We start from the raw sequence: 71609 nt of genomic DNA, 5'->3' as shown, positions 1-71609 counted from the left end.
AATCAAGGAACCGCTCCACACCTCGATTCCACTAGAGTTGCTCTTCACCACTCCGGTGAGGTGAGCACAAAACCTCTCACAACCGAAATCGGGGCTCCTCAACAATCTCCTTGGAGGAGCTCCACGAAATCCACTTCTCCAAGCCGTCTAGGGAGCGGCAACTCCCAAGAGTAACAAGTTGATGACGCTTGCTTGAAGTTTCCCTAATGCCACAAAGCTCAAACTCTTGATGCAATGCACTAGGAAGCTCTCTCACTCTCAAGAATGCAATCTCTAAGCAAGTGTGTGTGAGAGAGGGATGCCTTAGCTCTAATATGTTAAGAATGCTATCCAAATGGCCAAGAGAGCCTCCCAATGGCCGGGCATTGGGTATATATAGACACCCCTCAAAAAACTAGCCGTTACACTCTTTTCTGCGAAGTCGCGGACCGTCCGCGTTTCAAAAACCGTACTGTCCGCCGTTATAAACCAGTGAGTCAGAGTGCAATAAATGCATGTCAGAACTAGCCGTTAAGCCCTGGCGGACCGTCCGCGCCCCAGTGGCGGACCGTCCGCAGTAAAGAGTTCCAACCCACCAGAGACTAACATCGTCTCTGGAACAATTTTGAGATTAGCCTGCGGACCGTCCGCGCCTCAGTAGCGGACCGTCCGCAGTTTAACTTTTGAGCCCAAACCAGAGAAACATCCTCTCTGGTACAAACCTGAGATTAGCCGGCGGACCGTCCGCGCCCCATGGGCGGATTGTCCGCCGTTCAACTTTGAAGCTCACACCAGACAGACACCCTTTCTGGTACACATTTGAAAAATAGTGGCGGACCGTCCGCCCACCTGGGCCGGACCGTCCGCGAGCCCACCAGAGACTCTGCAAGCTCTCTGGAACGGTCGCGGACTGTCCGCCCCACTGATGCGGACTGTCCGCCGTTACTCAGTCAGCTTTCAAACTTAGTCTTTTTCAAATCTTTTCAAAACGCCGTTAGCCCTCATGCATGCAACCAGACATTTTGAGCAAAATGGCACTAAAGACCCGTCAAGCATGAGTACACAACCCCTCTTGATAGTACGGCTATCTATCCAACAAATCCGGTCACTTTTCATCCACTAAACGCCTTGTGACCGGTAAAATACAAAAGCCCTATTTTATACCTTTGCCATGAGCCCGAGCTTTGCTCATCATCTCCAAAACTCCATACGTTCACAACCAAATCTCTTTCATCCGTGGATCAACCTATACTCATTGTCTCAACTGAAATCGTTAATCCACAAACTGTTGTCATTAATTACCAAAACTCGAATTAGGGGCCTAGATGCTTTCAATCTCCCCCTTTTTGGTAATTGATGACAACACTAAATTTTGGAGTGATAAAAGTTTTCAAGTCAACTTTATACACTAGGCATAAGGTGGACTTGTAATTGAACTTTGGAAGAACTTACTCATTTTCATGAAAATTTCAGAATATGGTATGAATAAATTCACCAAGTTCGATGAGTAGAGAGAACTCCCCCTTGATATGTGCATATAAATTTGCATGAATACCAAGTACACATATATATATTTGAAACTTTGACGGAGTTTTCCCTACACGTGGAAATCGAGGCATACAAGATACAAGATATATATGATATGAACTTTAGCATGGTTAGCACAACCTCACAACCACAAGATGAACATAAATAGATAAGAGTAGCATAAACTAACATAGTTCATCACATAATACAAACCAAATGTTCAAATCCAAACACAAGTCTCAAATAGAGTTCATGAAAGACACAAATAAAACATGAGAGGCAAGCGGAAGCTGAAAACGAATGATCTCCATAAGAAGTCCATGAGCTCCCCCTAGATCCAAGCACTCCAAAGCGATCCAAGCACTCCAAAGCTCCTTCTCCCCCTTTGGCATCAATTGCCAAGAAAGTCAGACGGCTGGTGGAGGAGGTGGCGGTGGGTAGAACGGCTGGTGCGGGTAGAACTCTGGAGGCGGCACTGCAGCCGGAAATACCGAGTAGAAGTGATCCGAAAATCCAGTGAAGGCTGTGCTGAAGGCATCAAAGCGCTGCTCTAGCTGCTCCTGTCTCTGCTCAAACTGCTCAGAAGAGGGCAAATCCTCAAAACGTGAGTCAAGAGCTGCTATATCTGAGTGTAAACTCTCATGAAACCCCTGCATCTGAGCCATCATGGGCTGGAGCATCTGCTGCTGCATGTTTTGAAAGTTTAGGTTCATCTGATTCTGCATCTGATTAGCCAACCCCGCAATCTGAGAGGACATGCTCTCCTGCATGGATGCAAAGTATGGGTCAAAATAGCCAGCTGGAGGAGCCCACTGCTGCTGTGCTGGAGGGTGCGGTGGTGGCATGGCATGCTGAGCTGCAGCTGCTCCCATGTGAGCATCATCATCACTATCATCTTGCCCCTGTGCTTCAGCATCCATATCATCTCCAGGGAAGGGAGTCAAAGGCCTCAAGAGAAAAGCATTGTCATTCTTGAATGGCCTGAAAGGTGTGTGCTTGCTTTCACATATCCCTCTGAAACTAGTCTTAACCTTGATGATGGACATAATATATGGAGCAAAATATAAGTTCATTTCCATGTTTAGCCTCAAATCTGCAAGCTGATCCATGATAAGAGCAATGACATTGATTCTATTTCCATTCATGACATGAGATATCACATTCCAATAGTGTCCTCTAATCTTGTCCTTGTTGCCACTCTTAGGCATGAATGTGACTCTAGCAATCTTATTGATCACTGCAGGATGATGCCTCAGACCCTGAGTGCCCCCAAAAGTTCTAGCAATTCCAAGATGTGCAGGCTCATAGAACATGGGATAGTCATTCTCATCTAGAGGGTTTTCTAACACAATATTCATACTTTGCTCACTAGTGATGAAATTATAATCCAATTCATTTGCCTCAGCCAACTGTGCAAATGTAGCACCATAGCTTCTTTTCCCAGTTGTCCACCTAAAAGTTTCCTCAATCATGTTGATCTCTAGAGTGGCATAAAACTGGCGTATCACAGTTTCATTCCAATCACACCTATGCTGCAGAAAATTAGCTAACCCCATTTGCTGAAATCTATCTACTAGATCAGTCATGACTTGTTGTTGTCTCATGTAGCCTATGTCAATGGTCTGATGTTTGAATACATTTTTCTTAATTAGATGACCAAAGTAAACATCTTTTTGTACCTCGGTTTTGAAGAAGAGAATGTTGGTGTCACGAGGCAAGCTGAACTGATCCACTGCTCTTGCATTTGCATAGCTTTCTGCAGTCCACTGTCGACTAGGTAGATCCAGCCCCATCAAATCTGTAACATCATTGTCAACCCCCTCAGTATCTTCCTCTGAAGACTCATCACCAACATCTCCCACTGAAGATGCAGCAGCCATCTCACTGACATTTGGAGCATAATCCACATCATCCGAGTCATCACTGTCTCTTTGTCTCTTGGAAGTCATTGCCTTCTTAATTTTTGAAGCAGTGGCCTTGATGATCGTCCGAGGTGGCCTGAGATCAAGATTTAACCATAAGAACAATTACTAAAGTCATTGAATCAATACTTAATGATATAACTCAATTCAGCACTGATCTGAAAAATCTGATACTAGCGGACCGTCCGCACTTCTGAACGCGGACCGTCCGCGGTTCATGAACTACCACGGCGGACCGTCCGCGTCCAGCAGGCGGACTGTCCGCGACCCATCTGTTCTGCGCAGGAACACAAAATCGCCCTCATCTTTGATTCACCCACATTTTGAGTTTCGATACAAATCCACCAACCAAAATTAAACTATAGCATCTCCTCATCACTAGGAATAAGATCCCCCAAGTATTTTCAAGAATCCATGGTCCAAAAATAGATCGGAGCATCTAACCCTAACTCTTTCCAATAAAGAAATCCAAGAACAAGAGTTAGGGATTCATCGAAATACCGAGAGGACATGATGCACAATCTTGAGAAGAGTCCGGGGATGTGCTCGGACCGTTCGGGAACCACTCCAAAAAGGCTTGACCTTGTTGTCTCCCCCACGTGCTTGAGAGAGAAAGAGAGAGAGTCTTTTGGAGGATATGTGCGGTTTGGTGGGGGAGAGTGAGAGGGACATCCAATATAAGTCAAGTCTGGCTGACCCCACCTTTCTGTCCAGTCGTGGACTGTCCGCGATATCCTGGCGGACCGTCAGCCGTTGAATTTTTTGCACTGCCAACCGACTGAAACTGCCTCTGGTAAAAACTGCCCAGCACAGGCGGACCGTCCGCGGTCCTTTGGCGGACTGTCCGCCCCTTACCCGCGGACTGTCCGCAGTACCAAATTTCAGACTGTCCAGAATTGTGCCAATTTTCTCAATTCCAACTCCGATTTGGGATCATTGCTCATATAAAAATCCAAAAATCTCAAATATTGCATAAAAACCTTCAAAAGACTCATATGAGCAAGTTTCAACAAGAATTCAAAAATAAATAGAGTAGAATCATGAAAACTCATAAATGGCTCAAAAATACCTCAAAAATTCAGAAAAATGAAACAAGGAGAGCATGAAAGAACCATATACCATATGTGCTAGTTTTCAAGCCACATTTGAGAAGTCAATGATATTTAACTCATTTCTCAACTTGCAAAACCGAGATTCATCCAAAGGCTTGGTAAATATATCGGCTAATTGATCATCCGTGCCAATACCATCAATCTTGATATCACCCTTGTTCACATGATCTCTAAGAAAATGATGGCGGATATCAATATGCTTGGTTCTTGAATGTTGAACCGGATTAGAGGCAATCTTCACGGCACTTTCATTATCACACAACAAGAGAATTTCATCAAATTTCACACCATAATCTAGAAGAGTTTGCTTCATCCATAACAATTGTGCACAACAACTTCCGGCCGAGATATATTCCGCTTCGGCGGTTGAAAGAGCCACGGAATTTTGCTTCTTTGATGACCATGATACAAGAGATCTTCCAAGAAATTGACAACCACCGGAGGTGCTTTTCCTATCAACCTTGCACCCCGCATAATCCGAATCCGAGAATCCAACCAAATCAAAATGAGCACCCTTGGGATACCACAAACCAATATTAGGAGAATATTTCAAGTATCTCAAGATCCTTTTGACGGCGGTCAAATGACATTCTCTAGGTGCGGCTTGAAATCGTGCACACATGCAAACACTAAACATGATGTCGGGCCTAGATGCGGTCAAATAAAGCAAACTACCAATCATAGAACGGTAAAGCTTTTGCTCAACCGGGTTACCTCCCTCATCTAGGTCGAGATGCCCATTTGTGGCCATAGGAGTCTTGATTGGTTTTGCATCTTCCATACCAAATTTATTCAAGATATCCCTCACATATTTTGATTGACACACAAAGGTGCCTTCCTTGAGTTGCTTGATTTGAAGTCCAAGAAAGAAACTCAATTCACCAATCATGGACATCTCAAATTCCCTAGACATCATTTCACCAAATTCCTCACAAAAGCTTGGGTTAGTTGAACCAAAGATAATATCATCAACATAAATTTGACAAACAAACAAATCTTTACCAATATCTTTAGTGAACAAAGTAGTATCAACCTTACCAATTTTGAAGCCCTTAGAAATAAGAAAATCCCTCAATCTTTCATACCAAGCTCGTGGAGCTTGCTTAAGACCATAAAGAGCTTTAGAGAGCTTGTATACATGATTTGGCTTCTTGGGATCTTCAAAACCGGGAGGTTGCTCAACAAAAACAAGTTCACTAATCTTGCCATTTAAGAAAGCACTTTTCACATCCATTTGAAAAAGTTTAATGTTGTGAGAGCAAGCATAAGCTAATAAAATTCTAATAGCTTCTAATCTAGCAACGGGAGCAAAAGTTTCACCGAAATCCAAACCTTCGACTTGAGTGAAGCCTTGAGCTACCAATCTTGCCTTGTTTCTCACAACCATTCCATCTTCATTTTGCTTGTTTCTAAAAACCCATTTTGTGCCAATAACATTATAATTCTTGGGCCTCTCTACTAAATCTCAAACTTGATTCCGGGTGAAATTATTTAATTCTTCATGCATAGCATTCACCCAATCCGGATCTCTCAATGCTTCATCTACACGGTTAGGTTCAAGAAAAGATACAAAAGAATAATGTTCACAAAATGAAGCAATGCGAGATCGAGTTTGGACACCCTTACTAATATCACCCATGATTTGATCCACCGGATGATCCTTTGCAAGAACATGATGAATTCTTTGAGGAACAATGGGTTCTTGAGTTGATGAAGAAGGTGCACTAGATGAACCAACTTGATCTTGTACTTGAGAATCATCATTACTAGAATCTTGTACAATTAGTTGTGCTTGATCATTTTTGATAGAAGTTGAAGGATTTACTCTAATAGAGATAGAAGGACCATCTTCATCTTCATCTTCTTCTCTTGGTCTAATATCACCAATTGACATATTTTTCATTGCATTTCTCAAACCATCACTTCTCACATCATCAAGATTTTCTTGTTCATTGTGAGACCCATTGGTTTCATCAAACTCAACATCATATGCTTCTTCAACAATGCCATGTGTTTTGTTATCGACCCGATAAGCCTTGCTATTAGATGAATATCCAAGAAGAAAACCCTCATCACATTTGCTTTGAAACTTTGATAACCGAGTTCCCTTCTTGAGAATATAGAATTTGCAACCAAACACTCTAAAATATGATATATTTGGCTTCCTTCCAATGAGCAACTCATATGGGGTCTTGTTATGAAATCTATGACAATACAATCTATTAGAGGCATGACAAGCCGTGTTGATTGCTTCGGCCCAAAAGCTATCCGAAACATTATACTCGGAGAGCATTGATCTTGCCATATCAATCAAGGTTCTATTTTTCCTCTCAACAAGACCATTTTGTTCCGGAGTGTACTTGGTTGAGAATTCATGCTTGATTCCTTTCTCATCACACCATTCCTCAACTCTTGTGTTTCTAAACTCACTTCCATTGTCACTCCTCACTTTCTTCACCTTGAGATCAAATTCATTTTCGGCCCTTGTAAAGAATTTCTTGAAAGTGTCATATGTATCGGCCTTGTCATGAAGAAAGAAAACCCATGTATATCTTGAGTAATCATCCACTACCACAAGACAATAGCAATTTCCACCAATACTTCTATATGTTGTAGGACCAAATAAATCCATATGCAATAATTCCAATGGTCTCTCGGTTGACATGACACTCTTAGTGGGATGAGTATTTGCAACTTGCTTTCCAGCTTGACATGCACTACAAAGCTTATCTTTATCAAACTTCACATTCTTCAAGCCAACTACTAAATCATGCTTCAAAAGTCGGTTGAGTTGCTTCATGCCAACATGACCAAGCCTTCTATGCCATAACCAACCCAAAGATGATTGAGTGAATAAGCAAGTGGACAAATTTGCCTCTTTAGTAGCAAAATCCACAAGATATACATCCTCATGTCTAAATCCCGTAAAGATGTGATCTTTTCCATCCAAGCTAGTCACCACAACATCATCTTTAGTGAACTACACTTATATCCAAAATCACAAAGTTGAGTGACCGCTAAGAGATTAAACTTGAGAGAATCAACCAACAAAACATTTGAAAGAGAATGATTGCTTGAGATAGGAATTGTACCAACTCCTTTGACTTTGCCCCGGCTATTGTCACCAAAGATGATGTCACTATAGCCACCCACATTCTCATCTAGAGAGGAAAACATCATTTGATCTCCGGTCATGTGTTGAGTGCATCCACTATCAAACACTCAATGTCTTCCTCCGGACTTGTAATTCACCTACAAAGAGGAAGTAACTCTTTTAGGTACCCAAACTTTCTTGGGTCCTTGAATGTTAGTGACCACATTAGTGACCAAGACTTTTGGCACCCAAATGGCATTCTTTTTAGCACCATTTATAGGTATCCCAACAAATTTTGCACTAACATTGCCATTTGAATTTTTCATAAGCATGTAACTTGAATAAAAGGATATGACTTTCTTGTTGGTGCAATTCTTCTCAACATGGCCAACCTTCTTGCATTTTTCACAATATGGCTTGCCACTACTCTTCACAAAGGTAGTTTTAGTTTGCACAAAAGCCTTCTTCTCTTTCTTAGGACTAGAGAATACCGACTAGAGGGGGGGTGAATAGGCGGTTTAAAATCTAAAGCCAACAACACTAGAGAAATTTAATTAGTAACAAAGGAAAAGCCCTATGTCATGCTATTACTATCTCTAGATGGGTTTGCAACCTAGGGTGACAAGAGACAAGTCAAGCTCTAGTAAAGTAAATTGCTCAAAGTAAAAGCAAGTATTAAAGAGCAAGAGAAGTAACCAAGCTTGACACAAGAAATTATCCCGTGGTGTCGATGACTTGCCGGTCACCCCTAATCCACGTTGAGGTGGATTCCAAGAATCAACCGCTCCTCTATCAAGAACCTCTTGATCTTGAGCCGGCTAGAATCAAGGAACCGCTCCACACCTCGATTCCACTAGAGTTGCTCTTCACCACTCCGGTGAGGTGAGCACAAAACCTCTCACAACCGAAATCGGGGCTCCTCAACAATCTCCTTGGAGGAGCTCCACGAAATCCACTTCTCCAAGCCGTCTAGGGAGCGGCAACTCCCAAGAGTAACAAGTTGATGACGCTTGCTTGAAGTTTCCCTAATGCCACAAAGCTCAAACTCTTGATGCAATGCACTAGGAAGCTCTCTCACTCTCAAGAATGCAATCTCTAAGCAAGTGTGTGTGAGAGAGGGATGCCTTAGCTCTAATATGTTAAGAATGCTATCCAAATGGCCAAGAGAGCCTCCCAATGGCCGGGCATTGGGTATATATAGACACCCCTCAAAAAACTAGCCGTTACACTCTTTTCTGCGAAGTCGCGGACCGTCCGCGTTTCAAAAACCGTACTGTCCGCCGTTATAAACCAGTGAGTCAGAGTGCAATAAATGCATGTCAGAACTAGCCGTTAAGCCCTGGCGGACCGTCCGCGCCCCAGTGGCGGACCGTCCGCAGTAAAGAGTTCCAACCCACCAGAGACTAACATCGTCTCTGGAACAATTTTGAGATTAGCCTGCGGACCGTCCGCGCCTCAGTAGCGGACCGTCCGCAGTTTAACTTTTGAGCCCAAACCAGAGAAACATCCTCTCTGGTACAAACCTGAGATTAGCCGGCGGACCGTCCGCGCCCCATGGGCGGATTGTCCGCCGTTCAACTTTGAAGCTCACACCAGACAGACACCCTTTCTGGTACACATTTGAAAAATAGTGGCGGACCGTCCGCCCACCTGGGCCGGACCGTCCGCGAGCCCACCAGAGACTCTGCAAGCTCTCTGGAACGGTCGCGGACTGTCCGCCCCACTGATGCGGACTGTCCGCCGTTACTCAGTCAGCTTTCAAACTTAGTCTTTTTCAAATCTTTTCAAAACGCCGTTAGCCCTCATGCATGCAACCAGACATTTTGAGCAAAATGGCACTAAAGACCCGTCAAGCATGAGTACACAACCCCTCTTGATAGTACGGCTATCTATCCAACAAATCCGGTCACTTTTCATCCACTAAACGCCTTGTGACCGGTAAAATACAAAAGCCCTATTTTATACCTTTGCCTTGAGCCCGAGCTTTGCTCATCATCTCCAAAACTCCATACCTTCACAACCAAATCTCTTTCATCCGTGGATCAACCTATACTCATTGTCTCAACTGAAATCGTTAATCCACAAACTGTTGTCATTAATTACCAAAACTCGAATTAGGGGCCTAGATGCTTTCAGCGAGCCCGGCCATCTCTTTTTTTTAAAAGACAAGCCCGGCCATCTCCTCTGGCGGCCGCCCCTCCTCCTCCCTCTTCCCCCCACGCTCCTTCGTCCTCGGCCGGACCACCACTCCAGCGCCGCCCCTCGAGCCCGCCGGCCACACGCGATGGAGATCCTTGGTGGGGCAGCGGGACCGGCCGGCCGTGGCCAAGATCCGCGGCGGGCGGGCGGAGTGGTGCACTTGGGCGCGGCCCCTGCTCCCTCTGGCCGCTCCTTCGCATGCGTCGAGACACGCACCGCCTCCGGGATCCTGCTGCTGCTGGGCCGCGCGCCGCCTACGGCCTCCAGTCGCCATGGGGACGCGCGCAGCCTCTGGCCTTCGGACGCTGCTGGGCCGCGCGCAGGCTCTAGACTCTGGTCGCCACGGGGATGCGTGCCGCCTCCAGCCTCCGGATGCTGCCGGGCCGATGCTCGCCCCACGCCCTCCCTCTCCGGCGTGGATCTGGCCAGTGCGGCAGCACGCACGAGCTCCGGCGGGTCCATGGCCTCCCTCCTCCTCCTCCGTCCACCTACCTCGCCGGCGCGCCCTCCTCTGGCCACGCACGGCCTCCAGCTCGCCTCGCCGCGCCGCGTGGGCCTCTCCCTCCTCCTTCCTCCTCGCCGGTGGCCGTCCAGGCGCCGCTCCTGTCCGGTTCCGAGCTTGGGCGGGAGGGCCTGGTGGTTGGGGGCCGCCGGCCTCGGGATGCGGTAGCGGATGCCTCGCTCTCCCCTGGGAGTAGCGGACGGCAGCTCCTCCGCAACGATAGCGTACGGGCGTCTAGTACCCGCTGCAGTCTTTTTTCCGCTAAAGCGGTACTGAAAGACACCGTAGCGTTTCTTTTACCGTTCCCACTGCGGACAGTCTAACCATCATATAGACTTAGAACTAGTCGGAATGGATAGGAAGCACCCGAGTAGTACTCGGATAAGTTCCTAGGCTTGTATTGATCTAGGGTTTCCATGTAACCCTACTCCCCGGTCTATATAAGGGCGGGCAGGGACCTCTCCAACATATCTACATCCAAGGCAATACAAACCACCCAACAGGACATATGGTATTACGCAACTCGCGACCTGAACCTGTCTAAATCTTTGTGTTGCTTGCACCATCGTGTTCTCGATCTCGCCGACTGCCCACGATCATCCATCTACATAAAGGTATCCTTAGGTAGATGTGACGATAAAACACCGACATAGGAGTTGTGATTTAGGGTTTGATCCTGTTTTTATATGCTGGAGGTGCTAGCGGGCTGGGGTGGGCTAGTGTGGGTTGGGCGTCTGGGCCTGATTTATCGAGGCGGTTGTGTTATAATGCCCGCCTCGGTTAATGATTTTGCGAGGGAGTGGTTTGTAACCGTCACAGTTAATAAAAAAATGACCATCTCGATTAATAAAAAGTGACCGTCTCGGTTAATATCATTAATTGAGGCAGTTGAAATTCCTGCCCGCCGCGGAAGTGTTTAAAAAGTCACAATAAATTATTTTTTTAATAGTATCTGCCTTCTAGTTTAAAATTGTCGTGTACTAGGCTTTGAGCAATTACGTACACTATCAGGTCCTGAATGCATAGCCAGCCATTAGCTAGAGTGTACCACCTGACTGACTACAGTGCCGTCATTCCTTTAAAAAAATGTTACTGGAAAAATTGCAATGGCTTCTGAGGCTTTTTTTTTATGAATTCTGTGTAAATTACAGTAACAGGTTGTACAGGATGATATTTATGCTACCTACAGTTTGCCGGACTTAAGATGTTTCTCACCGGTGGTTTTAATTTCTAGACACCGCACGGATCTCGAGATCAGTCGAAGATCACACCGATGCTAAAAATAAAAACGATAGGCAAAAGGTACCGTCGTGAGTAGAGCAATGGCGATCGCTAGGCCCCACCTAGATTTGCCGCGCAAAGCAACAAACCGGGTAACCGACCGACATGCATGCGTGTAGGATCAGATCTGGTGTACATGTGTCTAAAGTGTCAGAAAGAGCAACTTTAGTCCTATATTGGTTAGGCAAGAGGAGTTAGATCAGATTAAATAGGTGGTTTGAAAAAGCTAGTTAACTCCGGTTGTAATTTTTTACGCAAAGTGATGACGAAAGCTAAGAGAGTTATAATTAGCAGGTGTAGTCCATTCAACATGTATAGTGATCAGTGATCGAATCTTAGCCGCTTTCTTAGTCCAGGGGCAGGCTTTGCATGGCAGATCGAGTGTTTGCTGAAGAAATTAAAGAAAGCCGGTCGACGCAAAGGACACCCGTGTCCCTGCTGAATTGCTGATCCAGGACGGCACGAGGCGCCTATACGATAGGATGATGGAGCAGCGATGCCGACGGCAACGCCTGCCTACGGCTGGGTGGATCATGGATGGATCCAGGTCGCCCTGTGCCTTCCGTTCTCTCCATGGCAAAGATCGTGCGAAAGATTCTCGTCAGTTTTGTCAGTTACGACTGTCACTAGTTTTGTCAGTTACGACTGTCAATATTGTAGCTCCGTGTCATGGACGATGACGCAATTAGATCTGTATATAGGCACATGCAGGTTGAGAGGCTAATAGTTATTAAATTAATATCTAGAGGGTTATGTTATGTTTCCATATTCAACAATTATATAGAGACTGTTTGGTTGCCCGTCAATATCTGCTGCGTTAGCTGTGGCGCTGTCAGGCTATCCACACGGGTGTTCCTCTAAATCCTTCCTCTAAAAAGAATATTCTGTCCTAGTCAGCAATATTCTTTCCGCACTCATTCATACTCTATATTCATCCTCTATACCGACTACCACCACTCGGGTCCATATGTCATACACTGTTTATTTTTTTATCTCACCACGCCACCCACCCGTCGCCCTCCCCTCCCATTCTTCTCTCTCCACGAGCACGCCATTGCTTTTCCTTCAACGGCGGCGCGCCCCTCCTCTCCTCGCCTCGCCTCGCCGGCGCCACAGACCCCACTCCGCTTGCGCACTGGAGTCCCTCCTCCCTCCCTTCCTCTCCGTCGACACAGCGGCCGCGGCCCCTGCACCTCTGCTCGCGCCGGCCGCGGCGGCGTGGTGCCTGCCCGACCGCGAGGCCGGCGGCGGAGGGGCGCGGGTTGCGCGTACGGCGAGCTCGGCGGGGCGCGCGCGGACGGCGAGGATGGCGACGCGCGCGAGGGCGGCCTCGACGGATCCGGCGCCGCCATCCCCTTGTCTCCCTCCACCACCATCCCCTTGGTCCGAAATCCAGACGGTCCCCGGCGCTGCACCCTTGCTTCGCGTCTCCCCGGGCCGGAGCAGCTCGCGGCGTCGCGTTGGCCGCGGGGGGCGCGGCGGGCGGCAGGCGGAGGCCGCGACGGCGCGCCAGAGCACGCGGCCCGGCGGAGTGCGCGGCGCTCGTGGCGCGCGCGGCGGAGGCAGAGGCCATTCCGCGGTGGAGGAGCGGCGGCGGTGCGGTCGGGCCTAGGAGCTGCGGCAGCGAGGGCGATGAGCTGCGGCAGCGAGGTCGACGAGCTGCGGCGGCGGTGCCACCTCCCTCCTCGGCCGGCTACCGCGCCGGTGCCGCACCTCCTGAAGGCCCGCGCACGCATGGCCCGGCGGCCATGGCGGCGCATCCCCTCCCCTCCTCCCTCGCGGCGCCGGCCTCGCCGGACCCAAGCGCCGCCGGTCCGCCGCCCCTTCGCCTCCCTCGCGTGCGGCGGCCGGCGTGCGGATCTGGGCATCTGGCGTACCCCCCAGCGCTAGTGGGCCCCACATGCAGCGGCTCAAAGTCAGCCACCCCAACTGCAGCGGATCTCAATCCACCCTCCTCCCCCTCCCTGGCGCGGGTCCACGGCGGTCGTTGTTCTTCCTCGCCAGCGCCACGGACGTGGGCAACGAACTGCAGCAAGCGCGTGGTGGACCAGCTCAGGAGATAGCGTGTCCCCTCTATCTCGCTAGAAATGGAGTAAACAGGGAGCTCCTGGATTTTACCGTGAGCTTTAGCGTCCCGCGGTGCAGACGATTTTGCGCTACCGGCGTACTGTAGCGTCCCTCTGTGCAGACGATTTTGCGCTACCGGCGTACTGGAGGGAGCTGTCTAGTACGCCGGTGCGGACAGCCTCAGAGGTGAATAAAATGGCCGCCATAATTGGTATGTGGGATGAACTGCTAGTTAAAGATACCTTTTGGGAGAGGAATACTGAAATTATTTATCAATGGTTACAGACGAGAATAGTGAGAACTGGCCTGCTTGGCATTTCAATCCAAAAGGAGTGTTTACTGTAAAATCAGCGTATAAACTGGCTGTCAGCAGGAGAGAGCACGAGAAGGCGAGAGATGCCTCAGGGTCAAATGATAGTGATCTGTCTCAAAGGAGCTTTGATTGGAAGAAAATTTGGAGGTTGCCCCTCCCAAATAAAGTGAAGATGTTTATCTGGCGGGTGGCACATAACAGTTTGCCGGTTCGGAGGAATATTGCCAGAAGAGGAATGAAAGGTGAAACGATTTGCCCAATGTGCTGCAGATTGGATGAGGATTGTGGGCATCTCTTTTTCAAATGCCAGGGAGTTAAGGAGGTGTGGCGTATGCTAAACTTAGAATCAGCTAGAACCATTTTGGCAGAATGCAAATCAGCAAAAGAGACAATCAAGGAAATTTGGAGAATGGATGAAGACAATCAACTAAAAGTGTGGGTCCTCTTATGGAGATGGTGGTCGGCCAGAAACAAAGTTAATGCGGGAGAGAAACAACTGCCAACCCAGGAAATTATTTCTCTTGTTACCTTTTATGTGACAGAGTTTGAGAAACTAAAAAAGAAAAAAGTGGAAAAAGGTAGAAAGAAGAAAGTGAAATGGGAACCCCCACCACCTGAGGTTTATAAGATAAATATAGATGCATCTTTTAGGGCCAGTACAAGATCAGGGGGCTGGGGTTTTGTTGCAAGGGATAATAAATGGAGTTTTCCTGGAAGGAGGGTGTGGCCATCTGGAGCATATTTCGAATCCAACGCATGCTGAAGCTCTTGCTGCTCTATATAGTCTCAAAAGAATAGCACATCTTGGGATGACAAGAATCATTCTTGAAACTGATGCGTCAAATCTCCATAAAGTGCTGACCTCTGATGAACTGGACAGAAGCTTGGAGGGTCCTCTTTTTCGGCAAATCAGAGATTTCATTGCTCATAATTTTGTTCATTGTATGGTCCGGACATGCCTGCGATCATGCAACAAAGTGGCTGATAGCCTAGCTGCTCATGGGGCGAGTGTTGTTCGCTCTGGTTCCATGGTGTTCATGGACCAAGTCCCTGAATTTGTAACTAATCTAGTCACTGGGGAGCTCCCCAGAGAGACTGCTTGAGTGCAAATCTGTTTCCTGACTTCAAAAAAAAATGGCCGCCATAATCGTGGCAAGAACATGAACTAGAGAAGCTTGTGCCTCATTTAGTACCAGTTGGGCACGTGGCCAGAAAAAAAATCGAACCACGGAGCCCCCATGCTGTCTGCGGGGTTCGAACTCGTGACCTTTAGCCTCATGCGTATCTCTCCTATCATCCCACCTGCGCATCACTTATGACTAGATAGGATATACTATCCTTCTGAAGTAACCCCGAGAGAACCATTTAGTACAGGGTCATAACACACCCGGTACTAAAATGCCACCATTTAGTACCGGGTGGTATTATGATCCAGTACTAAATGTCTGAGGGCCTCCGGGTATCTCGGGGGACCATTTATTATCAAAATTTAACACCACCCGATACTAAATGCCATCATTTAGTACCGGGTGGTGTTACAAACCATACTAAATGGTCCTAGGGGGCACTGTGCTATATAATCGGTACTAAATTGACATTAGTATCGACTCAAAAGCAACCGGTATTAATTGAATGTGGACGAATGCACTTTTTTCTAGCAGTGCAAACACCAGCCAACTTTTTGTGGTAGCTGCATATGTGGCGTGGCTAACATCGGTGGGCAACCATAGCCTCGTATAGTTTGATTTCATATATCGAATGTTATATGGAACTTAATTGGTGGAACAATGATAAATATGTCAAATTGGAGACGATCCGATAGAGGTACAAGTGCTTAATATGCTGTTAAAATTTTAATAGATTATTTAAGCATCTATTAGTGATTTTAAATGAAAAAATTCAAAACTACAAAGTTGTAGATCTCGTTGAGAGGCTACAATTTTCATATTAAAATTATATTCATCCGAGTTTGTATGAAAAAGGGATGATTTTTGTATGGATAGACTTTGTCACGCCGACGGGGCGGCGTAACAAGACTGTACTGTCATGCTTGCCACACTAATTCATGTGGCGCGACAACATGTTTTTGTCGCGCCACTCGGACTAGCGCAACCAAAAGGATTAGATCTACAAATATTTGTTTGGGTAGGTTATTTTTTAAAATTAAATTTAAAAATATGTTAAAGATAAATAAAATCCAGTTTTGGTCGATCGTAGAAAAAATTAAAGGTTCAGTTTAGTCAGTTCCCAGAATACGATGGTTGAATCATTCAGATACATAGCATGGTTAGAGATTTGGCAAAAACATCAGACTTATGTTTGAAACGAAAGCTCCTTTCCCCTGCTACAGTAGAGACAGGGCGAAAAGGGCGACTCAAGGGTGAGGTTGGATTCCGGCGCCAGATTCGCCGGTTCCCCTCCTCTCTGGCGGCCAGGCCGGCACTGGAGAGGATGGTGAACCGGTGAATCGACGGCCGGTTGTATATATGCTAGGTTTTTATAGATCTAGGCTTTGGTTGTGCTCGTCGTCGGGCTCGGCGATGGAGCTTTTGTTTCCGGGAGCGGATGCCGTGTTAGGGATCCCTCGCCGGCATGGGTCTTCCTCGTCGTCGGGTCCGTATGGCGAGGCTATGGTTTGCCAGAGGACTGAGGTCATCGATTCGGCTGGTCGGCGACTTGAAGAGGTGATTCTTCCTCCTCTACGGCTTTGGTTCCTCCTGTCGGTGGTCGGAGACGACTGCGAGGCAGGGTGGATTTTGTCCCTCAATGATGCATCGGGTAAGAGTTCGGTCTGCTCGATGAGTCCTGGGTGGGTGCTGTGGGGCCATCCGCCTGCTTGCGGTTGGGCCTCTTGTTCAGAGTTTTCCTCGTTGAGGATGTTGCTCCTCTGCTTCTTGTGTTTGCTCGTACTGTGGTCTGGAGCTTCTGGATCTGGATGGCTCACATCCATGGCGGATGTTGGTGGTTGTGGGGACAAATAGTTGGGTCCGATGACCGATTTCCTTTCAACGAATACTTCTTGTGATTTACCAAAGCTTGGTGTCCGGCCTTCGATTTGTTTTGGCGAGATGGGTGGTTTGACATTCCTGGATGCCGGTGAGCGAGCTCTGAAGAAGACGCAGCGTTTTCTTGATGTGAGGAAAAAGATAAACAGTAGAGACAGTGACTTGGATGTAAGGCTGGATATCAAGCCGGCTCGGCTCGGCTCGGCTCAGCTCGAGCTGACTCGGTATCCTAACGAGCTAGCTCGGCTCAGCTTGATACCAGAGCAAGCTAAAACTTTGGCTCGGCTCGGCTCGTTTACCAGCTCGAGCCGGTTCGTTTAGCTCGTGAGTTAGCTTGAGGACAGGAGCCGCACACGGGCTTGGGTGCAGGAGCGGCGCGCTAGGCCGCCGGCTGCGGTGCGGAGCTTGGGGGCGGGGCGCGCGGCGCTCGGCAAAGGCGGCCGCTTGCCCTCCTGAAGCGCTGGAGGCGACGAGGATTGGGGCGGGGACGCTGGCCGCGGTATGGCGCTTCGTGCGCGCTGGGGTGCCTGCCGGCCGCCGGCCAGGGAGTGCAGGAGGGGTGGAGTTTTGGATCTGGGGCCCCTGGGGTGCGAGCAGCGCCATGCGCCTGTGCAGAGCCGGAAGGGAGGGTGGGGAGATGAGCTACGGGTGGTGTGCAGTGGCCAGGGGTGAGAGTGTGAGAACACGGGTCCAGGGGCATCACGGGAGGGAGATGAGGGTGGTGACAGACCGAGAGAGATGCAGAGAGAACTAGACCGAGACAGAGAGCTAGGGAGAACTACAGCTCGTTTGGGCTCGCGAGCCAGCTCGAGCTGGCTCGTGAGCTGGCTCGTTAATGAGCCGAGCTAAATACTTGGCTTAGCTTGTTAATATTTTCTAACGAGTCGAGTCGAGCCGAGCCACTAACGAGCCGAGTCGAGCGAGCTACCGCGCCACGAGTTTTTCGTCCAGCCTTACTTGGATGTAATTTCTGTTTTAATCAGGGTCTTTGCTGTAAGATTGAGGTGTACTGTGCTGATGTTTGTTTTAATATAAGCTGCATCTCTTTCTCTGAAAAAAAAAGAGATTTGGCAAAAACTTTCAATATTTCCGAATCACCTTTCGCTCTTTTAGACTACCTAGTGCTGGAAGGAAGCTCCGGCGCTAGCAGTCGTCATTCGGATCTGGGAGAGTTTCGAACTGTTCCAAAAGCAGGTTCCTATTGTCATTTAGGTTCCACTTCTGTCGCAAAAGGTCTCCATGCATGGTTCAAAGAATGAAACCTCCATTTCCTCTCTTCCCGCGCATATATACGACACTAGGGTCTAGACCTCTAGGGCATACAGCCTCCCGGCAGGTGTGAGGGAAGGCTGGAGCCGGCATGTGTTTAGTTTATTTTGCATTTTATATTTTTATGTTTTTAGAAGGGAATTTTTAATATTTGAAGTATTAAATATAGACTAATTACAAAACTAATTACAGATTTTGTCTGTAAACTACGAGACGAATCTAATGAACCTAATTAATCTATCATTAGAATTTGTTTACTGTAGTATTATTGTAGCAATTTAGTGTCTAATCACGTCCTAATTAGGCTCATTAGATTCGTCTCGCAATTTATAAGCAAACTATGCAATTTATTTTTTATTTTGTCTAGATTTATTACTCCATGCATATAAGATTTTCGTTCAATGTGATAGTTTTAGAATTTTAAATTTTGCATGGATTCGACCGTGCAAATATCAGTCAGTCAGCCCGTGATCAGAACGAAGATGAGATGCATTTACATCTGTCGAGTATCTAAGCAAGCAGTAGCTCTCTAGCTAGCTGCCGCTATACTAATCAACCAACGATTTGTGTGATCAGACCATAAGAAAAAAAATTTGAAGTACACCTTAAGCTTATGGTGCAGCAACAAGGAATAAAGAATGTTTTTCTATTTCTTCTCACCTCTCTCTCCCTCTATCCACACGTGAAGGCTGGGATCTGATTTGACACTTGCTTGAGCTATACACATTGTGGCTGTGGAAACAACTGAGGCTCATATATCTCTGGCCCACTTCTATGGTCATATTGACCATAAGCCTTGCCGTTGCCGAGCATGGGCAAATAACCCAGCCCGCGCGGCAGGCTGCGAGCTCGCGTATGCGCCTGCTGCCGGCGGGGAGCGAGCTGCTGGCTCTGTCTGGGTCCACGCGCAGAGTGATTGTTTTCTCGTTTCGGCCGGCGGTAAGCAAAACGGCAGCTTTTTTTCTCTCTCTTCTCTTCTCTCTCCTTCACGTAAAATTCAACTTCTTTGCAGCCTGCTATAATATTTGCTCTTAGATTACCGTTAAGCTGTGGGTAGTAAGGGCTCACCTGATAGCTTATTAGGTTTGTGGTCAACCGAATCATGCAAAAGCAAACGATGCAAAGAGATCACGAGCGAGCGGGCAGTGAGATTGGAGAATTCGGTACTCACCATGCTCGGCTGGTAAGGAGGGGGCTGCTTCCGTCTGTTGCTGGCGGCAGCAGCCGTTCGGCTTGCTGGATGCTCGCTGCTGCTAGGCTGCTGCTAGGCTGCTCGCTGCTGCTGGCTGCTGCTGCCCTCCACACCAGCCGAACATGGTGAGTACTGAATTCTCCAATCTCACTGCCCGCTCGCTTGGGAGTATTTTCTATCTCATCACCTGCAAAGTTGCACCCACTGAAGCCTTTTTCTGATCCAGAAATGAAAACAATCTTGCTGTGTCCAATATCAAGAGCTTTCTTGGTTAAAAAATGTGAACAACTTCCTTAATCTCGCCCCCCATTACGTCCGTTCCTTCCTAGTGAGATATGACAGGATGTTAACGTGTGTTCTGTTATCAGCAAAGTGTTAAGCTGATGCCGAGTGATCAGCTCATACCTCACTATCTGTCTATCTTCGCGACCAGGCTTATTATTGGGCACTGGCAGTAGAGTGTAGAGAGCATTATCTATCTGGGGCCTGTCAGTGTCAGCTCAACAACTCAAGCCACTTCGCTGCAAGATGATGTCCACTCATATCGCCATGATTCCGCAACGTTCTTTTTCTTCGTCTGAAACCATGGTTTTTTTCCAACTTAAGATTACAGCTTTATTGGAGCGACAACGCAAGATGAGCGCCATGATTGCCAGCAAATAAGCTATCACGAGCGAGGGAGCAAGCTGATGACACACACAAAAAAAAAAAAAAGGTGCTCGATGACAATGCACACTGATCGATTGCTATTTGCTACTACTGGAGTGTGCAGGCATCATCACGATCATCACCAAATGGATGATCTTTCACCCAACCCTTTCGATCGGACTAATTAGTATTCTTAATTCACTTCTGACGTCGGATTGATCAGCTCATCGGCAAGCTCAATCAATCAGCTCAGCTCACCAGCTTTGCGTCCACGTCGGCGTCCTTGAGGAATCCGAGGCAGCATTGCTGGAACCGGTCGGCGGCGGCCTGCGGCACGGAGACGAGCACGGTGGTGCCGTCCGGGTCGCCGATCACGGGGAGGAAGACGCAGTAGATCTCGCTGGTGAGCGGGCCCATGTGCGCGGCCGTCCCGGCGCCGAAGTCCAGGTCCTCCAGCCCCAGCCGCGTCCACGCCGAGATCACCAGGCTCGCCGCCAGGTCCGGCCGAGCGCCGCGCCGCTCCTCCAGGAGGTCCACCATGGACCGCACGTAGTCGTCGTCCACGCACTCCTTGGCCTCCTGCACCAGCCGCACGCCGTAGCGCGCGGCCGCGGAGGAGGAGGAGGTGAGCTGCGCCGCCGTGGACTCGGCGCACCCGAGCACGAACCCGTTGCCGTAGTAGCCCCGCGGCAGCTCGGGCTTCACCCGGCGGCGCACGTTGACGGAGAAGAGCAGCTTCACGCGGAGCGCGCCGGGCGGGTCCAGGGCGCGCACCCACGCGCGCCAGACGTGCGCCGCCAGGGCCTCGAAGGAGGTGCACTTGAGCGACGGCGCGCACTGCCGCTTCAGCCGGAGGTGCGCCGCCGTGAAGGTGAGCGACACCGGCGCCAGCGGCTGCCCCAGCAGGCGCGCCAGGAGGCTCGGCGCCTCGTTCCCGTTGGCGGCGGCGCAGCTGTTGTACTCCGGGTGCGTGAAGGCGACGCGCGGCGGGCAGCGCGGGCGCAGGGCGCGCCGGTCGTGGAACGGCGGCGCCGGCTGGGCGTGGGCGGCGCCGTCGTCCAGAGCGTCGCCATCGCCGGCGCGCGCGGCGCGGGCCCAGGCGTGGAGGAACTGCGCCGTGCCGATGCCGTCGCAGAGGCAGTGGTTGATGGCCGTGCAGAGGATCATGCCGCCGCAGCCCAGCCGGGTGACCTGCGCACATGCCACGTCATGCCGTCATCAAGCAGATAATTAGTTCAACACTGCACGCGTGCTCAGGCCACTTTGATCAACTTTATCCATTTGGATGAATTCATTACTGGTAAACCTAAATTTGAATTTAAATCGGAGATAATTCATGCGTCGTTTTCATGAAAAGCAACAAGTGCATGAAGCCGGGCATTACATCATATGCCATCATCCCACATGCGCAAACGGAGGCAGCGCCAAGTGTAGGAGTGTGTGGAAGATCACTCTGATCCTGTGGTGTGGCTCTTCAGACATCTTAGAGCAATCTAGTACTCTGATCCTGCTTCCTGCACAATTACAGCAGCAACTGTACACGGCCTGCACTGCAGCCTACAGTAATGGCATGCATAGGGCATCTCTGGTAGCAGTCATCACTGTGGACTGTACTCTGTAGTCTGTACTGCAGCTGGAGATCTGCATGACAAGGACTGGACGTAATGAAACCATTGGCATCTCCAGAGCATCTCCAAACCCATTGGTATTTCTTCAGTTAACTTTTGCAGGTGAACGTTCCCAAAAGAAAAAAAAATTGCAGGTGAAGATCATATTCTCATCTGATCTTGGGGGATCAGGGAAGATTATGCATCCATGCATGGCATCATGGCCGAGATAAAACTTCACTCAAGTGGACAGAGGAGATTTGGATGGACAAAGATACAGCCTAGCCATATGCTTGTCTGCCTAAAAAGGCCTGAAAAAGGAAGGAAGCAGGGTTGGACTCCCCTAACCCTATCCTGCCCTTTTGCTAACTTTAAGAATTGCCATCACTTAGCAACTTGTGGTACTGGAGGGAACAGAAGCTTCATGGCTAGCACAAGCATGGGATGCATGATAACATAAATTAGATCATCTCCTAATTGTGTAATAACCAGCAAAAAAGCAAAGTAAATAATCAAGAAAAAGTTGTCAGCTGTCACTACAGTAAATTGTTGCATGTTGCTGGTTTTTGTGTGATCTTGTCCACCAACTCTACTGGAAAGCCATCTCAAGCTCACTAAAGTGACCATGTATAGATCTTTAGACAAGAAGCTAATGGTGTAACTTTACTTAAGGGATGGCAAATGGTGAATAATGGTTATTCTGAATCTAGTACTTTGTCTTTAATTGGAGAATACATAAATAAAATTATGATTAACCAAGAGGGAATTCGGAACAAATAAACAAAAAAATTAAGAGGCAAATTATATTCAGCAAATAAAAAGAGGGAGAGCTCCACTCACTTGGACAACGAGAGGTGGCACGGCGACGAAGCTCTGCGCCTCCACCCTGTAAAGCAGCTTCCTCCAGGACTTGTGCGGCCTGGCGCGGCCGCGGAGGAACTCGGCGGCGGTGAGCCCCGGCAGGCGCGCCTCGGCGAAGAGCGCCCCCTCGGCATTGCAGTCCTCGACGAGCTTCCCCTCGTCGTCGTCCCTGGGCCGGAGGCGGCCGGCGAGCGGGTAGTAGTCGACGAGCACCCTGGCGAGCGCCGCCCGCAGGGCGTCGGCGGGCACGGCGGCGGGGGCGGCGAACACGTAGAGGTACTTGATGGAGAAGCGGAGGAACCGCTGGTCGTCGAGGTTGGAGAGGTGCAGCGTGTGCCGCGGCGTGGGCTGGCTCGGCCGCACCACCGCCGGCTCGCCCGAGTACTGGCACTCCCCTAGGATCTCAAGCTCCGCCGCCGGCGCCTCCTTCTCCATGGCTGCCCTGCCGTCGCGTTAAGCTGGCATGGAGCTGCGGCTGCCTGAGGTCATGTATATAGCGCTGTTGATGGCTGGTGTTTTAATTTCGCATTGATTAAGGCCCTAACAAAGGATGGTTGGCTCGTAGATGGCGTTGATTACTTGCCACTCGCCGATAGGAGAGCTGCTGTTTAGGGAATGGAACACCTTCCTCAGTGGTGCAGGCCATTTTATAGCACCCATTAAATTGGGCCTCCTTGTTTAGTGCTTGTTTTCCAAATTGTTTTCAGAGTTGTAATATCCTTCAGCCAAAATGACATAATTGCCCTCTCTCCAAACGAGGGGGAAGATGTGTATATATTGAGAAAAAGAATTAAAAGGGATGACAAAGTGAAACAACAACAATAAAGACCACCAGGCCTTCGTACATTTTTAGAGGCCCATCGGGCTATCTCTTCTCTACAATCTCTTCTCTATTCACTACAACTAAAAAGAATGAAGTAGGATAAGATTTTGGTGCAACTCTGATCCTGTCAACTTTCATCTTGCGTTGAGCGAATCTCATCCGTTCGCAAGTCCATCCCCGCCCCACGACCCACGCCCCGCACTCCCCGCTCTCACACAGCCCCACCACCTTGCCTCTCACCCGCATCCTCACCCCGCAACTCCGCCCTCCGCCGTCATCCTCGCTGTGGCTGCCGCACCGTCCTCGCTGATTCCTTTTGCTATTTTATTTTTGATTACTTGACCTTTAAATTTACAAGATATAGGAGTCTAATAATTTCCTAATTATTCAGAATCCGATCATGATGTGAGGTGAGGTCGTAAGCTCTCCTGTATATTCGACCAATCCACTTCCACCAAAACACGATCTAATCAAGTTAGAGCTTTGCGTCCTTGCTGCTGCGCCTCCTTCGTAAGCTTGCTCCATCCCGAGAGCCGGCGTGCACCGGCGAACAGGAGAACAAGTTTCCAAAACCGTTCACTCTTGTGATCATACAAACGGAAGAGGGAGAATTAGGTTTTTGGATAGTACTCTGCGCGACTGCTCAAGGTCTTCATCACAACTCGTCCTCCATCCAAGTCATCTGATGCAAAATACTGTCATATGCGACACCGTTGCTATGCTCCATCCGCAGGACCATCTTCGTTCCATCAGCGTCGTTTGTTTTTCCGACGACACCCACTCAGTACGTACGACGTGATCTAATCCAATTTTTAATTATATTTTCCGAGATCATGGTTATATTGTTCATACTGTCTAGTGTGATAGAGTTTTGCATGCTAGTTTTTATTCATGCCATATGTAATCTAATTCAGAATTTAATCTTACAATTATCTATTTCTCCAACAGATGGAATAGACGCTGCAAGAGTCGGTGACGTCGTTTAAACTTTTCTTTTTAATTCGACCAGCGAACGACCCGCAGGAGGGGGAGAGGAAAGAAACCGTTCTTCAACGGAAGTCGACCAGCGGCTCAAGGAGTACTGCATTGGAAGACGGATCCACCGAGCATTCCATCCCTAATCCCCAACCAGACGGCAGCCTGATTCCGACATCTCCGACGGCGAGGAATTGTTCGCTACTACAGCTAGCCGCTCCATTTGCAAGTTAAGCATCAAGTTACATGAGTCCTTTACATACGTACTCTTATGTTAACTACTCCTGACCTCTATACCCCTGAAAAATGAATTCGCACCTCTATACCCTCGCGTTTAATTTTGTTTACCCCTGTACCCTTCCGTCCATGTTCTGTTAAGATTTAACGGTAGAAAAGTCCTGACGGGTAGGACCTACCAATGAAAATGATCATTCTACCCTTACTCTTTCATCTGTCTCTTCCATTCTCTCTCGCGTGTGCCCAGGAGAGGAATAGAAGACCGCCGACCGCCGTAGCGCGCCGCCGCCGGCTGCTGGGAGCCTGCGCCAGGGCCGCCCACCCGCGGGGCCGCGCGCCAGGAGCTACAGCAAGGCCTGCGCGCCCAACAGGGGTCTGCCGGCCGCAGGGGTGTGCCGGCCTTAGGGTGCAAATGGGTGAACCTTAGATGCACCTCCAACCCTCTTTAGTTTAAAATTTTGTACTAGTTTTTCAAATTGAAATATGGTTTTGAAGAATTAGTACAAAATTTTGAATTAGAAAGCATTAGAGGAGCACCTAATAATTACCAATTGGCACCCCTAACCGGCAGGGCCGCCTTTGGGGGCCGCGCAGCAGCCTAGGCCCCCCTGCTGCTGCTTGCTGCTGCATGCATCCGGCTGCTGCTGCACGCGCTTGCTGCGGCACGCGCCAGCCCTCTACTCCTGTGATTTCTAAGTTGTTTTTATTATATGTGAAATTAAAAATAAAAAAACCTACACGGACGGACAACACCTATCCAGCACCTCCAACTGTTTAAATAGTCACAAGGGTATACAGGTTAACATCAAGTTTATAAAAGAATATACAGGTTAAAAAACACATGAGGGAAACACCTCCTTCATATAAGGGCAAAAATGTCTTTTCCCAACTCTATTAGCCTCTGTTAGTACTCATTCCGTTCAGAAGGGTATAGAGATAAACAAAACTAAATGCGAGGGTATAGAAGTGCGAATTCTATTTTCAGGAGTATAGAGGTAAGTGGTACTTAACATAAGGGTTTTTTTTTTCGGGTATAACATAAGAGTACCTAGATAAAGAATTCTTAAAGTTACATTAGTATGTGTGCGTGCAGGTGCGGGTAGACAAATGAAGAGGCAGGTTAACAAAAAGAATGCTGAATGAAGAGCGCGCTTGTATGTCGCAAAAGGCTCACATGAAAAGGGAAATACATGCACCTCAGCCTTTGGATTTTCTATTCTTTTCTTTCGTTCTTTTTTTGATGAGAGAGGAACTACGCAGTCGGCAGCCTTTGACGCCGACCTGTATTAATACGATGCGGGCATACAAGCCTTTGGATTTCCTTATCAAGTTGGGTTGTCCTGACCGACCCAATGGCCATGTCTCTGGATAGTTCGACTCCCGCCTAGGGGCTCGGCGTCTCAGAGGAACAGTGCCGAACCTTAGGGTTTCGGCTTTGGTTTCTCCCCAAATCTCTCTACAAAATCCTCAAAAATCAAGTGCATTCTAGTTTCCTCAGTGCTGCCTGAAAGCGGGAAGCAGGTTGGTGTTTTGGAGGGGCTGGTGGACTTGGGACGGCTGGGGAAGGTGGTTCAGGAGCAAGGTGGGGGTGGGCAGTACTGGGAGGAGGGCGATTGTGTTGACACGCAGAGCAGGGATAAGGTGGGCTGTGATGGAGAAAGGCGGGAGGTCAGGGGAGGTGGATTTGGAGGGAATGCTGGGTGGTCTGAAGCTTTCGGAGGAGGAAAGAGGAGCCATCAGGGGTGCTTGGCAGCCTGAGTCAAGGGAGGGTGGCCGACTTCCACAGGCGGTTGGCAAGCTGTTCTCGACAAAGGCTGGCAATGTTGAGGGGATGGTGCAGACTTTAGGGAAAATTTGGTGCCTGGTGAAAGGAATTAGGTGCAAGGAGTTGGGGAACAATTTGTATCTTTTCACATTTCTTCAGCCGGGGGGTAAAAGACGGGCTGTCACAGAGGGCCCTTGGGAGTTCGGAGGAGACCTGCTTATGGTGGTGGAGTTTGATGACAAAAAGAGGCTCAAGGATTTGAAGTTCACTCATATTCCAGTTTGGATTCGGGTGTTTGATTTACCTTTGGGCCTGATGAATGAGAGTACTGGACGTCTGATTGGGGAGAAAGTGGGAAAATCATTGGATGTGGAGACAAATGAGGATGGGACGGCGGTGGGGAAGTATTTACGGATTAAGGCCTTAATTGATGTCCGTAAGCCGCTGTTCAGGAGGGTTATGTTGGATAAAGGGCAGGGAGAGAAGACCAACTGGTGTAATTTTAAATATGAATTCCTGCCCAATTTCCTGTGGGATGTTGGGCCATGTGGAGAAGGAATGTGATAGCAAGGTTTGGAGAGATGCAAACCCACAGTTTGGGGACTGGTTGAGGGCAACACCGGCTAAAAAACGGGAGCAAAGAGGTCGTTGGTCGGGCGGAAGCAGCTCAGGGGGAAGTTTACAGCAAAAATCCCAGGGACTTTGGAGGCGAGAAGAGGGTGCAAGGAGTCTGCAGCAAGGAGAGGGCAATAAGAAGGGCGGTTATTCAGAGGATAAAGATTTGCAGGATGATGTCTCAAGCCCTCTAAAATCGCTGCCTAGCAACACATTTGTGGCGGGCGCCCAGAAGAAGCTGGTGTTTGGAGAGAGTGCTAGCACTGACAAGGAGAGTAGGGTGGAGCGGGTGGATGATGAGGAGGTGAGGAAGGTGAGGCAGACTGATGAAGAGGAGGCAAGGGTGCTCCAGGAGGAGGGGGGAGTGTCTAGCAGTAGCACGGATGAGGGTAGAGTACATCTTGAGGTCAGCACACAGCTTGTTTCTTCTAATGAAGGTGCAGCTAAATTTCAGATGGAGGTGGATGGGGGTGCAGCCCCGGTGGTGAGGGAGGAGTCGGACATTGGGCAAAAGAAGGGGGAGGAAAGGTCTGATTTTCCATGCAAAGAGAACAAGGAGAGTAGTGACGCTAAAAAGAAAAGATCTGTCACTTTTAAAAGACGCCTGTGGGACCTAAAGGAGTCTCTGGATGAGAAGGATATCCCCCAGTCTTTTTCACGAAAAAGAGGGGCCGAAAATGGTTGTAGGGAAGGAGATGTGCAAAAGAAGTTAAAAGCGGGGGAGGATTCAATGGAGGTAGAAGTACAGGAGGATCTTACTGAGTTGGCAGGGCTGCATGGACAGCCCTGCCTGCCAAAATGAGGCTGGTGGCTTGGAACTGCCGGGGTTTGGGGAATGGCCCGGCAGTTCGAGGTCTTCTGGATGTCCAGGAGGACCCCGATGTTTTGTTTCTGATACGAGATGGATGGAGTGGTTTAGGTGGAAGCTGAACATGAAAAATATGGTGGTTAAAAATAGTGTGAGGGCTAGTGGCGGTTTGGCGCTGTTTTGGAAGAAGGAAGTGGACTTGAAGGTGCTGAGTTTGTCCAAATATCATATTGATGCCATAATAAAGGAGGCGGATGGTTGCTGTTGGAGGTTTACGGGGTTCTATGGGGAGTCTGAGAAGTGAAGAGAAGGATAGATCTTGGGAGCAGCTCCGTCTCCTGAAAAATCAGAGTAGGCTGTCGTGGTTGTGCTGTGGTGATTTTAATGAAATACTTTTTAATTGTGAGGAGGGGGAGCAATAAGACCAGAAGGTAATATGTTAAAGTTTAGAGAAGTTTTGGCGGAGTGTGATCTTCATGATCTGGGGTTTGTTGGTGATGCATTCACTTGGAGGAACCATCATCATAATTTGTCAAGTTACACCAGAGAAAGGTTGGACAGGGCGGTGGCAAATAGTGCTTGGCGAGCTCGTTTTCCTCTGGTGCGAGTCATTAATGGTGACCCCCAGACATTCAGACCACCGACCCATAATAGTAGAAACGGGAGATAAGGTGAAGGCCCATTGGTGAAAACCGTTGGAGGTGATGAAAAAGTTTGAAGCCCGATGGTTGGAGGAAGAGGAGTGTGAGGACAGGGTGGAAGGGGCTTGGGAGAAAGCTATCAGTGAAGGAGAGGTTAGTCTTATGGAGATTCAATCGAGAGTTTTGGGGGAGTTGTGGCAATGGGATAGAGAGGTTCTCGGGGCTCTGGAAAGGAGGATAAAAAATGCCAAAAGTGAGTTGGACAGGTGGAGGAAGGCGCCCATCTCCCAAGACCAAATAAATCAAGAACATTTGTTGAGGTATAAACTTGAACGCCTACTGGACCAGCAGAATATTTATTGGAAACAGCGGGCCCATTCGACTTGGTTGGCAAAGGGTGATCGAAATACAAAAAAATTTCATGCCCAAGCTTCGGAAAAGAAAAGGAGAAATTTTATTCGGAGGCTAAAAGATGAGAGGGGTGGAATGGTGGAGGAGAGACATTTAAAAACTTTTATTGCTAACCAATACCAGCAGCTTTTCATGTCTTCTGCAGGTACAAATATGGATGAAGTGCTTGCCTGTGTGCAAAATAAGGTCTCCCAATCAATAAATGATAATTTAGCTGTACCATTCACGGGTGATGAAGTTTGGAGGGCTCTGAAGGATATGGGAGATCTCAAGGCACCGGGATCAGATGGTATTCCTGTGATTTTCTACAAGAGGTTCTGGAATCTAGTGGGGGACAAAGTTAAAGAAGAGGTGCTTCAGGTTCTTAATGGGGCACATATGCCGGCTAGTTGGAATGATACCGTAATAGTTCTTATTCCAAAGACAGCCTCGCCGGACAAGCTAAAGGATCTGAGGCCCATCAGTCTGTGTAATGTGGTGTATAAGATCACCTCCAAGGTCCTAGCTAATAGATTGAAGGTGGTTTTGCCAAAGGTCATTTCATTGTCACAAAGCGCTTTTGTCCCTAGAAGATTAATAACTGACAATGTTCTGCTGGCTTATGAATTGACACTACCTTAATCAAAGGAGGAAAGGGAAAAATGGGGTAACGGCCATCAAATTAGATATGAGCAAGGCCTATGACAGAGTGGAGTGGAGTTTCTTGGAAAATATAATGCTGAAGCTGGGATTCTCAGGGCAATGGGTGGAGAAGGTGATGAAATGTGTATCAACAGTGAATTATTGTATTCAGGTGAACGGGAAGTATACTAGGCGCATTTACCCTCAGCGGGGACTTCGCCAAGGAGATCCCCTATCCCCCTATCTTTTTATTTTGTGTGCTGAGGGGTTGTCAGCCATGCTACAAAAAGCACAGGATGAAGGAAAAATAGAGGGAATCAGAGTGTGCAGGGAAGCACCAAGAATAAATCACCTTTTCTTTGCTGATGACTCTTTGATTTTGATGAGGGCAGCCTCCAGTGATGCACAAGAGCTGAGAAGAATTTTACAGATCTATGAAAGCGATTCGGGGCAGATGATTAACAGGGATAAATTTGCTGTGCTATTCAGTCCAAACACAAGTTTAGATGACAGACAAAGGGTGAGACAGATTCTTAATATCCAAATGGAGGCAAAGAGTGAGAGGTATTTAGGGCTGCCAGTGTCCATTGGAAAGTCAAGAAAGAAGGCCTTCGAATATATAAAGAAAAAGGTGTGGTGTGGCATCCAAGGATGGCAGGAGAAGCTGTTGTCAAAAGCTGGCAAGGAAATTCTTGTGAAGGCTGTGGCTCAAGCAATCCCAACTTATGCAATGTCTTGTTTTGAACTCACCAAAGGGCCGTGTGATGATTTAAATTCTATGATTGGAAGGTGGTGGAGCCAAAATGATAAGGGTAATAAAATTCATTGGCTGTCATGGGATAAATTAACACTACCAAAGGAGAGGGGAGGGCTGGGATTTCGGGATTTATACCTTTTCAATCTAGCTATGCTTGCAAGGCAAGCCTGGAGAATTCTTGTCTCCCCAGACACTTTGTGCAGCCAGGTTCTAAAGGCAAAATATTTCCCATATGGAAGCATTATACATTGTAAGCCACGAGATGGAATATCTTATACTTGGAGGAGTATCCTAAAAGGAGTTGAACTGCTGAAGGAGGGGATTATTTGGCGGATTGGCAATGGTGAATCAGTCAATATTTGGACGGATCCTTGGATCCCACATGGCAGCACAAGACGACCTGCTACTAATAGAGGGGCCACAATGCTGACAAGGGTCGCCGAGCAGATGAATCCAGGCATGGGAGGGTGGGATGAGCTACTTGTACGGAATATATTTGTAGAATCTGATGCTGAGGCAATTCTTAAGATTAAGGTGAATGAGGATCAAGAAGATAGGCCCGCTTGGCATTATGATAAAAAGGGTCTGTTCTCAGTCAAGTCTGCATACAAATTGGCAATTCAAATAAGAGAAAATGAAAATGGCAGAAATGCAACTACATCAGTGTCATCTGAAATTGAGGGAACATCCTTTGGGTGGCGCAAGATCTGGAATATGGATGTCCCAAACAAGATGAAAATGTTTATGTGGCGCCTAGTACACAACAGCCTGGCTGTGCGACGAAATTTAGCATGAAGGGGCATGAAAGTCGATACTCTATGCCCGATGTGCCATAGACTGGATGAGGACTGTGGACATCTATTTTTCAAATGCAAAAAAGTTAAGGAATGCTGGAGATTGCTAAATTTGGAAGAATGCCGCCGAGTCCTTGCTGATTGCCAATCAGCCAAAGACATGATGCTAAAGATTTGGTCATTGCCAAGGTCAGCTCAATTACAAATTGTTGTCTTTCTTTGGAAGTGGTGGTCTGTGCGCAATAAGGTGAATGCTGGGGAGAAAAGGGCCACATCCTCTGATGTGTGTTCAGCTGTGACATACTATTTTACAGAACTGGGGAGAAAAGAGAGTACAAAAGTTCCAGCCCAATCCTGCAAGCAAAATAGATGGCAGCCTCCTCCAAGCAACATATACAAGATTAATATTGATGGCTCTTTTAATAGAGATAATGGAAGAGCTGGTTGGGGTTTTGTGGCGAGAGACAGCAGTGGACATTTTTTAGAAGGAGGGTGTGGCAGTCTCACAAATGTAGCTGGTCCTCTGCAAGCTGAAATGCTGGCGGCATTACACAGCCTGGAAAGAGTAAATCAATTGGGAATGGCTAGAATTATTTTTAGAAATTGATGCTACGGAGTTGGTGAAGGGACTAACATCAGAAGACCTGGATAGGAGTGTGGATGGGGGCCTCATAAAAATCAGGGATATTATCAGCAGCTATTTTGATCAGTGTGAGATTCGGCATTGTCCGAGAGAATGCAACAAGGTGGCTGATCGCCTTGCATCGTATGGGGCGAGCATGGTTAGCTCTGGCTCAGCGAGTTTCATGAGCCAAGTCCCCTCATTTGTTACCAGTCTGGTCTCCGAGGATCTCCTCGGAGTTGGTATTTGATGGAAACTTGCTTTCCAGGTTCAAAAAAAAAAGTTGGGTTGTCCTGTACATCTTTACATCAGTGGCTCATCACACCAAGGCGGAGATACAAAACTCCTAACAACTAAGAACAAAACTAAACAAGTCAAAAGAACAGCAAAGCCCATTTCAGTGACTCAAGGAAAACAGGCTTTTGCCTTTGTGCAGGCACATCATGATGCAACCACACCATCCAGTAGCTACGTCTTATATGTCTCCCACAAGTATTTTCGCATTAAGTGCAAAAATATGACCTGTTAACACGAAAACTTACAAGGCTAGAAGTCCCAGCGATCGAGCTGCAGCCTAGCTTCCGCCATGTCCTTCTGTGCCTTTCTTCGGCGGTAGAAAATCGGGCAATCCCGACTGTCATGGTTGCATAGCAAAGGGTTTTGAGCTTTCTGGGTGAACATGTCTAAAGCATGTGAATGGAACATGTTTGATGAGCTAGTGTCAAATGGAAGAAATAGCAAACCTTGTGCAGAGAACATCCTGGTGCAGAGATCCTTGGCATTCCTGGCACTGCGTCCATAACCTCCCAAAGAGCATCTCCAGGTCAGATACTGCAGATGCCAAAGTTTTGATCTGTCAATGGAGAGCTTCGAGACATTGTGCTTTAAAATTGAGAATCATTTCAGATTGTCTAGTCTTATACCACTTGCTACTGTTTTGCAGTATAACTCTGCTTCTCTTCCCTTGCAGTGTGAGCAGAGTGTCTGACTGGCACCACTGCAGGGTGAAAACACAGTAAAATGGTTAGGCCCTTGTAGGCTGTAGCGATTGAGTGCATATATTTGGAATCTGCAGCATAGTACAAGAGCCACCTGATAACAGCTTTGCATCCAAGACAAGTAAGTTGTTTCTTTGCAAATTTCATTATCCCACTGTTTGAAGGAGTTGAGATGGAAACAGATCGCGTGTGACTTCCGTGAAGCAATTCTTTGCTGGCATTCTTCAGAATTGGCTCGAAGATCCTCAAAAGTGGCTGACAATCAACAGAACATGTTCACTTTTTTGCAAAAGATTTTTTTTCTAAAGATTATATTAGAGCCTTGAATATCATGTGAGGTGTTGGGCACAAACCTTGCTAATCTGGTTCTCAAGGTAGTATTGAGGATCTATGGGTATGTTATTGTCCAACACATAAATTGGATCTTCTGACTTCTCATATGCCTGCATGCAGAAAGATATGTATCAAACATACTACCAGTGTATCACAGAACGATATAGAAACAAATAATGCGGATGATTTTTACCTTTGCTCCTTTTGCTGCTTTGATTATAACGTAAGGAACACGGTCACCAACAGTAGGTGCGGTAGCAGGATCCCTCTGCTCAAGAAAGCCATGATTTTTTCAGCAGCTAGGACATGGATCAAGAAGGAATAGGCTGAAGATCATCCAGATATGGAAACAAGGTTTGCATACCTTTCGCATCCTCTCAGCAAGCTCCACATGAGCTGCTTTTACTGCATAATCTTCCCCTGTTTTAGTCAAACCCTGTGCATATTAAACAGTTAAAAAAGTTGCAATATATAATAGAGGAGCTGATCCTTATTAGGTATGCTATGTCAGTTGTTCACTAATTCACCTTTGTTATAACAAGAAGAGACAAGTCCACACGATTCATTAATAGATCTGATATGGTGTTCTTGACATACTGAACTGCACCAGGAACATCACGGTCCACTAGTATTTTATGAAGGCACTCAGTTACCAGGTTCTTTACCAATAAACAGTTGTCTCTTCTTACAGTTTCAATACCTGTATGCAGAGGTGCAAGACATAAAATCAAGAAAGACATAACATCTGTGCTTGGAAAAAAAAAAGGAGTTACAATCTTAGACGACTAGCACAAAAAGAAAATACCTTTTGCATCCATCTTGTCAAATTTCTCAGGATTCGTCCAGTACAAACCAGCATATCTCTTCTTGCTGATAAGCAGGTAAGGAAAGTAGACCTTTTCAAATTCCAGCTTGATAGGCTGCAAGACAGATGTCAAAGTAACACTTGAGTTGGGAGATTAGATGGAAAGCAAACAATCTCAGCTGGTATGTTATAGACCATTTCACAACATTTCTCATTTGCGTCAGTTGGGGACTTTTAAGTTCCAAAAATATGCACTACAGGAATATAGCCACAAAGATTAGATCACTGTTAGTACCCATTCATAAGAACAGTCAAGGGACCACTTAGGGCATCATACAAATTATTTTTAGAAAAGCTAGTTGCTTTGTAACTAACTAAAAGTTTCAGATAGTTTTTTTGTTCTTCTACAAATCAAGTGGACAAATTCTGCACTCAATTTTTTAGCAAATTGTTTCGTAATACAAATGGAAAAGATGCAAACAAGAAAATTCCACTTTTCCTATAAATTTAGCTAGATGGGGAAGGAAAGGATAGACAGAAATAGATCAGAATTCAACACAAGCTGACACGGTTAAGGATTAGACATAGTAAAGCAAGAAATCGGTATCAATAAAAAAGGAGTATGCTCATTGTTACCTTTGGATAATATGTGGCACAAATGATGAATCAAGAGAGAGAACCCCCAGTATAGGTGTAGATATATGTAGATAGGGACAGCAGTGTATGGGCCAACATGGGCCTAGTATATGGGCCTTAACATCCCCCCCCCCTTCAAACTCAAGGCGGATCTGAAACATTGAGTTTGAGCAAATGAAGTCGATGATGCTCTCGAGTTTGTGCTTTGGTGAAGAAATCAGCAAGTTGCAATTCGGAAGGCACATACTGAAGAGCAATAGTTTTCTGATGACAATGAGACCGTGTAAAGGAGGCGTCAACACCGATATGTTTAGTGAGTTCATGCTTGACAGGATCATTGGCAATCTGAATGGCTCCAGTGTTATCACAAAGAAGAGGTGTGGGGGTATCACAGGAAACTCCAAAATATGCTAATAGCCATCGAAGCCAGACAATCTCAACAGTAGTAGTAGCGAGGGCTCGAAGTTCAGCTTCTGTGCTAGAGCGAGAGACAGCAGTCTGCTTCTTGGACTTCCATGCAAGTGGAGAAGAGCCAAGAAGAATGCAATAACCAGAAACAGAACGACGATCTGTTGGATCACTGGCCCAAGTGGAGTCTGAGTAAGCATGAAGCTAAAGAGAGTTGTCACGAGCACAGAATATACATTGAGAGGAGGTGCCCTGTAGATACCGCAGCACACGAAGTAAGTGGCCAAAATGAACCGAAGTGGGGGCACTCACAAACTGGCTCAAAATATGAACCGCATGAGCAATATCAGGTCTCGTGACTGTAAGGTAAACAAGACTGCCGACAATGTGGCGATAGCGAGCAGGATCCTGAAGAGGTGTACCATCATTGGGTCGAAGCTGCAAGTGCAGATCCATAGGTGTGGCAGCTATTTTATTATCAGTAAGACCAGATCGGACAAGAAGATCTTGAATGTACTTAGATTGTGAAATATAATACCCCTTTTGAGAATGCAAAACCTCAATGCCCAAGAAATAACTGAGTGGACCTAGATCAGTCATCTGAAATTGTTGACTAAGGTGCCTCTTGATTAGAGAAACATGCTCAGCATCATCACCCGTGATCAGCATATCATCATCATATAGAAGAAGTAGAGTACGACCACGTGAAGAGATATGAGTGAATAAAGCAGGATCATGAGGGCTTGGTGAAAAACCAGCAGCTGTTATCACAAAGACAAATTGTTCAAACCAAGCGCGAGGGGCCTATTTGAGACCATATAGAGCACGACGGAGATGACACACATAACCTGGAGGAGCATCAACACCTGGAGGTGGGTGCATATAAACTTCCTCATGTGGGTCACCATGAAGAAAAGCATTCTTGACATCCATCTGAGAGATAGTCCAAGAACGAATGGCTGCAACTGCAATCATAGTGCGAACTGTAGTCATATGGGCAACTGGTGCAAACGTCTCATCATAATCTTGCCCTTGAGTCTGCTGAAATCCTCTAGCAACAAGACGAGCTTTATACCTCTGAATAGACCCGTCTGAATTGGTCTTGATTTTGTATACCCATTTACATGTAATAGGGACAGCATTTGGTGGCAAAGGTACAATATCCCAAGTACTTGTACGGTCAAGGGCATTAAGCTCTTCTGCCATAGCAGACTGCCACTGGGGAACAATGGAAGCTTCCCTATAGGTAGACGGTTCAGCAATAACAGCAATGACACATGGGAAACCCAACCTATCAGGAGGCTCAATAGAGTTACGATTCCGCAAATTGTATCTTGGGGTAACCTGTGACTCATCAAAAATAGCATTAGACTCATCAATATTGTTACATTCATCTAAAACAGGAGTAGCAGGACTGGCCGAAGAAGAGAGATGAGGCGGAAGCACTGTGGGATCTTTAGGACGACGAGTATAACTTGTGTGACAGGAGGTTTGGAGGGTGGAGGTGGAGGTGGAGGTGGTGGTGGTGGAGACGATGGAATAGGTGGTGGTGTCGGTGGAATAGGGATAGGTGGAGGAAGACACATGAAAGTTGTGGACTCTATGGGGGAACAGGATGGTTGAGTGGAGTGATTATAAAAGAAAGGGCTATGCTCATGAAAAGTCACGTCACGAGAAATACGGATGCGACGAGATGATGGATCATAGCAACGATAACCCTTATATTCAGGACTATACCCCAAAAACACACGCTCAACTGACTGAGCAGTCAGCTTGGTCCGCTCACGAGGTGCAAGCAGGACATAGCACGTGCATCCAAAAACTCGAAGATGATCATATCTAGGTGGTGTACCAAAAAACACCTCACCAGGACATTTGCCAGACAATTTGGATGATGGTTGTCTATTTATGAGATATACTACAGTAGAAATAGCTTCGCCCCAAAAATGAGAAGGGACAAAGGATGAAATAAGTAGTGTACGAGCAGTCTCAATGAGATGGCGATGCTTACGCTCAGCAACACCATTCTGAGCATGTGCACCAGGACATGAGAGCTGAGGCAAAGTGCCCTCAGATGCTAGAAATTGGCGAAAAGCATCAGATAAGTACTCACCACCAGAGTCAGAACGAAACACTTTGATAGGGGTGGAAAACTAAGTGTGAACCATACGAGCAAAAGACTGATAAATTGAGCATAGCTGGGAACGATGTTTCATAAAGTAAATCCAATTATATCAAGAATAATCATCAATGAAGATAACATAATACTTATGATCACCCTTGGTGGACAATGGTGCAGGACCCCATACATCCGAATGAATAAGATCAAAGGGTTTGACTGAGTGAGATGTACTAGAAGAATAAGGAAGTTGTATTTGTTTTCCAAGTTTACAACCCTTACAGTGGAAGCTAGACTCAATTGATACATGACCTAGACAACTGCTACTGTTTCAACACAAAATGCCCACTCTCTGTAGTTCTGACCATCAAACTTCAATGGAATGGTGATGGCGCTAGGCTGCGACATGGTGAAGATGAAGAAGACTGGGAGCAGAGCGTAGAAGTGAAAATCCAGCAGCGGAAGGAGACGTGCAGATTGGCAGCAGATCCGCGGATGGCAGCAGCGACGGAAGGAGGAGCCACGACGAGCAGAAGAGGAGGTCGCGAGTCGCGCACGGATTGGCGACGGCAGGGGAGTCCGCGACGGGCGGAGGAAGAGGAGGCCGCGAGGCCACGACGGGGGGCGGCGGACTGCGACGGCGCACGAACGCGCGCGGACGGGCGGCGGCGAAGAAGTCCGCGACGGCGCACGGACGCGTGCGGACGGGCAGCGGCGAAGAAGTCCGCGGCGGCGCACAGACTCGCGACGAAGGGCGGCGGAGGGGCGCGACAGCGGGAGAGGCCGCGGCGGCAAAGGAAAGGGCCGCTACGGCGGCGGATGAGGACGCGACGGGCGCCGGGACGAGGCCGCGATGACGGCGGAAGGATGGCCGCGCCGACGGCGCAGACGGCCGCGTGGATGGCGCAGACGGCCGCGACACGCCGTGAGGCGGAAAAAACGAACCGTGGGTGGCTAAAAAAATTGATTAGCTCTAACCCTAATCCATGGCTTTGATACCATGTTACCTTTGGATAATATGTGGCACAAATGATGAATCAAGAGAGAGAACCCCCAGTATAGGTGTAGATATATGTAGATAGGGACAGCAGTGTATGGGCCAACATGGGCCTAGTATATGGGCCTTAACACTCATAACTGGTTTCACTGTTCCAAAACAGTTGTGGTGAGCCATGGAGCTTGAATGCAAAAACGAAGAGCACAGGTGAGCATCAATTACAAGTTTACAACAGTTCTAAACTCAGGACACGAAAGCAAATGTTCCACTTAACAAATGTTGTATAGATCAGCCCAAATCACCATGTTTGTAAAGTGTTTCTCCGGTTACCTTAGTAAATGTTCCACTAATATAATCTGCAGCTTCTCTACCCAACTTCATTGCATCTTCAACTGTAGAAACACCAAACTGTACCATCACAGAATCAGTATCCCCATATATTACCTGTAAAGTCATCAAAATTTTTGTATCAATCATCAGAAAATGGGCACAAAAAGCATCTCTGATCCCAAAAAATAGAGCGCATGGACAAAAACAAGCAAGAAAGCATGCGTGCAGACCGAAAAAATTGATTACAACAGTAATACCTTAGACCTCCAAGAAACTGAACATAATCATATGAACAAATGATATCATGTGAACAATGTGAGCAATGCTTGTGGTTCATAAGTATACAATCCCAGAAGCTCACTCAATATCACTGCTGATATCAAGCTAAAGCTAATGAATGCAATTTATATATGCCCAATATTTATAAGGGTCAGTATATAGTAGTTTGTAGATCAATCATGAGCATACAAGGTATCACATAGTACAAGGGCAAAAGCTGAAGACTTTAACTTGGGGATATCAAGCAGCAAAAATTAACAGGTAATCTGCCAAAATTTTATCAACAGAGGAACACCGCAATCACTGCTTTACCTCTGCATTATGCTCATAGCCTCCTACTGTTGTGAATTTATCTTCAACAAGCTTCTTTGTATGTTCAATCATCTGTCGGCCTGTGCGACCAAAATGCTTCAGTGCAAGAAATTTAATGTCCAAATTGATAGCAAAGCATAAGTCGAATTCCTTGATTATGCTAAACTAAAGCTTACTGTTGGTGTATATTGAGCCCATGTATAGAGGCCCATCTAGAAGCTCATGTATAGAAACTATATATACCACCCTTCTAGAGTTTGGAGAAATACAAGGCAATTATTCTCTCCAATATGGTATCCAGCCTTCTCCTCCCTCTCCCACCCTCCCTCTAGCCGCCGCCGCCGCCATGGCCGGCCGGCCACCGGTGCCGCCCCTCTCCTCCTTCCCTCCCCTCTCCTCTGCTACTGGCGACCCCTCCTCTGTTCCGCGCGCTGGCGGCTCCTCTATTCCGCGCGCCACTGCGCCGCCGGTGGCCTGGCCGGCCACTCCCTAGCCGCCCGCATGCCGCCGCCGCCACCCTCGCCGCCCTCGTGCCCATCCCCGACCCGGGAGCGCCGTCCATCGCCACCGACGCAGCCTGCGGGCGCGGATTCGGCCCCCGCCGCCTCTGGCCGCCCCCGCAGCCCCTCCCCTCGATCTAGGCGCGGGGGGCGCGGCTGCCGCCGCCGCCGTCGTTGCCCTGGACGGGGGCGCGGGCGGCCCAAGAGCGGGCACCGCGCGCGCCGAGGGCACCGCCGCTGCCGCCGCCCTCCGCGCCAGTGTCGCCGCGGGCAAGCAGCCCCTTCCCGCGAATGCGCCGTATGCCGCCGCCGCCCTCCGTCAAGCAGCTTGTCGTCCTCTTCCCCGAGCACGGCGCTTCATCCTACCACCAGACTCCGCCCTCTGGATCTGGACCCCGGATCGACCCGCCTGACCCCCTCCCCCTCCTTGGTGCTCCTCTCACCGGCCAGACCGGGGGTGGGGGAGGCCGCGGGCGTCGTCGGCGGAGTGGTGCTGACGGCACTACTCCGGCTCCGGGTTGTGTTGGTGGAGGCCGTCGGGGCACTCCGACTCCGGCTCCCACTCCTACCCCTGGAGGTTCGCCCTGGCCATCCTTCAGCGCCCCATGGTCAGGGCGCATCCCGCTGTGGCCGTTTCAAGGTCGGGGGGTGGGGGGCTCGTCCTCAGCCCCAGCCGGCGGCCATGTTCACCGGTGCTGCTCCCCTGTTCGTGCCGTTCTGGGCCCCGCCCGCTCAGTCCAGCCAGCAGCCGACCTGGCCTGGGGGGTGGGACCAGGCCGCACTGGCGCAGTCCTTCAGCGCCATGGGGCGAACACCGCCGGTCAGCACCGAGTGGATCGCCGACTCGGATGCCTCCTTCCACACCACCCCTGATGCCGGTATCCTCTCTTTTGTCCGACCCCCACACCCATCGTCCTTCTTACATCATGGTTGGTGATGGGTCTTGCCTTCCTGTCACCGCCGTCGGTTCTGCTCCTGATTCTTTTCGTCTTCTCAATGTCCTTGTTTCTCCTCGGATGGTTCATAACCTTCTTTCCATTCGTCAGTTTACAGCTGACAACTCTTGTTCCATCGAGTTTGACTCTTCTGGCCTCACTGTAAAGGATTCGGCCTCCCGGCGTCCGCTCCTCCGGTGTGACAGCACGGGGCCCCTTTACACCCTTCGACTTCCGTCTTTTGCTGCACCACTCTCGCCTTCTTCGTCTGCTGCTTTTGCCGCGACGCCGTCTTCCACCACCTGGCACCGCAGTCTTGGTCACCCTGGCCATGACGTTCTAGCTCAGCTCAGTCGTAGTACCGATGTTCCTGGTACTAGGGCTCCTGCTGAGCACCTCTGCCATGCGTGCCAGCTTGGTCGTCGTGTTCGGCTTTCTTTTTCCTCCTCTTCTTCGCATGCGACGCATGCCTTCGATCTTGTTCACTATGACCTGTGGACCTCCTGTTCTCAGCCTCTCTGGCTACAAATACTATCTGGTGGTGGTCGATGATTTCTCACACTACTCTTGGACTTTTCCTTTACGCGCCAAGTCTGAGACCTTCCCCACCCTCCTCCACTTCTTTGCCTGGGTGTCCACTCAGTTCGGCCTCACCATTAAGGCCGTCCAGTGTGACAACGAGCGTGAGTTCGACAACTCCACCTCCCGTTATTTCTTCCTCTCTCGGGGTGTTCAGCTGCGTATATCTTGTCCGTATACCTCTCCCCAGAACGGCAAGGCTGAGCGGATGATTCGCACAACGAACGACGTCATACGCACCCTTCTGATCCAGGCCTCTCTACCCCCGCGCTTCTGGGCCGAGAGCCTCCACACCGCCACCTACTTGCTTAACCGCCTTCCGTCCACTGCTTCTCCTGCTCCCACTCCACACCACGCTCTCTTTGGTACCCCTCCTCACTACGACCACCTTCGAGTCTTCGAGTGTGCACATTACCCTAACATCTCCGCCATTGCTCCACACAAGCTGGCGCCCCGCTCGACTCGTTGTGTGTTTCTTGGTTACTCCCCTGACCACAAGGGGTACCGATGCTTTGACCTCACCTCTCGCCGCGTCCTGAATCCTGATCTCCCGACACGTCGTGTTTGACGAGTCGGATTTCCCCTACTCCACCTCCTCCACACCTTCTCCTGACCCCGAGTTGGAGTCCCTGTTTCCGGCTGACCCGGTGGTTCATCCACCTTTACCTGTCTGCCCTTTCCCTGCAGGTTTTCCCGGCACACCGGCACCGCTTCCGGTGATCCCGGTTGCGCCACGAGCGGCCCCGGTGCCCGCAGTCGCGCCTACGCGCGGCCCCAGGACCTCCTGTCGTGCCGTGCGCAGCCCCAGTGCCCCTTCCTGCACCTGTGCGGTACGCTCAGCCGGCGCAGGTGTACGAACGTTGTTCGGCGCCGACACCGGCGCCGCCTCCGTCTCCGGAGGCTCCTGCGACGCCTACACCGGAGCCGTCGCCGCCGCCGCCTCCGCCGGTTCGCTCTCGAGTCGAGCCGGCGGTGTACCTCCCGCCAGTCGTCCATCGGGATCCTCGACATATCCATCCCATGGTGACTCGGCGGATGGCGTCTCAGGCCGCGACTCTCCGCCACCGAGAGGGAGCCGCGGGTCTCTCCGGTACCCTCCTCTGTCCGCGACGCCTTGGCGTATCCTCACTGGCGTCGTGCGATGGAAGAGGAGTACGCGGCTCTTCTTGCTAACCAGACATGGGACCTCGTGCCGCGTCCGTCTGGTTGCAATGTGGTCACAGGCAAGTGGATCTGGACGCACAAGTGTCGAGCTGACGGCACACTGGAGCGCTACAAGGCTCGCTGGGTTCTCCGGGGTTTCACCCAGCAGCCTGGTGTGGACTATAATGAGACCTTCAATCCAGTGGTGAAGCCCGCTACGGTGCGCACGGTCCTCTCGCTTGCGCTCTCTCGCTCTTGGCCTGTGCACCAGCTGGACGTGAAGAATGCTTTTCTTCATGGCACTCTGTCAGAGACTGTCTACTGCTCTCAGCCAGCGGGATTTGTGGACTCCAGTCGTCCGGACATAGTCTGCCGGCTCAACAAGTCTCTCTATGGTCTGAAGCAGACTCGTCGGGCTTGGTACTCTCGGTTCGCCATGTTCTTGCTGACTTTGAAATTCACCGAAGCCAAGGCTGACACTTCTCTGTTCATCTACCGCCGTGGGGATGAGACTGTCTGCCTGCTGCTCTATGTTGATGATATTGTGCTCACCGCCTCTAGTCAGCAGTTGCTTGAGCGCGTCATCTCCTCTCTGCAGCAGGAGTTTGCTATTAAGGATCTTGGTCAGCTCCACACCACTTCTTAAGCGTTACTGTTAAGACTCGCCCGTCTGGCCTGTTCCTTCACCAGCGGCAGTATGCACTCGACATTCTGGAGCGGGCTGGGATGACTGATTGCAATCCATGCTCCACTCCTGTCGATACTCAGGCGAAGCTGTCTGCTGATCTGAGTGATCCCGTGGCTGATCCTACTGCCTACCGGAGCCTTGCCGGTGCCTTGCAGTACTTGACCTTCACCCGGCCGGATCTCACATATGCCGTTCAGCAGGTCTGTCTTCACATGCATGATCCCCGGGAGTCTCACCTTGCTGCACTGAAGCGTCTCCTCCGCTACATTCATGGCACTGTTGGCTTCGGCTTGGTTCTTCACCGCTCTCCCACCTCTAAGCTGGTGGTCTACACCGACGCAGATTGGGCTGGCAGTCCGGACACTCGCCGCTCCACTTCCGGCTACGCCGTCTTCCTAGGCGGCAAGCTAGTCTCCTGGTCGTCCAAGCGGCAGCCGGTTGTATCCCGCTCCAGTGCCGAGGCGGAGTACCGGGCTGTCGCTAACGGCGTGGCAGAGGCGTCCTGGCTACGACAGCTCTTGGCGGAGCTCCACAGCTCGCTCGCCAAGAGCACGCTCGTCTACTGCGACAACGTCAGCGCCGTGTATCTCTCCACCAACCCCGTTCGGCATCAGCGGACAAAGCATGTAGAGATCGACTTGCACTTCGTGCGCGACAGGGTCGCCATCGGCGATATTCGGGTACTCCATGTCCCGACCACCTCCCAATTTGCCGACATCTTCACCAAGGGACTACCCTCCTCGACCTTCTCGGAGTTTCGCTCCAGCCTCAACGTAGCAGGTGGCTAGTTGTGGCTGCGGGGGAGCGGGGGGGGGGGGGGGTATTTGCCCTGCATGTACTTTCTTGTTGTCCAGTCTTGAACACTGCTGCGCCGGTAGTTCAGACTGCGGGGGGTGGTGTATATTGAGCCCATGTATAGAGGCCGATCTAGAGGCCCATGTATAGGAACTATATATCCCACCCTTCTAGGGTTTGGAGGAATACAAAGCAATTATTCTCTCCAATACTTACCATAGCTGGTCACACTTGAAGAAATCTCTAAACAAGGTAATTGACCAACAGTTGCTCCAGTGAAACCATAAACCGAGTTTGCACTTATCTGAAACATAAGGCATTCAAAAATATCATTATGCAAGGAGTTCAGATTTATGTGCGAATTTTTTTACAGAATGAAGAGGAAAGATATGAAAGTACTTTCAATGCAAGCTGACGACCATCAAGAACAGCCCTTTCTAGTGGGTCCTTCGCTTCCTGGTGAATAATAAGTGGCGAGTTTTTAATAGACAAAAAACTGGTATTGCAAATTTTCTTACAGATAGCATTGAGAAAAATACCTTTAAATCTGCTTTTGCCCTTTTCCGAGCAGCCAACAATTCTTCAAGGATCTCAGGAAGTATACCCTGATATTTTGTTTATCATCTTGGTTAGAAAACACTTCTTCCAGAACACCTTTTATCAGGACAGGATGCAATTACCTTCTGTAGCTCTGGTTTCACGAATATTTCACCAGATGGGGTTTTATTTTTTTTCTCGAATACGCAGGAGAGCTGCGTATCTTTGTATTAATAGAGAGAATAAACCGGCCCCTTACAAACTAGCACACCTCACTCCGAGCCGAGCTGTGAGGGGCTGTGATACACTATGATGTTGTAGCCTAAGAAAAAAACAAAAAACAAAAGCTTGACCCGAGACCACTAACAAGGACTAGGAACTAGCCTAGTCCGAACACTTGACCAGCACTCAAGGAGCTGAGGCTTCGAGCCCCTGCCAGACACCACAAGTGGTGTTCATCCTTGAACGCCTGCAGTAACCTGTCCAAATTTGGGCGGTCTCCTTCAAACACACAAGCGTTTCGGTGTTTCCAAAGAAGCCAAGCACCCAAAATAACCAAAGTATTAAAACCTTTCCGTTTATCTTTCTGAATCTTTTTGACACTCGTCCTCCACCATTCTGAGAAGGAGAGTTCATCCCTTAATGGAGTGCAGACCTGCCAGTCAAACTTTGCTAGAATTCGAAACCAAAACTCTCTTGCAAAGACACATGTGGTGAGTATGTGTTGTATATTTTCAGGTTCTTGATCACACAGCAAACAACGATCGGTATGTGGAAGATTCCTTCTTTCCAAACGATCTGCTGTCCAACACCTGTTCCTTACTGCCAACCATAGAAAAATTTTGCACTTAGCTGGTGCCCAGGATTTCCAAATTCTTCGCCAGGGCTCAAAGTTAATTGCACCATTGAAGAAGGCCAAATAAGCTGATTTAGCTGTGTATTGTCCCGAGGCCTCAAACCGCCAAGTGTGAACATCTTCTTCCTGAGTGAGAACAAACTCAGAAAGAATGTTGGATAGTTGGAACAGCTCATATATCCCAATCATAGATAAACCTCCTTGTATGTCTTGCGCCCATCTGTTATCAACCATGGCCTCTGCAACCAGACTCATGTTTCTGATACGTGTCGGGACTGCAGCCACCACTAATGATCACACAGCCACCAGATGGGGTTTTATTGAGGCTTTCTGGAGGTAAATTGAGTTTCCTGGCATCCTCAGGGGGTACCTTCATAATTAAATAAAAACTAGCAAATGTCATCCGTCGCAGAGAACAAATGTTCTTTTTTCAGAGCATGCAGTAGTAGATACGAGCATAAGAAATCTACAGAATAATTACCAAAGTACAGTAGCAAAGATTATATGCCATCATGATGGATGGATACAAAGAAGCAAAGTCCAAAGTTGCAATGGGCTTCTCATAAAATCCAGCCCTTGCCTCCAAAACCTAAAATTCATGGGAGACATAACTTATAGTAAAATAAGAATGTATAGTACAAAAGAAATAAGAACAAGAACAAAATTGTTCACTGCACCACCAATTCAGAAAATGGTGGAAAAACTGATGAAGGTTTTATTTCCTCTCAGATAGAAAGATAGCTGGGATACACAAAAGCATGTTTATTTTTCAATTCCATATGCATCAACAACGTAATTTGGATGAAGTGCAGATAACGCAATCAGCCATCTAAATTTTCTTTATTTTGGAATAGAAAATATCTATACGCTCAGTTCAAGGCATGTAATGTAAAGTTAGTCTCAGAGTGCAGTACAAACTATAAAGTTTGTGGCATGATAAATAGAAATATCCTAGTAAGTGCAATAGCTGTAGACAGGAAATGACAAATGGGCTAAGAAAGTGCAGATGATGTCCTTCAACTTACAGTTGCACCCTCAAAGGTATCTTGTCCAGACCCTTGACCCTTTATGTTTGGTATAACAAGGTTTTTCTGTTTTGCTTTCCTTAGTAGCTGTGAGAGGACCTGTGGAACAAATGAAAGTATTGTTACTCCACTAGAGAGAAATTTTCAACTGCAGGGTTTGCTTTGTTCTCACCTTAATGCTCTGTCCCCTTGAAAGTAGAAATGAAATGGGAACACCAGTGACCCTCGCCATTTCCACATAGTTGTAGATATACATCAATTTATCTAAAAGTCTTTGAGGAAGATAGGCATCCTGTTTTAATAAAGACAAAAGGCAACGCAGGATGGAATTACGTTCCAGGAAAAATGCTAGCAATGAGCTTACACACTCTAATAATAGCATTTTCTCATGTAGGCTTTACACTTTCAATCATTCTTCAAAGCCTTAATTGTGGTTATTCATTACAAAAATAGCATAGCCTTCCTGAGAAATTTTCATAAGCAAATGGTGCTCGAACATTGATAAGGTGCATGTTTTATATTATAGAGCATTACTCCCTCCATACTCGAAAAGAATGTCGTTTTGGACAAGATTTGGGTCAAACATTGGGAACATAAATCATGAATAACTTTTAAGTTGTTGAGTTTCAAAATACAAAAATCATATGAATAGATTTGTCTTGAAAAATACTTTCATAAAAGTATAAATATATCACTTTGCGATAAATATTTTTATAAAAATAAAAAGTCAAAGTTAAGCTTTGGAGACCGTGTCGCTGTCCGAAACGACATTCTTTTCAAGTATGGAGGGAGTATATAACTATTTCTTTGGACAAATCAGTCCAAATGCTTGTGAGAACATACATGTAGGACATCACATAAATAGGGGGGTGCCACCTAGAAGCTACATCAGCAATAAACAAATTGACCACAACTAACCAACATACTCCGTAAAAAAATCACCAGTTTGATAGCAAATAATGCAAAGGGGATATTCAGCTGACCTTCAAGCAATAAACTGCCAGCCGCCTTCGTGTCTCTGAGTTTCCATTTTGAAGATCAGATATAATTGAATGATGAACATCCTCTTTCTGCTCAAAATCAATTATCAGAAAAGCAAAGGTGAATGTTCTCAAAATGAGGAAAAAAACATTGAATTCTAACGTTGTTAGCAACATAGCAGCAAAAATATTTGGATTCATATAAAGCCATCCATTATATAAGTAACTTGTGTGCCAGAGTGATTATAATACAATGGCTGACAGCAACTAAGGACGTTTGAAATGTTTGGACTTACTTGCTCCCCAAGGAAGTGTGCAGATACAGAGTTCAATGAATAAGAACTCAGCTTGTAATCCCGTTGCATAGCCTGGGTCATATACAGGTAGTGGAATAAAGAAATGGACGAAATAATCTCATAAAATAATACTGGTTATTGTAAAAGTAGGTCACCTGCAGGAGATCAAATTGTACTCTTCCCTCGATGGTAACGTCCTTACTTTCACGCACACCATATTGCCTGCATAAGTGTAAGGACCTTATCTTATTATTTTCTTTTACATGAAAAAAGACTTGAAAATTCTTTCACTTTCATTACCATGTTTTACACAACACTCTCATTTCCACCTTGCTAGTCAAGAAAGCTTAAAGTATTTCTATGTTTTAAATCAGTTTGAAAAATAAAGAAGATTGTGAAGTCAACATCCCACTTCCTCACTCTTCTCCATGGGAGAAGAATGCCATGTAAAGAGTAAAGAGTTGATAATTGTTGATTGTGTAAACCCTACAGATGATCTAGATCCAGCATCACCTACATTTTTCAACCAGGTTGAAGCTAAAAAAACATAGAAATAGAGTGGGTATCATGATGATGCAGAAAGCATAACCATAAAAAAATATGAATGAAATGTATGAAATATGAACACTTTGAGCTCCTTATAGGGTACTGTAATGTCTGAAAAACAAGAAATATTTTCTTCTATAATATAACTGAGCAAGATTTTTACAGCAGCTAAATCATATTCTTGGAGAATTACTAGAATCAAATAAAGCACATACATGAAAACATAAGATGTGTTTGCAAGCAGACAACAAGAATATGCAACATAATGCCTCAATGATATGTTAGGCCCCCAAAATATGGACAAATGTGTGGCTTAAAATGGACTGCACAGTATATAATAAATATTTTATTGGCTAAAATAATTGGTTGATAAAGACAAACTGATAGACTATATAACAATAAATGCATTCATCATAGAACTATAGGAAGTGACCTCGAGGAAAAGGTCGTGTCACGGACACGAACACGACTGTTTCTGATTCGGCCAAGGATTGGAAACTCCACTATCTTTAGAACCTCAGCCCTCTGCAAATGTGTGCAATCATGTTGTGCTTAAGTATCTCTGGTTACCAAGTTGACCAAAAAGTAAGAATACGAAGACTCTAAGAAGGTAATTGTACCTCAATAAGATAGGGCAAGTCAAATTTGCAAATATTGTATCCAATTATGATATCAGGATCCACTTCACGTATGAAATCCTACAAATTATTTCCAAATAGCAATCAGATTATTTTCAGTCATGTTCCTTTTGAGGAATAATTGTACTTAACTTTTTTTTCCTTTTGAGGAATGACATATTTAGTTTTAGCACGAAAATGAATGTTAACCTGGTATATAGCAAGCAAAAAGGAATATTTAGATACAAAAGGCAAAGAGACAATGAACCATCAATACTGGAACATGGAAAAACTATCATAAAGGCTATATGCAATCATATAACATAAATTCAACTGAGTTTGAATCCAAAGACAGCATTACTTACCCTCCAAGCAAGTAGAATATCTCTCTCGGTATCAAATGACATTACATCGACTCCAACAATGGGAGAGCATGATTTAAGAGTCATGACATTCCGTACAAAAGGTTGGCCTTCTCCTTGATGTGTGACTAAGTTAGCTATCTATATAAAATTCAAAGGGGTAAAACAAAATTGTAAAGGTAAAGACATTTGTATTTGGAACTAAATGATATAAAGTATAAGATACATGAAAATAATGAACTCAACCTGAATAACAGGATCATGAGTTGGTTCTGGGAAATGGCCTTTGCGACCAGCACATTCAATATCGAAACTCAATATGCGAAATGGGGCCATCTTAGAATATTCTCCTTCAGCAGCATGGCTTACCAAATCTGAGTATCTATTAGTTGGGTTAAGGTAAACTAACTGAACAACATCACACTTTAGTAAATGACATGAATCATTCAGTTAAGTGTCAAAGGATACAGGCAATCCAACTCTAGCTGACAATAGGACATGACACGGGCTGCTTTCCTGTACTTCCCAGCAGGAACTTCAATCCAGTTGCCACCAACAATATTGCAATCAATCATGAAACGGAGGGCAAAAAGAATGTTGCTTTCATATGTTAGGAAACTCTTTGAACCAAGGCCTTCAATTGTTATGCCCCTTTCCAGGATACCTACAACATGCAAACATGTTCCATTTAAGCCAGCAAAGCGAAAGAAATTGACTAGTAACTTCGGATGACCAGAGGAAAGATGTAAAAATCATGAACGGAAAAGATGTTCTGTAGGACATCCATCAAATAAAAAAGATAGCAAGGTCAATCTACAAGAATGAACAATAATAATTGTATTGTGTCCTAAGAATATTACTAACCGCGGCAGCTAGCAACCATTGTAGGCAAAGCGACCACTATCTTGAGGAAAGGCTGAGACTGCTGAGTTTGGTAATGCATAATTGTCTGCTTCTGCACAAGCTCAACTCTCTTCACGAATCTTGGCACATTGCTACTTCTATTTGACTCCTTCATCCTCCCCTGTAGTGCAATTTTGAAGAAAAATATAAGGAAAACATGTACTGCCAAAGTACTCTGCTTGTGTGGAAGGCTCAGTTTAGGTATGATTGTAAGTACATACCTCTAGTGTTTGGTGAAAGCGTGATATATCATCAGGGCCCATCCCTGAAGGACAACCAATATAGAAATATGGCTCAAATCCATGCACTTGACAGCATATGCTATGACCTACAAAAGTTACAGTGATAGCATCACAGGTCAGCAAAAGCCATATGACAAATAATAATTATTTACTCAAAGATATCAGTTAACTGGAGACATTACCATCTCTGGTGACACCGAAAATCCTAAGTATAGCTGCAGGACCTGATGAGTTGGGCAACAGTTCTTTGTGGCTCTCACCAATAACATAATCTATTTCCAACTGCTGAAAAGCTTGAGTATACAACACAAATAGAGGAGTAATAAGAGTAAGATGAAGCCAAATATCGAAAATATTAGTTCATACAAGTTAAAACTAAACAAAACTATGTGACTATGTATGCAATTAGCATAGAAAATTGACATTGAATACGCATTGAGCATGTACAGAAGGATCATAACTCATAAGTGAATCAAAAGTGTATAGACACATACAGATGTATGTTTGATAGATAATGGGTTCACTTCACAAATCAATTCAGGAACGACCATTGGAAAATCCAGCAGTAAATTACGATCTTGACAGTCATGATTAAGTAAAATTTTATCATGATTCTAATATCCATTTCATCTTGACAGGTGATACAAGCAGAATTTTTTAGCCTTTACTATTGAATTCTACAGGACAAAATTAAGGGTAGATGAGATTCCCCCTTGGAATACAGAAATTGCAATAAATTTAGACCTTAAAACCCTGCATTGATATATTGTGTTCATGATTCCATTTGCACGTTTTTAGTTACATTTCACTTCAGTTGAAAAACAAAACAGTCACAGTTTTTAAAGTTCACCAAACACACTGAATGCCCTTTTCAAGGACCCAAATAAGAAAAGAAAAACTTCGTTAATCTAACTGAAGCAAGCATATTAATCCCAAAAGAATTCCTCATTTTGGCCTAGAACTGCACCAAACTACCATGGTTCACAGTTCCTCAACGATACATATCCAAAAGCATATCCGCACAAAATTGCAACGGATACAAATTGCAGAGCCCAAGACTGCATCAAACAACTTAAATAACACCACATTACCAAAAATACGAGAGTCCTATCCAATTGACAGTTACTTAAGAGCAAAGCACCCCTAATCTGCTAGATGAATACTGAACCCGAACACCAATCCGTCCCCCCTCGCAGTCTCGTAGACCCCGACGGCCAGACCAACCTAACCCGAAACCCTCAAGCCATCCAGTCACGGACTCAGACAAGAGCGCGCCGGAGAGAAAAGGAGGGCGGCGGGGTCGTACCGACGGGGCGAGAGCAGCCGGTGGCGAGGTCGGCAGGGAGCGCGGGGCGCTTCCACCGCGCGAGGCGGGACGCGAGGGCCTCGTCGCGCTGGAGCATCAGCAGCGCCGCCTCGTCCTCGGCCAGGATGGAGTCGTCGAGGAACACGTCCTCGTCCATCATGTCCTCCTCCGCCGCGGGTGCCACCGCCGCCGCCGCGGGTGGAGACGGCTGCGGGGTGCCGGGGCCGGGGTTGGCCCTCTTCGCCGCCGCCCCGGAGGACGCGGAGGGCGGTGGGGGCCGCCGCTTGCCGCCGCGCCAGGCTGAGCTCATCGCCGGAGAGGGCGGGGACGGAGTGGGCGGGAGAGGCGGGAAGGGCGGGGACTGAAATTGCGGTTCCCGCCATTGCTGGGGACGTAGGGTTTTGTACCGGAGGAGGACCAGTGAGGAATACGCCACCGCTAGACGGTTTACGTAAAATCAGTAACGTGGAAGTGTGCGTATTCAAGTGGCATTTACGGGTTTCGCTAATTTTCATACTTATTTTTTTCTAAGAAAAAAAGGAAAGCAAACTACATGTGTTGTTTTTGGAGAGAGGGGCTCCCTACTGCCCGGCCTCACAGGAGGATTAGAGCATCCAAAAGGCTAGTTAAATTAGACTAGTCAAATTTACTTTTAGCTAGTTATATCATTTAGCTAGCTATTTAGCTATCCAAAGAATGGAAGAACCAACACACCAATGAAATATCTCTCTCCATATCTAACTCTCCTCTCCCAGTTAGTACTGCATGGGCCCCACTTGTAGCTCCCATCCATGGCGACAGCGCCCCATGCTTCCTCCCACTGCCGCGATCGTCGATTGCGACCCCAGCGCCGCCGATTCCACCCAACGCTACCTCCACGGCCGTCAATGCGTGCAGGCTCTAGGGGGCAGGTAGGCGGCCGCCGGCGCGCGCAGGCTCCGCGGGGGTGGACCGGCGACGTGGTAGCGAGGCGCGGGAGGGGCGGGAGGCGAGCGTGGGAGGGGCAGGAGTCGTGCAAGCGCGGATGGCTAGCGGACTTCACTAGGCAAAAGTAGCTAGCAGGAGACCAAGAAAATGGCTAACGGGATATCTAGTGGAGATGTTTGCATAAGCTGTTGGATCCAGTTTTTTAGATTTTTTCTTATTTTTTAGCTAGCCAAGCCAAGATAGCTAGGTTATTGGAGCTGCTCAATACGCGTGAGTATCTGAGCCCGAGGGCGGACAGGTGAACTCCCAACCAGAAGACTCCACTATCGGATATTAATACTATGGATGTCCGGATAAGGAGATGAAGGTGCCACGTGTCCAGATCGACCCAGTGGATTAAGGCGCTAAGCATATCTCGCCCGACCCCTGGATATAGGTTCGGCTCCGCCCGACCCCGTGGGAAAGGCTTCATCTTGCTCGCCCTCGGGGGCGGGAGCTCGGCTCGCTCGACCAAGAAGAGTAGGACCCTAGGGGTCCCGCATCGTCCACTGACTGCAGGGCGCGGAAGAGCGGGCGAGGGATAAGCCTCTGATATAGCAACAGGAACGACACACCCCTACACTGTCTAAGGATGTGACGGGGCGTAGTGGAGGGGCGCTCACTGCTCGCAGGACCGCCCGCGGAGGAGGAGGCCGGCGATGATAGGGCCATAGCCCCCCTATAGGGAGGCACATGACGGATCGCAAGGAGATCTTCCACACCCCCCCCTTCCCTTTTCTCGGGATCTTTTCCTCTCTTCTTTCATCGATCTCTCCATCTGATGTAAGATGCACTTTCCCCTGGATATAAAAAGGGAAGGATAGTTCTCCGGGTGACGGACGAACAACACACAAGCACAAATGACCGCTTGATCAATCTCACGGACCCTCGACCGATAGGACGAGCTCAAAACACACGCGCCCTTATTTCACACCAGAGATTTGGGACTCATTTCACTCTCTCGCCCATTTATACCCCCTAGTACAAACAAGTGCAACAAGATACACGCCCTGCCGCAAACTGGACGCCCTACGTTCCGCCTGAACAAGTATAACCCTCGTATCTTCTTTGCACATCATCCGGACTAGACACGCAAAGCACGAAATTTACTAGACGGTGATTCCGAACACCAACATTCACCAACCGAGCAAGGCTTGGTCTGCAAACTACGTGTTTCACACTAGCAAAGGCTTACTGTTGTTGTATTTATACCTTTTGACCTTTCTACAATTTTATTTGCTTATAGATTAATTCGAATTCCCTCAAACAATATATTAAGTTGGATTGACCGTCCTCTCAAAAAATAATTATCCGAAGTGACGTGAAAACATTTGTAGATTTGATGTATATTTAGCATGCCTGTAGGTGTTACCTTTGTCCAAAACCACTCATATGTTTTTATTATATTTGGCACAGTTATTTGGGGAGGAATGTGTTCTTCCAACATGGCTTATATCCACTATTTGCGACATGTTCTGTCAAATCCCAACTCAGTCTCATTCAACTGGCACTAGTAAGGTATTTGCAGCATAACAACATAGTATTGTATCCATCCCAAATTATAATTTATTTTGACTCTTTTAGATATATAAATTTTACTATACACCTAGATATGCACAATATGCAGATATATAGAAGAAAATATTATAACAAGGAAAACATTGAACTCCACACTGGGTTGGTGACTGGTCCTGCAAGGAAATGGGCTGGACCCAGGCCTGTTTAGTTGCTGCGGACCACTCATGGGCTAGCAGACTATCATCACTCATGGGCCAGCATTGTAAGAACACCTTCGCGTATCAACAGTAAATGGGGAAAAAATTCTATTTACCTCCCTGAACTATAGGTCAAGTTTACGTTTCCACCTTAAACTCACCAACCGGGTATTTTGCCTTCTCAAACTCGTGAAACCGAACATATGACCTCCCTGGGTGTTTTTTCTTAGTGGTTCTCCTATATTTATTTTGGATAAATCTTTGAAAAATTATAGTAAATCACAAAAAAACATAAAATGAAAAATCAAATTTTGTTAGACTGCATATGAGTAGGTAGATGCAGTAAATATATGGTATGATATAATTTAGTAAAATTGTATTTTTAATTTTAGATATATATTTTTCATAATTAATTCATATCTACATGTTCCGTGGTCGAAATTATGGTGAAATTTTTATGGTGATCTAATAATTAAATGATCGCGCTATAGTAAAAATTTCATGCTTATTGGATCATGAATGCATGGGTTTAGGAGTTTAATGACCCAATGACCATGAAATTTTTACTACAACTTAAGAATATAATTATTGCCTCGCCATAAAAATTTCACCATAATTGGACCAAGGAAGATGTAGATATAAATTAATTATAGAAAATTATGTATTTAAAACTAAAAATATAAATTTTACTAAATTATATCATACAATATGTTTAATGCATAGATCTACTCTTGTGGAGTCTAACAAAATTTAGTTTTCTATTTTATGATTTTTTTGTGATTTACTATGATTTTTAAAGATTCATTCAAAATAAATATAAAAGAAATAAAAGAAAAACCACTAAGAAAAACTATCCAGAGAGATCATATATCCGGTTTTGCGAGTCTGAGGAGATAAAATACCCTATTTTCGAGTTCAAGGTGGAAACGTAAACTCAGCCCATAGTTCAGGTAGGTAAGGTAAATATGACTTTTTCCGCAGCAAATACGTGTGAAAATAAGAATTTTCTACAGGAGTGAAGTCCAACTAATCTCGAAAAAAGTTGGGAATAACTAATTGCAAAAACAAAGCACTACTATACAAAATCAGGAGGCGGGAGAAGATGCAGTTGACGAGATTCCGCTTTATTAGCAATTATTGTATTCTTCTATTACAAGTCTACAACTCGATCTATATATATGTTTTGTGTTTATATATATTACACAAAACCTACAATATATAAATGCAGTATTGGAGCTTGAGATTGGTGCTCTCCTCCATCAAGATCACTAATTCTTTTTCCGTATATCCAAATATGAGTGATTGAATGTCGTTTAACTTGGTATTGTAACATAGCTAGGTTAGATACAAATTAGACAATTAAGAACACAATCACTGAATTGAAAACTCTAGGAAAGAGTGATCAACACTATTTTAATACTTGACGCTGAAAGGGAATACACTGTCATTACAAAGTGCTAAAAATTCAGTTATGCTGGACCTGAAATGAACTTGACAATGCAAGCTAAATATTTTTGTATTGCATTGGTTGATCATCACTGCAGCCTCAGCAGTTAAATATTTTTCCATTTATTTTTCTTAGTATTTATGTATTGCATTGGTTGTATGTTTGTTGAGCGTAGCAATATACGGGCACAAACCTAAGTATATATACATTTGGGATCGAGGAGAGAACGATCATGCATATGCATAGTTTCACTCTTATACACACATATGGCTGCACATACCTGCCTAAGGTGGTAAGATCAGAAAATTCAGAGGGCGATCGAGACTAATTCCAGGCAATTAAAAGCCTTCAGTAGCTAGCCAAGCAGCAGCTTTAATCTAGCTTCTTGGTCGCCGGGCATTCAATTCGCGCAGCCTTTCGGTCGATCGATCGATCGATCTTTCCCGCTCTGATGCAACCAGCATCGTCGTGTACCCTCCCCCTCGTCAGGCTCAGACAGAGACCTGACGCCGCGCCAGGGAAGATGTGCAGGCAACGAAATGTCAAAAGGCAGCCGCGAGGCGCCGAGGTTCCATCGGCGGCGACGGTTCCTGCCGGCGGCGACGACCTGCGGCAAGAGCTAGCTAGCCGTGCGGGCGAGTGATCTCTGCCATCTCTCTGAGGCTCTGACCGCGCGCCTACTTCGTACTTTGCGTGGGCTGATGCCGGCCGGTGTAACACCTCAGGTGTTAATCCTCTGTAATTAAATTAATTATGTCCATTAGTTCTAAAACTCACACGACAAATCACTAAACCAAAGTGTTCTTGACAGTCTGGGCCAGACCGGTCGGGGCAACCGGTCCAACCGGTTAAACTGGTTTCAACTGTTTTGGACCCCACGTCATTTTTCTGACTCTCTCTATCTCCCTCATCGGTTCACTCTACCTCTCTCACGCTCGTTCTCTCTTTCTCTCTCGCCCTCACACTGTGCCCCCTCTTAACCCTCACTCCCAAATCCCTCACTCCAAATCCATTCCAAGGCTTTGGGAGGCTACAATCAGCGCGGTGGATCATCTTCTCCACGATTCCCTACCCAGGGGGCAGTGGATCCAAGTTCTTCGCGTCATTCAAGGTATTTTAGCTAGGAATGGGTCGATCTCTTTTTCTAGGAGGTTTTAGTCGATTTCCTCTGGTAGAACACATCCAATTACGTCCATGAACTAGTGCCGCGACAGAGGAGGTGGTGTACGTGGTGGTTGCGGAGCCACCGGAGCCGCTAGAGCAGGCCCAGCAGGAGGAGAGGCGTGAGGCCCCGGCCCAAGGTCAAGTTCACCCCAGTTCTGGGCAGCAGACTCAAGGCAAGCCCCGGTGCATGTCCTATTATTTTAAATTATAACATCTATATATGTTTCTATTACTTGTGCATTACGTTTCAGGAGTTGATTGGAATCCTAGTTGCATGATCCTTAGGTTCCTTGAGTTATACTAGCATGTATAGGACGATAGAAATGCTATGCTTAATAAGTTCTCGATAGAAGTCGAGTGACTTCTTGTCACTCGCGAGATATAGGATATTTAGAAGTCGGGTAATTTCCGGTTACTCGCGAGATATAAGTTATATGTGTTTATATTACAGTCCCTGAGTTATTGAAAGTGATATGAAAATGCGAGACCGGACGAGGAGTGATGATGATGTATAGGTATGGCAGCAGAACAGGGTTCCTGGGTGCCTTAGCCCCGTCTGAGTCGGTTAAGGACCGGTCGTTGTCGGCAGTGCTGATCGGGGATTGTGTTGTACTAACCGCATGCCGGGACTACCTCCTACTCCCGGCATGCGGTTAGTACAACTCAATCCCCGATCAGCACTGCCGACAACGGGAGGTAGTCGAAACCGGTAAGCCGAGTACTGCTTTGCTTCGAAAGTACAGGAACCCGCACCCAACTCCTGGGGTAGTCGAGTAGTCGCGGAGAAATGGAGATGCATATGTTTACTTTTTGTGGTCTCATGTTGAGCTCGGCTGACTATATGTCGTTGGGCTGGTTCCTGTAGTTCGAGGTGGGGATGGGAAAGGTCGGTGCGTGGGGTCCGACGGGGCTTTTGCGTGCCATGTTGGTTAGGTCCACCTTGCAAGGTTAAATCGAATCGATTCGCCGTGTCTCGCGGTTATGAGGGCCTTGATCTCTTTGCTGCATCGTAGTCTCATGATAGAATGAGGAGGATATGTATAAATATGACAATGAACACATGGAATTATTATGTGATTGCACCAACATGTTTGATATAATTGATTCATGCAAATATTAGATTAGAGTTAATTTGTATAGAATCTGGAGCTAAAATACTGAAAGTAAGGAATTACTTTAGTCGCTTTTCTACAAAATAACCACCAGCCAAAAATCTTGTATGTCTAGGTATGTGGGCTAAGTTACACCCACTGATCGGGTAAGTCTTGCTGAGTATTAGTTGCTCAGGGTTGTTGCCACCATTAATTTGTTTCAGGGCACCCCGACGTCGGTTTCTACCCCTGCTGCGTCAAATTTATCCGCCGAGATGCAGATGGGTGGGAAGTTGTGGAGAGAGATCAGTAGACTATAAAGTCGGCGGGTTGCACACTTGATGGCAGAGTGTGCCGCCCTCAGTTTTGTTCAGACCGGTCTGACCGGTGTATATGTGGGGAACCCATGCACACCGGTCTGATCGGCGGGGCGCACCGGTCTGACCGGTGGTGTTAGGCAGAACCTTTAGGGGTAATGTAGTATAGTCCTTTCCTAGTGTAAATTCTAGTTTTTATTTGTTGGAAGACTTGTATACTAAGTATGTTTTTAAATCCGGTTTATAAAATTATTGTATCTGAATTTGGTTTGTAAGAAGTTATGTATTATTTGTGTCGCGTTGTTCTATTTTCAAGTATTATATCGTGTTTGTACCATCTACGCCCACCTTCGCGTGGGACTACCGGTGTTGTTTTGATCGGGCCGTGGGTTGAGAAAGAATCGCCAAATTAAACCATTAAGCTAATGCGTCCGATATGTTCAAATGACGACAATTACACTTAATTTAGAGTTTTAAATTGACGGTTTCGTCACAGCCGGCGTCGTTAAAGGTGCATCTGGACTGGTGGCCTCTCCGCCGGTCCCTGCATCTGCAAATGCATTGATGGCCATGCATGCGATCGCCATGATCCTTCACCGAGTCGTCGACAAGCAGATAAATGGCCATTATTCCTGATGCTTGCAAGCAAAGAGTCCGGTACGTCCAACTGCCGGCCAGCCGGCCGACCTGATCGAAGCCTTGCTAGCTGCGTCTCTGACTCTGTCTGACGGCAGTTTGGTATGCAACCCTGCAACAGAGATGGAACAGAAGAAAACCGAGCTCGGTTGTTTTGCTATTGTTCACCTGTTTGTAACTTTCTACTGTGTACGAAACATGTAATGTTTGCGAGTTTCTGCACATATACTATAAGGTGACCGCTCCAGCAACCCTGCTGGTCGATGAGTAGAAGAATCATGCATTGTTTTCAAACTTTCACAGCCTGAAATTCTCTGAACGTATTCAACTTGTTCGGCTAAGCAGAACTGGCTGGACTGGAGCTACTGCTGGAGCAGCCAGCCCCAGGCACGTAGAGATCCAATAGGCAAATTCCAGCAGCTTTAGAGACAGAATACAAATCCATAGCCACCAAACGGTTGCGCTAAGCCCAACCAGAACCAGGCCAGCAGGTTGATTTTCCCACTATCCGAACAGGCTGATTTATGCCTGCGTATACGTATGCGTGCATCTCGATCTATTTATGAGCCAAAGGATGTCGGGCGCAGTCCGGCGGCACCCTGCAGGTTGTGGGTTCGATCTCTGGTCGGGACGAATTTCCGCCTGCGGGTAATAAAAAAAACCCTCGCCTTCCCTATGTCCAAAGCACTATGGAGCCCGGCCTAACTCACAAGGCAACGGGCCCCGTGTACGGGTGGGGCAGGGGTTCGGGGTTTTTTTGCCTGCTGTGAGAAGGGTGGCGGCGGGCCTGGGCACCAACAGTAGGTTCGGCGCGAAGGAAGGCGGGAGAAGATGTGCGACGAAAAGACCCGCGCGGGAGTCAAATCAGGAGAAACGAGGCGTGTGTGTATATTTACGCACTAGGATAGCCTTTTTATCAATTGTTAGCAGATGGAAAATTAAAGATGAGGAACTATTGAAGACTATTTTTTCCTTTTTCTAAAAAGAGTTAAATACACCAGTGGCCCTTAAACTTGTCCTAATGTGTCACTTAGGTACACGAACTTGCAAAATCGAAATCCGGCACCCTGAACTTGTTAAGTTGTGCCACTTAGATCCATACCCCTTGAGATGGCGCCACGTGACATGAATATATGCAAAAAACCCCTCCAAAGTTGATATCTTCTACCTTCACCCCTCCCTCCCATTCTGTCTCTTTCTCTCTCCACGCCTCCCCTGCTTCCTCTGCCAGTGGGTGGAGCTCGCCGTCGCACCCTGCCTCCTCGCCTTCCACTGGAGCTCGCGGCCGCCGCGGACGCAGCCGCCCCTGGAGCTCGCGGACTCCGGGCTCGCCGCCGCCCAAGAGTTCGCGACCTTCGTGGCACGCCACCCTTGGCACGCCGTTGTTGCGGCCTCTGGATCCTCGCGCGCGATGCTGACTTGCGCCCGCCGCCGCCGACCCGAGCCCGCCACAGCCCCAAGATCCTCACGCCGCAGCGGACAGGAGCCCGTCGCCGTGCGCTGCAGCAGACTCGCCCCGCCGCCGCGACCCTGAGCTCCTCACGCTGCTGCTGTCCGAAGCCACCACGGTCCCGAGCTCCTCGCGCCGCCATGGCCCGGAGCTCCTCGCGTCGCCTCGGACTAGCACCCGGCCGCGCAACCCCGAGCTGCTCCCGCTGCCGCGGATCCGCGCCGTCGTGCGTCGCCATCGACGCAAATCCGCCGCCGCGGCCCCGAGCTCCTCACCGCCATGGCCTGGAGCTCCTCGCGCTGTTGCGGTCCGAAGCCGCCGCGGCCCCGAGCTCCTCGCGCCGCCATGGTCTGGAGCTCGTCGCGCCGCCACGGACTAGCACCCGGCCGCGCGACCCCGAGCTGCTCCCGCCGCCGTGGATCCGCGCTGTCGTGCGCCGCCGTCGACGCACATCCTCCGCCGCGGCCCCGAGCTCCTCGCGCTGCTGCGGTCCGGAGCCCCCGCGGCCTCAAGCTCCTCGCACCGCCATGGACCCGAGCCCGGCGTTGTGTGCCACTGTAGATCCACGCCCGCCGCCGTGGCCCCAAGCTCGCGCAGCCACGGACAAGCACCGCCGTCCCCTGCTCCTCCGCCGCTGCCACGAGCCCTGCACTTGCGGCTGTGAGCCCCTGCACCGCCGGATGTGGTCACGGCCACCGGAGCTCGCGAGGAGGGGCCGGCCACCTGCCGCTGCAGTAACTCGCCGCCGCTGGGGCCAAGCCGAGGCGGAGGAGATAGGGCGGGAGGCAGGGGCGCTGGCGTGGAGCCGCCGCGTGCTCCACCCGCTCCTCCCTCCCGCGGCGGAGAGGGCCAGAGATGCGGCACAGCGTGGACGGCACTGTCGCTCTCAGGCGCCGCCGCCGGCGAGGGAGCAGGGAGGGGGGCGTGTGGCGGCTCGCTGCCGGGGCAGGGAGGGCGGCGCGTCGAACAGGGGCCGGGGTCTGGGAGGGAGAAGAAGGGAGGAGGGGAGTGAGGGGCTGAAGGTAGAAGATAGTAACTTTGGAGGTTTTTTTTGCATATGTGCATGCCACGTGGCGCCATGTGAAGGGATATGGACCAAAGTGGCACAACTTAACAAGTTCAGGGTGCTAGATTTCGATTTTACGAGTTCGTGGACCTAAGTGGCACATCAGGACAAGTTCGAGGACCGCTGGTGTATTTAACTCTTCTAAAAATCAAGGATGGAGAAGAGAGATGAGAAACTATTGGAGTTGCTCAGTTCACATCAAAAGCGAAAGAAACGAAAGGATTAATTGTAATTAGCCAAAGCAAGATAACCTTTCGCCCAGTTTAGAGCAATAGCCAATGGTTATTTTGAGGGCTAAAGTTTAGCCTAAGAAAATAGTCTTTCAATGAAATAGCTTTTGAGGTGTTTGGATCTAATGGGTATTTAGCTGCTAAAGCACTTTTCCAATCATTAATTTGGCTACCACTTTTTCAAGGGAGAAAAAGAGAGAATCAATGGACCCACCTAAAATAGCCCCAAATAGTACCCTTGGGGATAATTTTTTTGATAGCCTATTTGCAAATAGCAATCCTGTTTGACTCCTCTTGAGCTATTTAGGGCTATTTGGGGAGGGATACGGTCCAAACAGGGCTTTATGTGTGATACTTTTCTTGGAAAACTTTTTCTTTTTGTGCAAAGATGTCTGTATTATACGGTAAGGAAAACATCCATGAAAACATACCAATACAGACGCCTCCGTAGAGGATATGAAGGATACAAAGGCTGCAACCAAACTACACAGAGGACCCTAGAAAAACAACAAAACACAAGAAAGTCCCATGGATCCCTTGTGCTCACCGAAAGTGCCGCCCTCTTCATCAAACCATCGACCAGTGTGCTTGTGTTCTTGCGCTTGCGAATGGCGGATGATCCAATATATAATTAACTACTCTCTGTTAAAAAAATGCTCTTCCCGGCCCCTCACGGAACGTTGAAAAGCAGATTATATTCAGGACTTGAATGTCTTCTTGCTAAAACCTTTCAAAAAGGAGGAAGTGATGGAGGCACTTGTCAATATCCATGATCTATCTGAAGGCCGCTTCTCAATGACTGATCGAGTCCAATAGATTTTGGTTGGTTCCCCCAAGCTATCAAAATGTGTTTTTTTGGGTGACCGTACAATGTGCCCATAGCAGAGACGCGTATACCTACTATATATTCGTCTTTCAGCAAGCACGCTATGCACGTATTGTGTATTATACTGCATTTCGTACGCACCTTATACGTACAAGCGTATGTACGTAACGTGCACCACAAACAGCTGCGGCAGTGGTGCAGGATTGCATGCTGCTAGTGAACGAAACATGTTGAATCGATCAGCAGCTAGCGAGCAGGGGCGTGCCCACGGGAACTGCAGGGTTCAGGCTTCACCGCTTCATCATCAGCTGGATCGCTAGCCTGCAGCTCGATCGATCGCGTCCGACAGTTTTCATGTCGACAGCGAAAAATGCGAAAGCAAAGCACGTACGCACGCAGCAAGACAACAGCAGCTCCGCGACAGAATAACGCGCTGCACCACGTACAGTCGCACAAAGGTACCTACCAAACAAAATCGGGGGACGCTGGTCAGCGCGCGTTCGCTGGGATGCGGAGCGGCGAACAGGTGCTGCCTTACTGTTTTTCTTCTACCTTCCTCCTTCCTTTTTTCTTCTTCCTCCTTCCTCCTTCCTTCTTTCTCTCGTCGCCCCCGCCGTCGACCGCCTCCTCCGGCTCCGGCGGCCTCCGCTCTCTCTAACCGAGCCCGCCACCGCGCCGCCGTAGCGCCGTCCCGTCGCCCCCGCCGCATGCCACCGCCCACTGGTTGTCCAGCCCCGGCCGGCCGGTGGCGCTCCCGCACTGCTGCTCCCTCCGCCGTACAACCCACCTCCACTGCCGGGCCGCCGCCACCCCGGCCCCTTCCTCTATGGCCGGCGGCCATGGGAGCCACCCCACCCCCAGGCAACTCGAAACATAAAAGCCGCCGCCTCCCGCCGCCACCCCGGCGACCTCGCCGGCGGCCGCTCCGCCCACCTCCCACCCTCTCTGGCCGCCCCTCCCCCTCCCCCAAACCCTAGCTCGCGCCGCCTCCCGCCGGAGGAGCCGTGCGCGGCTACCCGCGGCGCTCGCGCGCCAACTAAGAAATCTGAACAAAATCTGATCTCTTGCACACGATGCCTGGCTCCAGCAGGATACCGTCATCATATACATGAAATGCGTGGCAAAGTTATGTTCAGACAGAGAGAGTGTGTGTGTATGAGAGATGCATACAGGCTCCATTTGGTTGTTCCTAGAACAGCCTAGAAGGGCACTTTGACCCCTAATTAGGGGTGTCAAATGAAGGCAATTTACAAAACCAACTCCACAATCCCTGCGCTAGGAACTCTGAAGAATCTAATAAAATTTTTGACCGCATGATTAGAGAATGGTTACTGTATCATCACTGTAGCCAATCATCAATTAATTACTGTCATTAGATTCGTCGCGAAAAATTACACCCGTCCCTAAAGAGGTTTTGCAAATAGACTTCATTTAATACTTCGCGCGGAGCTTAGAAGACACATTCTAGGAATTCTAGAATGCAACTAAACAGGGCCGCACACAATTTGTGAACTGTTGGGCGCAATGCAATGGCTTTTGAAGACGCGGGAGCCAGCAGGAACGAAAGCTAGCTAGCTAGTTTTTGCTTGGTCAGGGTCTCGGGGTCGGGTGGTTAAGTGGTCGCGCGTGTTGCAGCTAGCAAGTGGTGGCAGTGACAGTCAAGGCGCACCAATGCAAGCTTCAGTCAGCAGCTGGAGGCTAGCTAGTGCAGCAGCAGTGCAGCGCTGCATAGCGTGTCCTGGCCGGGCCGGGAGAGCGCTAGCGTATAATTAAGCCAGGAAATAAAGCCTGCGTGCTGGTCGGCGCGTCTGGGTCTCTGGGACCCCGGCCGGCCATCGCCAGCCGTCCACCGCGAGCATCTTTCTATCCGACCATCCATGCATAAATCCTGGCCGGTGTTTCAAATTTCATGGATATGATCTTCGTTCAAAAAGATTTCATGGATCTTCCTTTCGGGTTGACCGGGTTCAATTCGGTGTTTCAAATTTCATGGATCTCGTTCAGAAAAATCATGCATAAAATTTCATGGATCTTCGTTCAAAAAAAAAACCATGCATAAAATTTCATGGATCGGCCATCGGCAGTTTTTACTAGTTCTGCCATGGACCTGCAAGCATGCACGCGTTGCGCATCCATGAACACATGGCCCCTGCTGCTGCCTCCCATCGGAACCAAGCGATGCATGCACGGTCCTGCGGATTGGCCGGCCGGCCGGGCATGCCCATGCCTCTTGCATCACGGCCCTGGCGCTCAAAAGGGGAGCCTGCTATGCATACACACACCAACTCCTAGAATTGGCGCGCAGCACCAGCCTTGATTTCAACGTGGAAGAAGAACAAGTAGTGTATTCAGATGAGAGGGTACACCAGCTTGGTACATAATAAGTATGCACTACACATGCATATCCTTTATGTTTTTGTGAGATACTTTAATTTGGTAGTAGTGCTATGGAACATCATGGGAGCCTTAATTCCTAGTAATTTGGTATCGATCCATATAACGACCACGGTCCACGGTCCCAAATTCATGCGAGCTGTTACAGTGCACAATACCACCACTTAGTGGTACGTATATAGTGTAAAGGAGATTCAACCCTTCACTTGTAATGTTTATTTTATAATTATTTTCTAGTTATAAATAAAAATAAAGAGATGGAATTACCAAAATAGTCCAAATGAAATGGGTCTCGATGTCATTAACATTTTGGAGGCATCTACACGGAGAGGGGTCTCCGGATAAGAATCCGTCGAGACCCCCTCCGCCTCGTACAGCAACATCGTCTTCTTCCATCCCTATCTCTCCGCCCGACCTTGCTCCAGGCTTCCTCCGCCCCCGCCCCGCCACCGACCTCCCCCTCGCCGGCGTCACCTCCAATGCCGGCGAGGACCGCCACCCCTACCCTGCCCTCCTTCCTGCCGCCACTGCTGACCTCCCCTGCCCCGCTGCCGAGTTCCCCCGCCGCTGGCCCCGCCCAACCGCCGTCCTCCACCACCCGGCCACCGGAGCCATCGCCACCCACAACCCAGAACCACCGCCGGGCTTGCCGCCGCCGGCGGCCATCCCTCTATACCCGCCGGTAATGGAACCCCACCCCAACCCGGAAACCCAAATCCCTAACCCCGCCGACCTCCACCGCCGCCCACGGCCGGCGGCTACCCGTCGCCGTCCGCTCCGCCCACCCATCGCCGGAGTTCGGGATCGTGGATTGCTCAACCTTCTTCTTCCCCTTTGTTATCTCTTCTTGCCCTTTGTTGTTTCGTACTGTAACGAGGAGGGGCTCTCGATTTAGCTTAAATCGAGAGGCCTCTCGACATAGGATACAGGTAACATTTTTTCTCCATAGTACCCTTATACTACATATACTATTCATATTCATGTATACTACCTATACTACGACGATGTAACGGAAAACAGTAACCTCTATAATGTGTATTATATGCAAGTATGCGTGGGAAGTAGTAGCAATTTTGCTTGGAAAGCATATATTCCCCTCGGAACCCCTTTTGTCTTCTTCTCCATCACCTTTAGAGGAACACAAGAACAAAATAAAGCAATGATCGACCCCTATTCTCATGCCTCTGCGTGATACTGATAGCTAGCTAGCATGCATGGGTGCGCCCATTTAAATACTAGATACTGTAGTGAACACCTTTAGACCCCCAACGTGATCATCGATCATATATTTTGGATCTTGCTACTTAATTAACACGACCATATCAACAGTAATTAAACAATCATATATATATATATATATCGACCCACCATGCATGCATACCCTGCCTACATGCAGCGATTCGATTCGGCATTAAAAATGATTCAAATGTCTTAACCATTTCACTCATGAGATGGCTGTGTACTGGTGTAGAGGCCGGAACAATTTTAATTTTCGTTATCTAAAAAGTTTCACTCATGCGATGCATATGCAAATAATTCAGGAAAGACATAGGGAAAATAAAATTGAATGATTAGCACTACTACAATTGATGAAATTACTGGCGGTTCTAAAATAATTTTTGCTGGCGGTTTTACTTTTTTGACTGTAGAAATGATCTATACCGTCGGTTCCAATTAAAGCACTCTAGAAACAGTATATTTACTGAAGGTTATATCCATCAACCGCCAGTAAAAAATATCAATAATTTTTACTGGAGGTTTTGTAACAAGAACCTTCTCTGTAAATACAACCTTTACCCAAGGTTCATTCCGTTAACCGCTGGTAATGTGAGAGCCCAACGTTTCAATATGGGCTTTCACCTACCCAAAACGGGATAACCCTAACGCGCCGTTGCATCCCCTCCTCTCAGCCCCCAACGGCCCAACCCAACCCTCTCCCGACTCCCGTTGCCACCAGGAATCCTATATATCTTCCGGAAGATTTTTTTCTTCTCCACCTTCCAGTGTTTGAGATTCGTGCAAACTATCTCATCCGTTGGATCTTCTCCACCCTAACCTTCTTCCTCCTTGTGCTCCCTTCCTCGTCACGCGCCGCCCCTGCCCCCGCATGTCCGCCCGCCCGCCCCGCGCCACGCGCTGCTGCTGCTCGCCACGCCGCGCTCTGCGTGCTGTTGCTTCTCGCCGCCTAGTGCCGCGTGCTGCTGCGTGTGCGTGGCCGCGGCTGCCTGCTGCGTTTCCGGAACGACCGGAGTACGTGGGTCGCGAGTTCATGGAGCATGGCACCGAAAGCTATGAGGTCACTATCCATATTGGTGCCAGTGATAAGTACTTGGAGATGCAACCCTGGAGCGTCACCGCCACTGGAGCCCATATGTCTGACACCATTCAACTTGCAGCTCGCAAAGCGCTGCGGTACTTGTGCCAGATGTTTGAATGGCACTTGGGTTCCACCCCCATGAAGTACTTTCCCCCGCTGGATCATAACCGTCCTGCTTGGGCGGCGAGGATCCGCAACCTGGAGAGCCCCGCAGGGACAGAGAAGAACCCCACAGTTGTCGCTATGTCTGGCTATTTGCTTTGCCTCGACGATTTGTGCGACCAACTACATCAGCGTGTGAGAGATTTAATCCAGCGTGCTGAGGGAGCGGAGTCCCGTTGGCGTAGGGCTAAACTGGCCGTAGCCCAGGCAGAAACTCGAGCAGCCGAAGCTGAAAGCCGCCTTGCCGTGGCCGAAGAGAACCTTAGGGAGCAGGAAGATCGCCACAGTCAGCTCCTTAGGGGTGTCTACCTAGTGGACCGTGCCAAGCGCAAGGAACGCCATCCCAGGACTGCCGCGGAGCCGCTAATCCTAGAGGGAATCCCGCTGTGTTCCTCGTCCTAACCACACAGGAGGATTTGTGAATCAGTGCCGCCCACGCCTCCCGCGTCTCCCCGAGATCCCAGAAACAGTGACCCCGAAGACTGTGTTGTAGGGTTTAGTAGTCGAGTCGCCCCGGCCGACCCTTAAAAGTCGGGCCGCGTTATTGTAATCCGTCGTGTCATGTATCCCTGCTTGTTTGAATGAATGCTTGTGTGATGTTTGAATGATTCGTTTGTGTTGTGTGCTATTATATATATACAAATCTACCCCAGTAATAAATTTGGAGAGCCACCTAATCTTACCTTATCCCTCCTTGACCGCAGATGTCCCGTCGTTCGAGCCGAGTCCAGGGACTCCATGCTCAGGAAGACGGTGACAAGGTCAACCCGAGAAACCAGGCCCCTCTGAATGTAGCCCCAGAAGCACCAGAAAATGGACACCTGCCGCCGCCACCTCCCCGTGCCCCAGCACCCATTGATCTGGCAGCCATACTGCAGCAGCAGAACCAACTCCTTCAAGTTCTTGTGACCACTCTCACAGCTCAAGCTCAAGGCAATCTTAGCAACAATAGACCTGCAATGCATCATAATGGCAATGGCAGCAGAATTGCAGATTTCAACCTTTTGCAGCCACCTAAGTTTGAAGGATCTGATAACCCTATTGAGGCAGATGATTGGTTGCGAGATATTGAAATGAAGCTCGAAGTGGTCCATGCAGATGATAGAGACAAAGTTTTGCTCGCAGTACAGCAGTTAAGGGGACCAGCCCTTGCTTAGTGGCAGAGTTACCGGGAAATAAATGAAAATGCCAACGAGATGGTATGGGCTGACTTTGTCAAGATCTTCAGAGAACATCACATTCCCAGCAGTGTTATGAAGCTCAAGAGGGATGAGTTCAGAAAGCTTCGTCAAGGTGGTATGACTGTGACAGAGTATCTTCATAAGTTCACAGAGTTGTCTCATTATGCACCAGAGGATATCAATGATGACGAGAAAAAGCAAGAAGCTTTTCTTGGTGGGCTTAACCCTGAAATCAGGACCTTGGTTGAAGTCACCACCCACAGTGATTTTAATGCTATGGTCAACAGGGCTATCACCACTGAGAGAAACAGGAAGGCAGAACTCAGTGAGCGCAAACGTTGGTTTGAAAGCAAGAAACCCAAGCAGTTGGAGAAGTTTCAGAGGATCCAGTATCCGGCTCACTCAGGCCCGAGGAGCCAGGGTGCCTTTTCATTCAAAGCGCACCCCGGTTTTTTCCAGAAGCCAGCCCAATCAGCTCCTGTTATGAAGACCTAGAATACCTTACGCACCCAACCGTCGGGTGGAAGTCAAGTGACCAATGTGAAGACCCGTTTCCACTGCCGCGAAGCCGGACACTACAAGGCCAACTGTCCGTATCTCAATCAGCCCACCCCTTCTATTTTCTCCAACTCTGTTCAAGGACCAAAACAGCCGACGGGAGCCGACCGTACAACACCAGCTAGGAGCCAGCAGCAGTCCTTCGGCAAGGCAAAGGTGAACCATGTGTATGCTGAAGAAGCAGAAGATGCACTATGAGTGATTTTCGGTGAGTTTCTGGTCCAATCAGCTCTAGCCTCAGTGCTCTTTGATTCTGGAGCATCGCATTCCTTTATATCCTCCCACTTTGTGGAAAAGCATGATATACCTACTATAGCCCTTAAGAGGCCACTAATGACCCGTTCCCCTAGAGGTCATATACCCTGCCACTTAGGTGTCTTAGATATCCCTATAAACCTAAGTGGGGTAGTATTCCTTACCAACCTAGTAGTCCTTACTTCCAAAGGGATAGATGACATACTCGGTATGGACTGGCTCACCAAACACAGCGGAAACATAGCCTGTGCTGAGAGAGCAGTGACAGTCACCAACCACCAAGGGATTACAATCACATGCCTAATCTAGCCTAGCCTGTCAGACTCCATGGTGAACCACATCCAGGCAGAATCCCCAGAAGATGTGTCAGTAGTTCGGGAGTTCGCAGATGTGTTTCCAGATGAATTACCCGGTATGCCTCCAGAAAGAGATGTAGAATTCACTATTGACTTAGTCCCTGGAACCAAGCCTATAGCAAAGAATGCCTATCGGTTAGCAACCCCAGAGCTTGCCGAGTTGAAGAAGCAGCTTGAAGAGCTTCAACAAAAGGGATTTATTAGACCTCCTGCTTCTCCGTGGGGAGCCCCAGTGCTCTTTGTGAAGAAGAAAGATGGAAGCATGAGACTTTGTGTGGACTACCGTGATCTGAATGCAGTCACCATCAAGATCAAGTACCTCTGCCTCGGATTGATGACCTGTTTGATCAGCTGAAGAGAGCTAAGTTCTTCTCCAAGATAGATCTAAGGTCAGGTTATCATCAGCTCAGAGTGCAACAAGAGGACATCTCCAAGACAGCCTTCAGGACCCGTTATGGCCAGTATGAGTTCGCAGTGATGCCTTTTGGTCTGACTAATGCCCCTGCCTTCATGACCCTCATGAATAAGGTGTTTATGGAAGAGTTAGATCGGTTTGTCGTGGTATTCATAGATGACATACTGGTCTACTCTAAGAGTGCCGAGGAGCATGGACAACATCTCAGAGTTGTGCTGGGAAACTTCAGAAAACACCAGTTGTATGCCAAGTTTAGTAAGTGTGAATTCTGGTTGCAGAGAGTCAGTTTTCTAGGTCATGTCTTAACAGCTGAAGGTGTTGAAGTGGACCCGAAAAAGGTCAAGGCAGTATCAGAATGGAAGCAACCAACCCCAGCCTCGGAAATTAGGAGTTTCTTGGGATTAGCCGGATATTACCGGAGGTTCATCGAAGGTTTCTCTAAGATAGCCCGGCCTATGACTGAGTTGCTCCGGAAGGACACAAAGTTTGTCTGGTCTGAAGCTTGTGAGCGAAGCTTTCAATGCTAGTCTTGCCAGATAATCAGAAGAGCTTTGTCATTTATTGCGACGCATCCCGACAAGGATTGGGTTGTGTGCTTATGCAAGAAGGAAGAGTTGTAGCTTATGCCTTAAGACAGTTGAGAACACATGAGAAGAACTACCCCACCCATGACTTGGAGTTAGCTGCAGTGGTGCATGCCCTCAAGATTTGGAGACATTATCTGATTGGGAATAAGTGTGAAATCTACACGGATCACAAGAGCCTGAAGTACATTTTCACCCAGTCAGACCTTAACCTTAGACAGAGAAGATGGTTGGAGTTGATCAAAGACTATGATTTGGAAATTCATTACTACCCTGGAAAGGCTAATGTGGTGGCTGATGCGCTCAGTCGTAAAGCATATTGCCATCACTTAGTCACACAAGCCCCAAAGCTGAGTGAAGAAATGAGGAAGTTGAACCTAAGAGTTGTACGCCACTCTTGCAACTATAATCTTAGTGTCTATCCCGTCCTGGATGACCAGATAAAGGAAGCTCAGATGGAGGATAAAAGATTGGTATGGATTAAAGGTCGCAATAGTGAAGGCAAAGCCCCAGATTTCAGAGTAGATAAAGATGGAGTCTTGTGGTTCAAGAAGAGATTATGTGTGCCTAAGCAAGGTCATTTCCGCAGGACCATCTTGTATGAAGCCCATAACTCGGCCTATTCCATTCACCCTGGCACTACGAAAATGTACTGGACCTTAAGGAGAAGTATTGGTGGAATGGTATGAAGGGGGATATCGCTCGATTCGTCGCTCATTGAGATGTGTGCAAAAGGGTCAAGGCAGAGCATCAGAAGCCCAGTGGACTACTCCAGCCATTGCCGATCCCAGTATGGAAGTGGGATGAAGTTAGTATGGATTTTATCACCGGTCTACCAAGAACCCAGAGCGGTCATGACTCAGTTTGGGTGATTGTTGACCGACTCACTAAAGTGGCACACTTCATCCCAGTGCGTACCACTTATGGAGGTGATAAATTAGCCAAGTTATATATTGAGCGTATTGTGAAGTTGCATGGAGTACCTAAGACGATTGTGTCAGATAGAGACACCCAGTTCACTTCGAGATTCTGGAGCAGGTTACATGAAGCACTTGGTACAAAGTTGGACTTCAGTTCAGCCTATCATCCTCAGACTGATGGCCAGACCGAAAGAGTTAATCAGATCCTTGAAGACATGCTAAGAGCATGTGTTCTTACTTATGGCAAAAATTGGGAAGACAGTTTGATATATGCAGAGTTCTCTTACAACAACAGCTACTAGCCAAACTTAAAGATGTCACCGTTTGAAGCCCTCTACGGGAGGAAGTGTCGCACACCTCTCATGTGGACCGAAGTCAGTGACCG

The 71609-nt window shown here is 47.9% G+C and overlaps 2 protein-coding genes across 2 annotated transcripts; both read right to left on the bottom strand.

The window, feature by feature from the left end:
- Window positions 1-20025: 20025 nt before the first annotated feature.
- LOC120676324 (alcohol acyltransferase 9-like) lies at window positions 20026-23556 on the bottom strand. Its single transcript, XM_039957561.1, has 2 exons — window positions 22558-23556; window positions 20026-21301 (listed from the first exon to the last, which is right to left on the bottom strand). The coding sequence occupies exons 1-2, from the start codon at window positions 23011-23013 to the stop codon at window positions 20360-20362; spliced, it is 1398 nt and encodes a 465-aa protein (XP_039813495.1). The 5' UTR covers window positions 23014-23556; the 3' UTR covers window positions 20026-20359.
- Window positions 23557-31892: 8336 nt separating this feature from the next.
- Window positions 31893-51543, bottom strand: LOC120672511 (DNA polymerase delta catalytic subunit-like). The gene is made up of 31 exons (XM_039952938.1): window positions 51175-51543; window positions 50051-50161; window positions 49848-49954; window positions 49588-49747; window positions 49192-49387; window positions 48970-49105; window positions 48727-48864; window positions 48365-48442; window positions 48178-48269; window positions 47354-47420; window positions 47199-47270; window positions 46906-46992; window positions 46095-46214; window positions 45923-46021; window positions 45379-45486; window positions 45204-45267; window positions 44185-44216; window positions 44044-44109; window positions 43904-43960; window positions 43721-43808; window positions 38865-38944; window positions 38274-38387; window positions 33784-33898; window positions 33506-33678; window positions 33343-33414; window positions 33172-33246; window positions 32999-33088; window positions 32740-32900; window positions 32571-32644; window positions 32391-32478; window positions 31893-32281 (listed from the first exon to the last, which is right to left on the bottom strand). The coding sequence occupies exons 1-31, from the start codon at window positions 51482-51484 to the stop codon at window positions 32194-32196; spliced, it is 3318 nt and encodes a 1105-aa protein (XP_039808872.1). The 5' UTR covers window positions 51485-51543; the 3' UTR covers window positions 31893-32193.
- Window positions 51544-71609: the final 20066 nt, after the last annotated feature.

The sequence above is a fragment of the Panicum virgatum genome, chromosome 5N (genome assembly GCF_016808335.1).
Source record: "Panicum virgatum strain AP13 chromosome 5N, P.virgatum_v5, whole genome shotgun sequence".
Taxonomy (NCBI): Eukaryota; Viridiplantae; Streptophyta; class Magnoliopsida; order Poales; family Poaceae; genus Panicum; species Panicum virgatum.
The sequence above is the reverse complement of the archived record's forward strand: the minus strand, read 5'-3'. Positions and strand labels throughout refer to the sequence as shown.

Excerpts from the sequence above, each read along its gene's own strand:
- LOC120676324 (XM_039957561.1), bottom strand. The coding sequence starts at position 23,013 with ATGGAGAAGGAGGCGCCGGCGGCGGAGCTTGAGATCCTAGGGGAGTGC. Across the intron at positions 21,302-22,557 it reads TGCCACCTCTCGTTGTCCAA|GTCACCCGGCTGGGCTGCGG; the intron begins GTGAGTGGAGCT and ends GCATGTGCGCAG.
- LOC120672511 (XM_039952938.1), bottom strand. The coding sequence starts at position 51,484 with ATGAGCTCAGCCTGGCGCGGCGGCAAGCGGCGGCCCCCACCGCCCTCC. Across the intron at positions 47,271-47,353 it reads TACAATTTGATCTCCTGCAG|GCTATGCAACGGGATTACAA; the intron begins GTGACCTACTTT and ends TATATGACCCAG. Across the intron at positions 45,268-45,378 it reads ATCTTTGCTACTGTACTTTG|GTACCCCCTGAGGATGCCAG; the intron begins GTAATTATTCTG and ends TTAATTATGAAG.